Source organism: Callospermophilus lateralis, chromosome 11 (genome assembly GCF_048772815.1).
Source record: "Callospermophilus lateralis isolate mCalLat2 chromosome 11, mCalLat2.hap1, whole genome shotgun sequence".
NCBI lineage: Eukaryota > Metazoa > Chordata > Mammalia > Rodentia > Sciuridae > Callospermophilus > Callospermophilus lateralis.
The window spans coordinates 87,433,319-87,505,407 of NC_135315.1; the positions used below are offsets into that span (position 1 = coordinate 87,433,319).

Consider the following 72,089-nt stretch of genomic DNA (forward strand, 5'->3'; position numbering starts at 1 on the left):
TTCTCTGGAGGCCTTCCAAAGTGTTTTTTTTTTTTTTCCTTTGAGATAGGATCTTTCTGAGTTGCCCAGGCTGGCCTTGAACTCCTGGGCTGAAATGATCCCCCTGCATATATCCAAAGATTATAGCAACATCATCCATAGATTAACTGGGAAAGTTTATTTATATTAGTTTATTTATATTAGGACAGCCACAATCAGGGATTAGCCTTGTCCACATTGGTAAGAAAAGCACTTACTGTTGCTTTTCCAACTCTTGGGAACACTCAATATTGGTTGTGTGCGTAGGTGTGACTTGATTACTTGATTACTCTGACTCTTTGGTGGCCTGGAGTGTAAGTTTTGGCTTTTGTGTGGTATGTTACTCTGCACTTTAAATATCAGATCTTAATACTAGGACATTTTGGGATGATTCTTGAACTGTGGAGATCAGTGATGGAGATAAAATACTAAAAATACTAAAATACCCCAAAAATACTCCATCCTGTAACAGTATCTGTGTGTACCAGAAATTTCTCTTCTTTTTGTGGCAAGAGTAATTTTTGTGGTCTTTCTATGCCATCTCAAGCTTGACTGGAGGCAACTGTTTTCTTCTCTTAAGAGAACAGCCCATTAATGCCCATCACCTAATCCCTGGAATTCTTTCCACTTAGGTACTTTGGCCTGCTGTACCAGAGCCAGGCGTTACTGGTTGTTGGATCTCTCAGGAGAAGTCAGAAGTGGATATAGGCTTTTTTTCCTCTTGTGCTGAGTACATCATTACAGATGCAGAGTGTCATCTTTAGGGGATCTTAAATCTGATGCATGTCATGTTCTTTGTTTTAGATGAAGTATTAGGGAACAGTAGGGTCATTGTTTCCATAGCTCCTTTAAGCTGTCTCTGTAGCTCCTGTCTCTACAGTGTAGTATAGTATGCTGTGGTAACAATATAGAAAAGAACAAATCTAGCACTGTGTCATTGATATAGTGCATTTTGGAGAATTTAGAAGGGAAATATAGAAGAAAATACATTTTTCAGGAATTTGCTTTAAATGTAAGATGATCCAGCATTTCTCAAAAGATGTTTTATTGTTATAGCTAAAATATTATCTTTATGCTTATGTTTATCAAATCGATTTTTAGTTTTATTAGTTTTGTTTATCTTATTTTGTTTATTTTTTATGTGATGCTGGGGATCGAACCCAGAGCTCGCACATGCTAGGCGAGCGCTCTGCTGCTGAGCCACAATCCCAGCCCACACTCCTGGATTTTTTGTCTTGTTTCTTCTTCGTCCATGATGTAGCTGAGATTGTCAATACAGTGAAATGAAACAGACATGGCAGTTACAGATTGTTCTGCCATTTTTGTAGATCTTTGAGATGTACATAATATCTGGAGCTTATCACTCCAGGCTTGCTTACCTTGCCTGTGAGGTTCTCAGTGATTTTCCTAGCTCTGTGATCATCTAAGATTTAAAATTTGCCAATTTAACCATGCTTCACTGTCACAGTGAGAAACCTTTCAGTGACATTGGAGTGTGGCCCATCAAGAAGCTGGTGTCACCTCTCTTCTTAGCACTGTTGATGCTTTGAGAGTGTCAGCCAGGGTGTGTTGATAACACCTGTTGTCTAATTTGAGAATATTTTTATATCAGTTTTTTTTCTCCCTTATACTGGGAACTGAACCCAGGGATACTGTACCACTGAGCCACATCCCTAACCCTTTTTAAAAAAAAATTTGTGACAGGATCTCTATAAGTTGCCTCAGCCTCCCAAATACCTGTGATTACAGTTTGTGCCACTGCATCTTGTTAAACTATTTTTCTTCTTGATAATTTTACCAATAAAATTTTATTACTTTATTTTAAAAATAGATTTCAGTAAGTATTCTTCTGGGAAGCCTATAGTGCAGGACACTATGGTGATACTGGTGAGAGTGAGGATGTTGAGATATATCATGACTTCTGTGTATAGATTGACTGAGTGAAGTTAGCATTACTTTACAGAGCCTTCCTGTAGAACTAGAATACTTGGCCATAGTTTTTGACAAAATGTGGAATTTTTGTTCAGAATTTCAGTCATATTTTTTTGCTTTTATCTATCATTTGTTTAAACTTTAAAAACACACTGTTAAATGCACATGGAGGGGGCTGGGTTGTGGCTCAGTGGTAAAGCACGAGTCTGGCAGCTACAAGGTACAGGGTTTAATCCTCAGCACCATATAAAAATAAATAAATAAAATAAAGATACTGTGGCCATCTACAGCTTAAAAAATATGAAAAAAAATATACATGTAAACTGTGTTAGTAGTTATCCTGATTGTAGCTCAGGTATGGTGGAAAGCAGGTGCGTTGTTTTCTGTTCACCACTGTATTCTGATTGTAACATCATGGGAAGATGGTACTATCAGGTTTGGTACTAGTGTGTTTAGAAGATACTTTCTAAGTTAAATTTATATCAGTATTCACTTCATGAGAAAAGTGTTTAACACATGGCTAAGTCTTACAAAAATTGATGTTTAAATTTAGATAATTATATTAAAGAAATCTCCTCCTCCAGGCCAGTATTTTGACATTAGTTTTTTTTCCCACTTATTGGGAAAGTGTCTTGGCCTGTCTTCTCCTCCTCCCCCAATATAGGTTCTCATATCTCTTCCTGAGATAGACGGCAGACCCATTCATTCTCTTCCCAGAAGTCCTCAGAGCAGCCGACAGCTGTGGACACTGGACACTCATTTGAATTAGAAAGTCAAGGCTGAGTTTTATTCATAGTTTCTATACCTTAACGTTAGCACAGTGCCTAAGATTTTAGGCACTCAGATGTTTATATAGTGAATGAGCAGGCAGGCAGATGGATGGATTAATATGTTTAATTGGTCTTTATTTTTTTAAATATTTAATTTAAAAGGTTATGAATAACAGTTATTTTATGTTGAATCTGAAGAAAAATCATCACAAGACTTCATGCTCCGAATTCTTCGGGCAGGTGACCAGGGAATGGATTGTCGTTCTCCAGGTTGAGCTTCTGAATGCTAGGTTTATTCTGAGAAGATTGTTCCTGAAGGCAGGAGAAAGAAGCCACATACCATTTGTTTTCCATGCATTTTACTAGTACTGGAGAAATAATTCAGACTTTGGGCTCCTAAGTTGAAATTAGTGTTTTAATTTCACTATACTGAATGGTCCTGAATAGTGAGATTATTCTTCCTGTTCTGGTTTTTATCTTTCCATCAGCCTGAAGAGATGATAGGGACAGGTGGCAATACTTCACAGGTTACAGGGAGGCCGGAAGTTGCTTGCTGAGTCTTAGGGTCTTTATCTTGCTTATTAGCTAGTCTGATCCAGTCTGTCTTTTGAGGAAGACTGGGAAGGGTGTGTTCTCTTGTTCTGTCCATAGCATATTTTGGAGCTCATTACTCTAGTCCTCAAAACCCTGCTTTCATCAAGTTACCCATTAATGTTAGTTTTTATTTAGGTTTGTTGTAGAAAGCAGTTGTAATTCCATTTCTGTACTTGTGTGAGATGGTTTAGTCATTATCTCTTGTACCATTTTATGGCCCTTTTGTAGTTACTCATTGGTGAAATATCTGAGAGACGCCAGTGGCAAGATGTCTGTGTTGAGACAGCGCTAACAGTGGTGTGCACATCTCATAAAATTTTGCCAATACTGAGTGAGAAGTTCCAGCAACTGACAGGTGCAGCAGTGCACACCTGTAATCCCAGCAACTCAGGAGGCTGAGGCAGGAGGGTGGCAAGTTCAAGGCCAGCCTCCACAACTTAGCTACACCCTGTCTCAAAAAAAGGGGGGGAATGGGGGGCTGGGGATGCAGCTCAATGGGAGAGTGCCACTGGATTCAATCCCCAGAATGATAGAAAAAAAGAAATACTGGCAAATGCTTAGCACAGCTTTCAGTACACAGTATGTACTCAATAAAGTGGCTTTATTATAATGGTTGTTGGTTATAAATGCAGCTAGGAAGTATCTCAATTAAGAGCCACAAAAATAAAAAACTTATTGTGTGGTTTCTGAGGAAAAGAAGAATGGCATGTTTGGCTGGTTGAGCCATGATAAATTAGACCAACTGTCTCTATACATTGCCCTTCCCATCTCATTTTTTTTTTTTTTTGGTACATGGGGAAAAATTCAGGGGCATTCAACCACTGGGCCACATCCCCAGCCCTATTTTGTTAAGGCCTTGTTTGCTTTGAACTCGTAATCCTCCTGCCTCAGCCTCCCCAGCCACTGGGATTATAGGCCTGAGCCGTCGCGCCCGGCTCCATCTCATTTTTCTAAGCAGACTTTCTTATGACCTTCCTTTATTTGATTCCTCTCAAAAGATGAAAAGTATCTGAAGAGTTTTTATTTTGTTTTGCTTTGAGCCACATCCCAGTCCATTTTTTTATTTTGAGGAGTCTTGCTAAATTTTGAGGCCGGCCTGGAACTTGTGATCCTCCTGCCTCAGCCTCCTGAGCCACTGGGATTACAGACATGTGTCCCAGTGGCTAGCTGAAGATGATTTTTGATTTGAGGATTCTCTGCAAAGTTCTTCATGTTCTCAGGAGGAACAATGCGTTTTAAAATCTAATCACCAAATAAACAGACCAATGAACATAGGGAGTCTTCACTGAAAGCAAAAGTGCATCACTCTAAGGGCTCTTGATTTCATAGTTCAAAACGATAGAGACGCAAGGATCAATTATAAATGGTATTACTTCTTCTGTGTTTCCAGTGATTTTTAAATTATATATATATATATATGCTTGCTGTGTATTCCATTAATTTTCATTTAGGTGAGCTAAGTATTTCACTTAGAAAATGTATAAAGAGTTGCTGGCTGGAAAGTTTCATCATCAACATGATCTATCTTTCCTTCCTTCCTTCCTTCCTTCCTTCCTTCCTTTCTTTCTTTCTCTTTCTTAGACAGGGTTTTGCTCTCTTTACTGAGCTGGTCTCTGATGGAGGTTCCAGCTCAGCCTCCTGAGTAAATGGGGTGACAGGCATGCACTGGGCACACCATCACACCAGGCTCCTTAATTTTTTAATTGAACATTGGAGCAAAAGTAGAGCACTTCAATTATATTTTAATCTTGGTAAACATTGAATTAAATACCCATTGTGCCCTAGACAACTTTAGGTACTGAAAATTCAACACTGACTAAGAATCAGTTCCCACCTCTGGGTGTTCGTAGTCTAGTGGGAGAGGTGCATGCAGATTCAAGTGAGGTGATTATGTCTGGGAGAAGTCAACCCTGTCATTAGGACAGGATTTTTCTTATTTTTGTACCAGGGATTGAACCCACGGGCATTTAACCACTGAGCTACATCCCCAGTCCTTTTTATTTATTTTTTTAATTTTGATATAGGGTCTCGTTAAGTTGCTTAGGGAGTAATTTGCTGAGCCTAGCCTCAGACTTGTGGTCCTCCTGCCTCAGGCTCTCCTGGAATTACAGGTGTGTGCCCTCACTCCTGGAAGGACAGGGTATTTTTTTTTTTTTTTTTGGTACCAGGGATTGAACTCAGGGGCACTCGAGTGCCCTTTACTAAATTAAAAAGGAGCCACTGGGCTCACAAAGATGGTGGCGTTGGGAGTGCTGGAGTCAGACGCACCACGTGCCATGACACCCTTGGAACATCTCCAGGAACAGATGGTGGCTGTAACACTGAAGGCACTGACCCCAAAAGTTCCATCGGGGGGCTAGGGACGTGGCTCAAGTTTAGCGCGGTCGCTTAGCATGCGTGAGGCACTGGGTTTGCTTCTCAGAACCACATAGGAACAAAATAAAGATACATGTTCACCTAAAACTAAAAAATAAATATTAAAACAAAAAAAAAGTTCCATCGTGACCCCCTTCCTGCAGAGAAGGGTCTCAGCTTCCTGAAAGTTAAGATCAGCTGCTGCACATGTACCTAATGGATGTGAGTCACCTCACCCTGGACAAAGCCTCAGGAGGGTTTTTATAATGTTGTATCACTCATATAAGTGAAAAAGCAGGATTCCAAAAAAATTATCACATAAACTGTATCACATGTGGTTCCAATTGTGCAAATGTTAGGATTGAGGGAAGTGAAGTTTTGAGGGACAGTAGAAAACCCTGGGTGTGGCATTTGAAAAGAGGCCTGTGTGTTTTGTTGTGCTGGCTTCGGAGGAGAGATACAAAACACTAGGAGCACAACAAGTGAGGCCATCGAGATGCACTCTGCATCCTATACTCAAGCAAGAAGCTTAATGAGGGTGGGGCTGGGGCTCAGTGGTAGAGTGCTTGCCTAGCACATGCGAGACACTGGGTTTGGTTCTCAGCACCACATAAAAATGAATCAATTAAACAAAGGTATGGTGTCCATCTACAACTACAAAAGAATAAAAAAAAAAAGTTGAGCAGAGCGGCAAGAGCTGGTGGGCTGACCTGGTGACACTGCATAAATAAATCATAAGGAAACAGAGTGGGAGTGGGACTGGTGGACTATCTGAATGCTATACACTAAGTGTAACAATGTTTTATGAGTGCATGATAGTTTTACATGAATAGGGGGTCATTTTGACATAATCATACTGCATAGAAAATCATTTACTCCATTTCAGAGCCCAGTCTTCCTCTTTCCCTCCTTTTCTCCCTCCCTCACTCTCCTCCCTCTACTCTGCAGGTCTTCCTTCAATTCATTTATTGTTTTTTTAATTGGTGCATAATGGAATTCACTGTGGTATATTCATCTATGTACACTGAAGGCTCTATACCACTTTTTAAAAACTACTGTTATATGAAACCTCATAGAATCTCACTGGCATAAAATGCCATGAACAGAGCCACACTTGGCAGAATGTGTGCTGCATGTTTCATTTTATAATAAGGCAGGCTATACATATTTACAGTGATAGAGCCACAACCATGGTTATGACAGAAAGAGGAGTCCTGGAAGGACAGCACACAGCCTGCTGGGACTGCTGTGTCTTCACTGAGGTGGCAGTCACAGGGACAGGTGCATGTCAGATTTGAACGACCTGCCCTCCTTTTACTCCTGTCACGTGGGCTGTCCCTCATCCTCATGCCATTCCTACAGTGGACCCTCACCCTCTAAGAAATGAGAGGACCCTTCTCCCCTGAGTTGACTGTTGTCAGTGTCCTCTCAACAGCAAAACACACCACCTGAAGACACACAGCTTAAAACTTCAGCAATTACTGCAGTCCTGTTGGTGGGCTGCCCTGGGTGGCCTCTCTGTGCTGGGGTTGCCTGTGGCTGCCTCCTGGTCTCTTTCTGCCCAGTCTCTCAATAGAAAATCCAGACTTCCTTACCCAGAAGCAGATCTTGAAGAAGCTGGAGACACACAGTGCAATACCTGGGAGCTTTGGCACAGAAACATGTGCTGTAACTCCCAAAGCATTCTATTTGTCCACGCTAATTACAGAATCAGCACAGATTCAAGATTCTGCACCTTGATGGAAGTAGTAGACAGTCATGCTGGAAGAGGATGCCCTTTGGACAGCAGTTCAAGAGGAAATACCTAATGATATGGATACCAGCAGTTCCCCAAGGAAATGGCTTAGCAATGTTCTAATATCAGATACAACAAAGCTCCTGGTCAACATCACCACCCACCCACCCACACATAAGAAATATTCAAGCATTTCAGTGTTCTACTCTTAAAGAGGAACTTTCAGCCAAATCCCCGAACATCTGAAGAAAATTTCTAGCATGAAGATAGTGACAGAAACAAGCAGTAAAGTGTAACTTGGAGGAAATAAATTATAAAAGGAGAATGATGTATTTTAAAACTATCATTATTCATGAAGATGAGAGAGAAAAGACATTGTGTCAATTAAACAAGAACAGGATAAGAAATAGGATAAGAAGAACATTCAGTAATCAAAGCTCTTGAAAACTAAAAGCATCATAGTAGAAATAAAATCTTAATAGGAGGCTTAGGAAATAGTAAATAAAAGTTAAGCAAATAGATAAAACTAGTAGAGAAATTAGAGGATCGATTCTAGATATCCCACTTCTAGCTATAGGGGTTCCAGAGGAACTAACAGAAAGCAGAGGAAAAACATCATCAAGGGAACAACTACAGAAATGTCTCCAAACCCAGGGACTTGGATTTCTAGGGGGGAAGTGCTCCCAAAGTCCAACCCAATGGATAAGAACAGCTTCACAAATCTTGAAATGTCATCAAACTATGGACAAAAAAAGCCCCTACACTCTTCCAGAGTGAGAAAAAAAAATGGGTCTATACAAAATCGTGTCTTTGGACTTCTTAACAACAATGCTAGAATCTAAGAGACAATGAAGAGATGACTTCAGAATTTACAGGAAAGTTATTTTCAGCTGAGGATTTTAGCCAAATTATCAAGAAAGGATAAGGGTAAAAGAATGAAGTTTTCCTACCTTTGTGATCTCAATACATTTCATTCTCTTGCTCTCTTCCTCAAAAAGCTCCTAGAAGGTTGTTTGGCCAATACAATAGATGAGGGATTGAAACAGAACCAAAGGGAAGAATCCCCAGGGGGGCTGTTGAAAGACCTTTCGGATGGCATCATGCACCAGGCATGAGGGCAGCTGGTCCACAGCTTGGCAGAGGGCCAGAAAGAGCTATTTCTCCAGTGAGAAACTAATGGAAGTTCTCACAGATCCAAACACCTTAAGAGCGGAATTAGAAAATCGGTGGGGGACCTGAAGTTGAATTAAGTACACAGAAAGCCACGCAATAAAAAGAATTATTAACTTTGTGGGAAATAAAATATAAAAAGAAAAGTGATTATATTACACTCTGTGGCTCAACTTGTAAAATATTTATACAGTCATCATATGTATGGGCATGTGATATTTTATCTTACATTTCTAGTTGTTTGTAGTCAAGGGGGTAACAAAATGGATTAGTACCCCCATAACCCTGGAACCAGATTTGAATTGTCCTCTAGGGGTTGAGGGGAGTCCACCCAGAGGAGAGAGGGAAGGCTTGCTGGGGTCGGGGGAAGGGTCGAGTGTTTTGAATCTCAGAGTTGGTTAATATTCCCCCTAATGATAAGCTTCCTGTAGCTAACTATAAGATATTTGAAATAGGGCATGAGCTAGGCCCAAATTCTTTCACTACGGAAAACAAATCTGTGTGTTTCTTTTTACCATGCCTCTTTCTGCACTGTTTTTGGGTATTACAAATTCTGAGCTTCACTTTTCATCATCCTGGAATGTTTGACTACAAATGCTCATTCCGATGAATTAAGGGTAATAAACTCTAACAGTGTAGTGTGTGGTGTAGGATGATCATAAGCTACAGAAAGATTTTCAAGGCTTGACTGGATAGCTTGGCTAACCAATAAAAAGTTATTCCAAAATGTAAGGAGAGGGAGGAAATAGAAAGCAAGGTTTAAAATAAAAAGCAAGGGAGAGTGAGTGATGTCAGAGCATAGATACTGGCAACAGGAAATATAGAACTTGAGAAAATTGAGTTGAGTTCCATTATTAGACTCACCTTTGAAAATTAAATTACTGAGATGCATATTCTAAAATTTGGATACAATTATGTAGGTTGTCCCCACCCCACAACTGTGTATTTGTGAGATGTTCCCCCAATGTTTGCAAGATCAATCTTCCGTGGAAACCTGTCGTGGATTCTGGTGGAAACAAATACTATCTCAAAGAGCTACTTCTCCGCTTATTATTAGAAAAATTTGCAAGCGATCTCACCACTCTTTGGTGCGTAATCCCATGAGGACATGTTAATTTGTTTTTATTTGGAACATTAGTGTTGAGCCTGTAGAGAATGAAATTCCTTTGTCCAGACATTTTTTGATGTCTCTAGTATGTGTGGAAAGAGGCATCTTCCGTGGACACACTCCATTATCCTAAAAGAAAGACAGAAAGAAAAAGGAACATGTATTAGGACCCAGCTGTCATGGACTTAGTTTAAGATGTTTTTTGCAGCAGGTGGAGTGGAACCCTGGCAGCCAGGCGTCTGCGAGAGCTGTCCGTGGTGCTGAGCGCGGGGGCGGCTCCCGTCCGCGTTCTCCGCAAAACTGGCTCCGGCCCGCCCCCGACTGCCGCCCCCTTGCTCTGCCCTTTCCTCCCTCGTAACACCAACCAGCGAGGGCCCCACGTCGTATTTTGTCCTGGGCAGCAGATGACCTTGTCTCGGACGCCCAGCTCGCGCCCTCCCCGGGAGGCGGGCCGCGAGGCGGCGACCCCGCCCCACTCTTGCGTGCTCGCGGCCGCGCCCTGCGCGCGCCGGGCCCTCCTCCACGCCCCCTCCCCACAGCCACACACCTGCTCTCCGCGACCGGGTCCCGCCCAGCACGCCGGCGGCCGGGGTCCCGGGAGCCCGCAGCCGAGAGCGGTGAGGAAGGCGGAGCAGAGGGCTCGGCGGCGCGGGGAGGCGACTAGGGCCGGGGCGCGCGGGTGGCGGCCTGCGAAGCCCGGCGCGGGCATGGACGCCGAGTACCCTGCCTTGGAGCCTCGGCTCTGCAGCGAGCTCAAGCACCTGTGCAAGCGGCTGCAGGAGGCGTACCGCGAGCTGAAGGAGGACCTCACGCCCTTCAAAGATGACCGCTACTACCGGTAGGCGCGCCCAGGCCGCCACCCTCTGCGGGCCTGCGGCGCCCCCTGCGCCCCGCCGCCGAGCCCCGTAGGGGGCTGGGAACCCGGCGCTGGCCACCGTGGGCGCCCGCAGGGTCCCCCGCAGGTCGTGGCCGCAGGGTCAAGGGCCCTTTCCCATCCCCGTTGACCAGAGCCGATGCTCGCCTCGGGAGAAAGGGACCCTGGGCTTTGGTCCCCGCTTGGCTCCTCCCTTTGCCTCGTGGCTCTCCCTCCCCTCCCTGCACCGGCCGCTCCGGCCTCGCGGAGTCCGGCCTTGGGCGTCTGTCTCTTCTCCTGGAGCTTGGGGAGCGAGGGCGGGCCCTGGCCTCTGCCCTGGGGTGGAATCTCTGAGGCTGGGGCGCTGCCAAAGGTCGGGGATACAGTGTCACACGACTGGGTGGCACCGCCCGTGAAGATGCGGGGAGGCGTTGTATAGACGCCCCAGGAGCTGTTGACTTGGGCGTGTTTGCGTTCTTTCCTGTCGTCCTCTCCTGGGTGGCGGGAGCAGTGGGGCCTGCAGGTGCTGCCGCAGGGCACCCGCCCCTTCCCCTCTGTGCAGCGCTGTTCTGGTGGGGAAGGGTGTCCGTTGCCAGGGCCTGCTTTTACCTACTGTATCCAGGTGTCAGGAAAGGACCCTCTCAGGAGTCGTGTGGCGTGCAACCTAGATTGATTCTGTTACTTACTAGCTCTGGAGCTGAGAAAGTTACCTAATTCCGCACCTCAGGAGTCCTCACCTTTAGTGGGAAGCATGAACCGGAAGGATTCTAGTAACAGCTTACTCCCTCTGTGTTCAAGAATGGCAATTGTACTGCCAGCTGTCGTTGAATTTATGGTCGTCAGTTTTATTCTACTTACCCTGTGATAGAAGTTACACCATTCATGCTCAGAATACGTAGCATATTTAGTAAATCTTCTCAAAAGCCTACTGGTCTTCTCAAAAGCCTTCTGGCTTCCCAGGGGGCTCATTAGCAATATATCATGGTTGTGGTCATGATTGCTGAGTGAAAAATCCCATTCTTTAAAACAATACAATGCCAAGATCAAATGTTGTAGTTTAAAGATGAGTCCCTCAATCTCTAATGCAGCCTCCTGGCAGACCGGACAGGTAAAAGAGCCCACAGAGATTTATTTATTTATTAAAAAAAAACTAAGTTGTAGGTGAACACAATACATTTATTTTATTTATTATTTATTTTTATGTGGTGCTGAGGATTGAACCCAGTCCCTCACACATGTTGGGCAAGAGCTCCACCTCTGAGCTGCAACCACAGCTCCAAGGTTGGTTTTGTTTGTTTGTTTGTTTGTTTTTAATCTTTTTTTCCAGTACTGGGGATTGAACCTAGGGGAGTTCCACCTTTGAGACAGGGTCTTGCTAAGTTGTCCAGGCGGACTTTGAAGTTGCTATTCTATTGTCTCAGCCTCCCAAGTAGTCACATTATGTTTCTGAAGTAAGATTATTTCCAGTCTCCTTTCCTACTTTTTTAGTCAATTTTGCATCACTGTGACCAAAAGACTTGACAAAAACAACTTAAAGGAGGAAAAGTTTATCTGGCTCATGGTTTAAGAGGTTCAGTTCATGGTCATATGACTGCACAACTCTGGGCCCAAGGTGAGGCAGAACATCAGGGCAGAGGGCATGCTAGAGGCAAGCAGCTCAAAATATGGCCGGCAGGAAGCAGAGAGAGCTCACCAGGGACAAATGTAAACCCAAAGGCACGCCCCAGTGAGTTATTTCCTCTGGTCATATCCTGCCTATCTACATTTACCACCCAGTAATCCATCTCACCTCTGAATAATCTTGAATTATCTCATACATGAACTTTTGGGGGACACATATCTAGTTCCTAACACCCACAGTTTTCTTCCTCTCTGGTTCCTCCTCGCTTCATTTTATTTTCCTGGAAATGTTTCTTTGTCAAATGAGCTGGTAAATAGGAGGAAAGAACAAGCCACAGCACCCCTGGTTAACCTTTATTCATTTATCCATTTATTCAACTCATCAAAATTGAGCATCTCCTTCGTTCCTGCTGTTGTTGTAGGGAATGGGGGATACAGCAGTGAGCAAGATGAGCTGCTGTCATGGGGCTTACAAATATTAGCTGAGGCCGAGTTATGATGAATGCCAGCAATATAGTAAGTAAGGAGCCATGATAGAGTGACCTGTGTCACTTCAGGGCAAGTGGTCAGGAAATACTCTTTGAGAAGGTGACATGGATATGAAAACTGAAGAATGAGGAGCTCACTAGATAAGGAGGTGGAAAAGCTCCAGAGGAGGCGGGAGAAATGCAAAGTCCCTGTGGCCATAATAAAAACAAGGTCTGAGGCTTGGAATGTGGCTCTGTGGCAGAGCACTCACCTAGCATATGCAAGGGCCTGGATTCAACCCCCAGCACCACACACACACACACACACACACACACACACACACACAAAACCCATCCCCCCCCCAAAGAAAACCCATGGTCTGTTCAGGGAATCCACAGAAGACAAGCTAGTGTGGGGCATTATGGTCAGAGAGAAAGGCAGGCCAATGACTGTGTGTTTCATTAGAAATAGGACTTGATTCCACTTTAGGGTTTTAAGTCAAGGAAGTGACCTGAGCAGTTTGGCTGTGTGTCCTAAGCAGGCATGTAAGTCTTTGTTGTTCATCAGTTAAGTTGGATCCTGAAGACCAATTTGCCATGGTTGGAAAAGGGCAGAAACAAATTCTACCCACTGCCACGAGAACAAGTGGACCGCAGGGTGCTTTACAATATTTTGTGTAGACAGAGCAGTTTGGCTGGATCACAAAGGCTTCCATAGTGAGGGAGTGTTTAGGTCACTGAACTAGCCTCAGATGCTCCATTGAGCCTTTGTATCAATGGAGTGTTCCTTCACACACTAGGTGAAATGCTCTTGGGTTTCTAGGCCAGACAACTGACAGTTGCAGCGCCTGCCCCGCCTTGCTGGAAGGTGAACTTGCTACTACAGTGTTTGCTCCTGCTCTTCTCACCATCTCCACTTCTCTTTGGTCATTTTTGACTAGAAGGCACCAGCGTTTTTTTCCCTTGGAGCTGCAGGGAAGTAACCTCACGTGTTTGACAGTTTCCTTGTAACATGGTGATACAGGGAACAGCTGCTAATGACCCATTTTCAAAAGATGGCTGGCCCCTCTGGTAGCTGGCATGGCTGTGTATGGATCAGTTACGTATCTGCTGAACTGCAGCTGTGTGATCAAAGGACTCTCAGTTATTTCCACAAAATGAGATACAGCCACTGTATTCCCTGCCAGGAAAGGGAAGGTAGAAAAGGCTGGGGAACTGGAATCCTGGGTTCCAGTCTCAGCTCAGTCCTTGGCAAACTCCCTGGCCTCGGGGGATGACTGAATTCCACAGGTGATCAGTTTCCATGTGGGAAAAAAATGAAGCCTGTGATCTCAACTTCACAAGGGTGTTTTGAGAGTCAAGTGCTTTGAGAAGATTATACAGCAGATGCTTCCTGCTGGGGCTGAGTTGGTGGCTCAGTGGTAGATTGCTCGCCTACTATTGATGAGGCACTGGGTTTGATCCTCAGCACCACCCTGTGCTTGGGGAGCTCTCAGTGTTGCTCTGGGTTGGGCTGCTGTGGGGCATGGTTCTCCTGAAGGGAGCATGATGGGGGAGCTCATGAATGGCTATGCATGAGTTCTCCAAACAAGTTCATGTTCACAGGAGAGTGGCAGCTTCCTGGTGGCGACATCTCATAATCTGGCATTTATCAAAACACCAGTACAGTACTAATAACTGTTTTATTTCCCCACCATCCAGTCCATTGAGCTTGGTGTAGTTTTTTCTGTGTGAAAATGCCCTGTGCATTGCCTAGAAATCTTCCCTTCTTCACAATGTAAACAGAAATGTATTCAGCACCCCGAGTGAGGAACCTGAGGGATAGCTTCACACCTGGTAACGCAGGGACAGAGGAGATGCTTCTTCTCCTATGGGTGTCAAGTTTGAACTTGGTCACACTTTCCAGAGCCTCCCTCCAGGGGAGTGGCAGGTGCTGCCAAAGGGCAGAATTATCATCTCCAGAATATTTCCCGCTCTGTAAATCAGAGGGACTGGGCTCCGTCCTGGAGACCATTTCCAGCTGTAATGCACGAGACTCTCCGAGTAGGGACCTGGCTCCTTCACCAGCTTCCATCTGCGCCAGGCAGGTTGTGTGTGGGTCAGAGTTTGGACCTGGATTTTCACTGGGTCTGTCATTCAGTCAACCCCATGACCCTGACCTGAAAGTCCATGGGGCAGAGTACACATGCCCCAGGCAGTCAGCAGGGCCACGTCAGAGTGGCCGTGGCTCCCAGGCCTCACCTTCACCCTGAGATGCATGGCAGAGTAGCAGCCTCCTGCCTGGCAGCTGAAGTCGACGTGGGGAGGAGGCGGGTTACTCGTGGCATGCCTCTATTCACAGGAGTCCGTGACCTTTCCCTCATTCTTGGCCACACCTGTCTCAGGCGTGAGAGAGTCAAGTCCACTCTATTGCTCCTGGCTCCCAAGGCCAGGAAGCATGAGTACTGTGGACACACAAAAAAGCAAGAGCCAGCCTGGGCTCATCCCTGGTGGTGCTTCTTGAGGGTTCAGGCAGGGGCGGGCCAGCCAAGTCCACCTGCCATCTCTTTGTAAGTGAGGTTAGGTTGAATTGGAACACAGACAGCTGTGTTCATGGGACGTCTTGGCCACCATGAAGGCCGAGCCAAATGCTCTGCAGAGGCAGGGTTACCAGAAGTCCTCAGACCTTGTTGTCTATCTGAAAGGACTTTGCGGGGAGTTCCAGGGGAATATTTGTGCCCCTCTGCGTTTCCTTCGGACAGTGGGTGGGGAACTGTAGGTGTGCTTCCACATTGGTGTAAATTGTGTCAAAAGCAGACTCAGCCATGAAAGTCAGCTGCTCTTCACTAGGACGGGGCTTCAAAGGAGGGACCCTGCATTTGTGGAGGCCAGATGCAAACGAGCTGTGGTCCCTGGCGTTCTTTTGGGGAATGTCTGTGAGATACCTGGGACAGCTCGAGTTGAACATGTATGAGTGAGTGAGTCAGGCTCCTTAAGGTCACATTAGGGCTCTGCTCTGGCAGCTGGAGGTGGGATTTGTGAAGAAGGTTTGAGCCCACCACCTGGTGACATGGGACCTTGTGGGAGCAGAAGCCACAGCACGTTCTGCCACAAGGGCTGGATTTAGCCTGTCCTGTGCAGGCCAGAGTGGCAGGGGCTGACCCGGGACATGCAGGATGGTTCGATGTCTTTGGGACTGCTTTGTCAGGGAAGGTCACAGGTTTCAGAACAGGTGTCCTTGTGAGGTGAAGGCTGGGTTGGGGGAGGTGGGCGGATGAGGCCAGTGTGGCCTTTCGGGCCTGCCAGGGGCTGGCATGTGTGCTGTGCAGCCGTCCTCCTGTGGCTCTGTGGGTCACCCTGCTCTACTCTGCAGGTTGGCACCCATGCGGCTCTACACGCTCTCCAAGCACCACTTTGTGCTCGTGTTTGTCGTCGTCTTCCTCTGTTTTGGCCTGACTGTCTTCGTTGGGATCAGAGGTAAGTTCAGTGTTTAATCGTTCCATCATCTCGCCTTCACGGCCGCCTTGGCGTGTTGCCTCTCAGCCTGCCCAGCTGCACCCCTTCGTCCCACCAGGCCTAGTGTGGACGGAGCCCACAGGCCAGAAGAGGCCTCTTCCTGCACCTCTTCTCCTGGGGGAGGTGCAGTGAGCAGCTGAGTGACCCTGGCCATGCCCTTTATTACAGCCAGGCCTCCAGGTCAGCCTTTTGTCAGCACCTTTTAGTGGCCAACAGACACTTCTGGAGTCTGTTGGCACTGTGCTTGGCAGTCCAGACCTGCTGCCCCGGGGGATGGCTACCTACAAGTCCTGATGCAGTGAACGGGGGTGGGGTGTGATTGATGGCACAGAGCAGGGGCGGTGCGGGGAGCAGGGAGGGGCTCTAGTGACACCCTGAGCCCTCAGCAGGGCCCCAAGAAGGGTGCTGGCAGCCTCATGGTATTCAAGTGGGAGTGTGGGGATCTGCCTTCACCCTTGCCTTTAGTCACCCAGCTGCAAGGTGTTTGGGGGGAAAGCCACACCAGGAATTTGGCCTTGAAAGTGCTTTGGAATCTTCTAGGTAGGCCAGGCTCCTCTCCCACAGACAGAACAGAACCACAGAAGCAGACTAGTTCTCCGTGGTTCTCACAAGGTTTCCAGAAACCCTGGAGTCTTCAGTCTGCCTGAAGGATGGGCAGCAGGACCCCGATGTGATTGGAGAGTGCACCTCTTCATTTTCTTTTAAGTAAACTGTCATTGTCTTTGAGGGTGGTTTCTGGTGGCCCTTGGTTCCACCAAAGCACTAACGCTGCAGTATGACAGTGATGCTTGGCCTATCCCAGGGGCACTTGTGCCTCAAGAGCCCCTTTCCTACCTAAACTGACATTCTGTTGGTGAGAGGGCTGGGAAGGCTGTTCTGCTGCTGCTCTAATGCTCAGGTGAGAGCTGGTGGTGTTCGTTCTAGTCGGAGGGAGGGAGGGAGGGGGAGAGAGATTGATTCTCCTTAAGCCATATTGTTCTACTAGGCCTTCAGTAGATTTCATGAGGCTCACCCACAGCAGGGAAGGGGTCTGCAATCTGCTCACTTAGTCTACTGATTCAAATATTAATCTCATCCAGGAATTCCTCACAGACACAATGGAATAATGTTTAGTCAAGAATCTAGGCCCCCTGTAGCCCAGTGAAGTTGACACATAAAATTAACTATCATAAGTACTCTGTTCCTAATTACTTTATGTGTCAAGGTTATTATTTTTTTTAGAGTTAAGAGTACTTAAGGGACCATTGGGTTAGTCCCCTCATTTTGCAAATAAGGAAATTGAGACTCAGCCTAGTTAGCAAAGAGTAGAGTCCAGGTTTTTCTGATTGCCATTTCTTAATTCTTTCTTGGAAGCTAGACTGCCTGGTTAGGAGTTCACTCAGACTGTGAATCCATTTAAAAGAAGCCTGATTCTGAATACGGGCCTCCTTCCTACAGGGAGTCTTGCTTCTCAGCACATTCCAGACATATCCCTGCGCTAGTTGAGGTATACATACCAGCATTGCCTGCAATGAAGTGGAGGATTATTGGCAGCAGGCTGGGGTGGTCACAGAGGCACCCCAGGAAGCTGGCATCACATCTCAGAATGATATGTTTTAGAGCAAATCCAGTTCTAAATTACATTAAAATCAGTTTCACAGTGTCTCCTTTGACTATTTCCTTGAAGTCCAAAGTTCTGGAGGATTATGACAAGGCTAATAAAATTTTGGAGAGGATTTTGGGAAAGTGGTGGAATAGGAAGGAATCTGTTTAGATGACAACTGCAGTGGCAGAATCTCTGTACCTGTTTTGAAGCTTGAGTGCCAGTTGAAGGCTTGCAACTCACAGTGTAGGATTGGAACCATTAATTGTGGCTAATTTCAGTCAATGCAGCTCTTAGCACTGTATAGGGGCCCATTGCCCACCAAGTCCTAAAACAGTTAGCTGTGTATGTGTTCTTGGAACAACCTGTGTATAGCTTGTGGGACTCAAGATGGGCAAAACGACCCTGTTCTCCTAATATTGGGGATTGTGCTGTAATTGTTGGATTATTGCTTTTGATCACAGAGATACAATGAAATGGGCATCCATTGTTATTTCAGTCCCTTCCTTTTGGGAGCCAGATATTGAAAGCCAGGAGATTCAAAAACAACTATATATATAGGGAAATTGAGAAGTCCTCATACCTGCCCAAGGAAGGCACAGACTCAGAAAAGACCCCAGAAGACCCTAAGTTTATACTTCAGACTGATCCTTAGCACAGAGACAGTCAACAATAGCCATATCAACAAAACCAGAAAACTCTAGGAAAGGGGGAGAGTCTAATTTTCAGGGGTAACTTGTTATTTAAGTGTCCAGTTTTCAACAGAAAATCATTATGTATAAAAAAGTATTGACTCCTTGAAACAAACAAAAGAAAACACAAAAAATCCGTCACTAAGGCCATATGCTGATCTCCTAGACAAAAATCAAGACAACTTCTTAAAGATGCTGAAAGAACCAAATGAAGATGTGGAGAAATCCAGGAAACAGCATATGCATAAAATGGAAATATCAATAAAGATCTAGACAATCTAAAGAGAAGCCAAAAAGAAATTTTAGAGCTGAAAAGTACAGTAATGAATAAGTGAAAAATTTACTAGAAGAATTAAAGGGAAGATTTAAATAGGTAGAGGAAAGAACCAGCAAATTGAAGATAGGGCAATGGAAATTTTTGAGCCTGAGGAAAAGAAAGAAAAGTGATTAAAGGTCAGTGAGCACATGGGACACCATCAAGTGAACCAACGTACATGTCATGGGATCTCTGAAGGAGAAGAGGGAGAGAAAGGGGGCAGAGAGAATATTTGAAGAAACAATGTCTGAAAACTTCCAAAATGGGCTGAACTCAAAGACACCACACCAAGACACTTTGAAATCAAATCATAGGAAGTTAAAAACAGGAGGAATCTTGAAAGCAGCCCCAGAGGGACTCATCGCCTTCGAGAGATCCTTGGTAAGGTTGTTAGCAGAGACGGAACCAAAGTCTGTTTGAGGCCACAAGGCACTGAGCTGAAATGTTCAATGTGCTAAAAGAGCTATCAATGAAGAATCCTGTATCTGGCAACTGTTCTTTAAAAGTGAGGAAGAAATGAAGACTTTCTCAGATAAACAGAAGATGCGGGAGTTGTTCCACTCGAACTGCCCTGTAAGAACTGCTCCAGGGAGGATGGCAGGTTGAAATGAAAGGGCACTAGGCAGGGACTTGAAGCCGCAGGATGGCAGTAAAGGCAGTTCCAGGGGTGGTGATAAAAGCTCGTGTTACTCTGACAATATAGTATGATTACACTTTTTGTTTTCTGATGATCTAAGACAAATACAAAACCAATTATTAGCATAAAAGCTAGTATTATTAAAATTTTTATCTGTAACTGTTCTGTTTTCTACATGACTTAAGGGACTAATATATTAAAAATATTTTTGTTTTGGAAATAAATAATATATATATGAAAACAATTGTCATAGTTGAGACATCAATCATTAAAGAGGTAGGGACAGAGTTATTAAAAGGAGCAGAGTTTTTGTATATTATTAATGTCAAGCTGGTATAAATACAAATTAGAATGTTACAACTTTTGAATATTAAATATGGGACAAAAAGCTATGAGACATAGAATATGAATGCATAGAAACCCAAGGCATACAGAAAACAAAGTGACAGAAATGGATTAAACTGTCTAATCAAAAGTCAGTCTTAGGGCTGGGGTTGTGACTCAGTAGTAGAGCGCTTGCGTAGCATGCATGAGGCACCAGGTTTGATCCTTAGTACCACGTGAAAATACATAAATTAAATAAATGTATTGTGTCCCATCTGCAACGAAAAGACATATGTCTTTTTATTTTATATAGTTTATGTGTGTGTGTGTGTGTGTATATATATATATATATATATATATATATATATATATATATATATATATATAATGTATTATATATTATTTTGTGAGAGAGAGTGTGTGTGTGTGTGTGTGTGTGTGTGTGTGTGTGTGTGTGTAAAGATTAAAAAACCAAAGATTTAGGCAGAGTGGAATTTAAAAAACATGACCCAGGGCTGGGGCTGTAGCTCAGCTGCAGAGCACTAGCCTAACATGCATGAGGCACTGGGTTCAACCCTCAACACTACATAAAGATAAACAAAATAAAAGCATTCTGTCCATCTACAACAAAACAAAACAAAAACAAAAACCAACATGATCCAGATGATATTTTGTCTACAGGAGAGGCATTTTAGATCCAGAGACACAGGTTGAAGTGAAAAGGTGGAAAAGAATATTCCATACAAATAGTACCAAATGACCCATTAATTCTACTTCTGGGTATGTATTCAAAAGAACTGGCCAGGCGTGGTGGAGCCTGGCTATAATCCCAGCTACTTGAGAGATGGAGGCAGAAGGATTATAAACTTTAGGCCAGCTTGGGCAATTTAGCAAGACCCTAACTCAAAATAAAATAATAATAATTTTAAAAGGGCTAGGTTACCTGTATACTCAGAAAAATGAGATACCCCATCTGATTCAAATGTATGACATGTCAAGGTCATTGTACTGTCACTGTAACTAATTAAAACAAATAAAAATAAATTATATAAAATTTAAAAAATAAAAATAAAAAAATAAAAGGGCTAGGGATGTAACTTTGTGATAGAGCACTTGCTTAACATGTCTGAGGCTCTGGATTCAGTTCCCAGTATGGGGGGAAAAATGTGAAGGCAAGACCTTGAGATATTTGTATACTAATGGTCAATTATTTATGATACTAAAATTGTGCAATCAATTTAAGTGTTCATTGACAGATGAATAGATAAGCAAAATATGATATATACTACAATGGAATATTAATCAACCTTAAAAAAGTAAGAAAATTTAGATAATTGCAGTAACATGGGTGAATCTTCAGGACATCAAGTGAAATAAGTCAGTCAAAATGACTACTTATATGATGTGCCAAATAAGTTCTACTTACATGGATTTGGAGAAGTCAGAAAGTGGAATGGGGAGTTACTGTTTAATGGGGGACAGAATTTCAGTTTTACAAGATAGGTATGAAGATGGGGTGATGATGGGTGCTCAATACAAATGTACTTAATACTGCTGAAATACACTTAAAAATGGTTAAAATGGTAAATTTTATGTTGTGTTCTTTTATGCTTATATTAGTATATATTTGTCTTACTATATCCCCTGCTTAATATTTCTGAAAGATTGGACTAATTGGATAAACATAAAAGTGCCTTAGTCTTTTGGAAGAAATCCTTATGCTTTCCAAAATATGTAGTGATTATGTGGTAAATTTTTTTAATCTCAAGTAATATTTTTTTCTATTTTTTATTCTTTTTAGGCATACGTGACAGTAGAGTGTATGTTGACATATTATACATATTATGGAGTATCATTTCCCATTTTGGGGGTTGTACATAATGTGGTCGTGTATTCATTTATGAACATAGGAAAGCTGTGTTGGGTTCATTCTGTTGTCTTTCCTATTCCCCCTCCTTCATCCCCCTTTGTCTAATCTAGTGAACTTCTCTCCTCCCCCTATTGTGTGCTCACTGGAGCACTGGAGGGGATCCCATGGAGTCCCACATACTGAGTGTGGTCAGGCAACCTTGGGTGCTCAGCAGAGTGGCTGTTCTGTGTGTTCTTGTTTTACCCATGAATACAAAATCTCTCAAAAAAAAAAGGGCAGGGAAATAAGATGCCTCTGCATAATGTATGAGTCTTAGCATTCAGAAAAAAATAATAAATTAACAATATAGATATAACCCACTTTTCCCCTCTTTTTTGTTATGCTTCAGGACCCAAAGTAATCCAGACTTCTGCAGCGAATTTTTCACTAAATAACAGCAAAAAGGTAAGCCTGGGTTAAGAGGCAGCTGTTGGAACATTATGAATTTCTGGGGCACTGAGGAATTTGGTTCTCCTTAGAGAGTCCTGAAGACAGATACCCTTGACCTGCAGCTGCTTCTCAGGCAGCAGTGTCTCTCACTGAGCTGCCGGCTTGGGGCTCTTGTCTTTCAGAATCACCTTTTCTGCTACAGGAAACACCTCAGTGCTTAGGAAGTGTGGTGGTATTACTTGGCAGCAGCAGTTTATTTCCAAAGGGGGTTAACTCCTCCCAATTCCTTGCATCTGTAAGTCCTATTTGAATGTGTTAACAGCGACTGCTTAGGTAGCTGACCCTTTCTTCTTAGGTGTCCAGGTTGGGCTTGTTCTGCAACAGGTTTCTAGCTGGAACAGCCTCTGCATTGCTTGTTTGGTATGCTTTGCTTGAACTCGGCTTAAATGAGTCCCCCAGACCCTTAAACAAGGCTTGATTCTTCTCCATCTTTAGAGGAAAACAGAGGTTCTCTCATTTGGAGAATTTTGATTTACTTTAATAAATATCAACTTGTAAAAGCCCAGACAGCTAAAGCTTTTATTCTGCTGTCAACCCTAACCCTTATCCATGAATGGGGCCCAGTTGTCCTGTGCTTTTACGGCACCGTAACATGGACAGTTTAAATCTCATTGTTTCGTCCCAGATCCCTGCTTCCCATTCTCTCACCTCCCTGTAGCTTTACCTTTACAAGGTTTCAAAAACTACATTTCAAAAAATGCAAAAAAAAGATAAATGTCTCAAAACTTAGACCTCTTAGTTCTTTTTGTTGTGCTGTTTAGCCTATCTTTGCATTTTCTTTACTTTCCTTTATTTAACTCTGGAGCCAGTAGTTTAATGTGGAGAGGTGTTCCCAAGGAGATTACTGACAGTAGTTGGTCTTTTTTTTTTCTTTTCCTTTTTTCTGTACTAGGGATTGAACCTAGGGACACTTGACCACTGAGGCACATCCTCAGCCCTTTTTATTTATTTTATTTTTTTTAAACTTTAAGACAGGTTCTAATTAAGTTTCTTAGGGCCTTGTTAAATTGCTGAGGCTGGCTTTAAGCTTGTTATCCTCCTGCCTCAGCCTCCCGAGCTGCTGGGATTACAGGTGTGCACCACCACACCTGTCAGTAGTTGGTCTTTTTAATTGCTGTCTGTCAGGGTGTCAGTCTCTCTTTGATACAGAAAATAGCAGTCATTCTATCAGACTGACTGACTGACTTGCTTCCCAGAGACCATCCTCACTTCAGAAAGATAGGACCTTGCTGGGTACGGTGGTATACACCTGTAATCCCTGGGGAGGCTGAAGCAGAAGGAACACAAGTTCAAGGCCATTCTCAGTGACTTAGTGAGACTCTGTCCTGAAAAATAAAAAGGGCTGAGGCTATGGCTCTGTGTTAGAGTATGCCTGGGTTTAGTGCCTGGGTCAGCTTTCCACTGCTAAAAGACCTGACCAAAACAATTGTAAAGGAGGAAAAGTTTGAGGGCTTACAGTTTCAGAAGTCTCAATCCATAGACAGCAGGCTCCATTCCTTGGGGCTCAAGTTGAGGTAGAGCATCATGGCAGAAGAGTGTGGCAGAGGGAAACGGCTCACATGGTGAACAGGAAGCAGAGAAAGACTCTTTGCTCCAGCTACAAAATATATACCCATAGCCATGCTCCCAATGAACCACTGGGATTAATTCACTGGTTAGGTTCAGGCTATAACCCAATCATTTCTTCTCCAAACTCTCTTCCATTGTCTTACATGTGAGCTTTTGGGGGACACCTCACATCGAAACCATAACAGGGTGGGAGGTATAAGAAAGACAGTATCTCTTCCTCCGATAGATATAATTTCTGGTGGCTTTCAGGGACGGCTTTGGTTCCAGAGAGCTTCTCTTGGACCCTGACAGAAGCATTAAGATATGAACCACACATTGACCAGTAAGGGTGGTGCCTTCAAGTGATGCTTTTCTTTTAATTTGTTTGTTTATTTATATTTTTTGTGGTGCTGAGGATTGAACCCAGTGCCTCACACATGCAAGGCAAACACTCTACCACTGAGCCACAACCTCAGCCCCAAATGATGCTTTTCTTTGGGATCATAGGTGGCACCTGGCTGTTAGATACCAGCATTATGTTCTTCAAAAGACATTGTGGAAAAATCGCTGGCAGCATAGTGTTCTCTGGTTTTCCTCTCCAGGGACAGTTAGACTTCAGTAAAGCTGAAAACAGTTGATATCAACAGTGCTATATTTGGCCTGCTGACTCCAAAGAGATAACCACCAAGATACATATCTTGTCAGTGTAGAATAGTTCTCTGGTGTCCTTTCTTACTCTCTGTCTCCTCATCCTGAAGTGGAACTTCTTCTCCACACTGGTGCCTCCTTGGTATTCAGCAGGTGCACCCGCCAAGGCTCAAGGTGGTGGAAACTGCCTCCTAAGAGATTTTGAAGAGACGAAGGTGGGTTGCAGCTGGAAAGTGTCCTTTCTTGTTCTGGAAGGCATCTTTTCACCAGGTTGTCTAAAGGAGAAAAACTCTGTATTTCTGTTTCAGAACTACTGCTCAAGCCTTTTAGGGCAAATGTGAACGGTGTATTAAGAGAGTTGATAGACTCAATGAGGAGGTCACATGGATTACTTAATTTCTTTCATTTTTTTGCTTTAGCTAAAGCCAATTCAAATACGTTCGAATCCACTATCTACATATAATCAGCAACTGTGGCTGACATGTGTTGTTGAGTTGGATCATTCAGAAGGTATGCAACCTGCCATTTCAGGTACCAAATCTCATATTTAAGAGATTGTGGGATTTTTAAAAACTTGGATGTGTGCTAAAAGATAGGTATATAAGGGTAATAGGTTTACAGGGATATTCATTATTATTCACAATAGGAACAAGTTGGAAGCCCCTTAAATATTAAATGGAGTGGTTGATGATCTGGTGTAGGTTTTGACACAGGCCGCTTGGTCTTGGGCGAGTAGATTCCAGTGGACAGGCTGTCCTCTGCCTGGCAATACGAGGTTTCAAGGCGGCAGAGGGTAGCGTGGCCTCAGTGCTCTCTGGGGCTCTCATGTGTGCTTGGCTCAAGGCCACAGCAGAGCCCTGAAGGCACCTTTGTCAGTGGGTGGTACTGCCCAAGGTGGTCTGTGACACTGAACTTCTTTCTTTTGTAGAAACTTCTATTCAGACGAGCTTTTCCATGACTGTCAAAGTCAACGCTGTGGCCCAGGATGGAACCACCATGTACATTCACAACAAGGTTCACAATCGGACAAGGACCCTCACGTGTGCAGGGGTGAGTGTGTGGATGGCTCCATAACCCCCAGTTATCACAGACTTGCTTCTCCAGGGTAGAAGGCAGAGAGTCCAGAGACTTTGAAAAATTACTCTTAAGTAATAAATAAAAGAAAAAAGAAAAAAAAGAAAGAAAATTGAAACGAAGGTCATGAAAGACTTGCCTAACCTCATGTGCTGTGCTCCTAGAAACTCATACCTGTGCGCACCCAGGTGCACACACACATGCAGACCAGTTTTACTCATCTTCCTGCCTTTTTTTTGAGCTTTTGTGGTTCTCTGCATGTCACCCCAGTGTTTCTTAGCACCCTGGGTCCTCACGGGCAGCTAGGCATTGTTTCCTCTAATTAAGCACCTTGCAGTGACACTCTGTAGTCAGCACTTCACATTTCCTCCTTTTCCTTCCTAAGCAATCACCTTTGACCAGGGGATGAGATGAAAACAGCAGCCCCAGTTCTTGGCCCTTCAGTCCTTTCCCTGGTGGTCACTGCCGGCTCCCATATCTGCTGAGAGGCCTGGCAGCAGGCAGTGCCTAGTTACGGACTGCCAGCTTCTTGGTCTGCACTTGGTATGTTCTCATCTTAGCCTGACCTCTTCCGAGGGATCTATCCTATTGCTTCAAAAGCCCTGGAAGCCAGCACTGGAAGCCTCAGGACCGGGTCCCCATTCTGGGAATTTTGCTTGGTGCTTCTCAGGTTGCTGGACCTGACCGAGGCTCCCTGACACTCACCCTGTGGGTTCCCATGGCTTTCCCATTCCAAGGACTCTGCTGGATGGGCAGGCCAGCTCCTAGGGACAGTCTGGCTGATTGTTTTTCTCAAAGTTCGCTCATCCCCATCTGCACAGGGCCTGACTTTGTTTGCTGCACACAGTATGAGGAGTGATGCCTGGGGGGCTGGTGACCAAGGCCACCGCCCCAAGACTGTAACTGAAGGAGTGACCTAGGCAAGACGTGGGCGCTTGTTCCCAGTGTACCTTCACGTGCCACAGGCAAGCCCAGTCTCTAGAGCACAAAGACGGCTTTGTGACGACCGAGCTAATCATGTTCCTATTGGAATTTTTGAAAGGCTGATTAGGTTACTTATTGCTAGAAGTGGATATATTATTGCTAGAAGTAGATAACTCATTGATGTTGCAGGCTGTACTATGTATTACTCTTCAGCCTTGTTTCTTAAAAATGTAGATGCTTTAGTGTCTTTCATGATGATAAACATAATCTGTGTAAATCAGCATGAATCTTGATACACAAAAATTCTAATTTAATTTTGCCTAAAATTATAAATAACTTTAAGTAGCAATTAAAGCAAAATGAGAGTCAAAACAATTTTGGAAAGTAGCTTAGCATTATGTTACCAGGATTGTCATTACAAGTGAGGATACATTTTCAACATTATTTTTATTAGAGTTTATAGTTTGACATAGTAGTTTAGTTTATCCCAACAAAATCATACATGCATGGAATTCCACTTGAGTTCATGATTCTCTCTTTTCTCTCTTGGCCTACTCTTCTTTCTCCATTCTCCTCATTCTATACTCCTGGACTTCCTTTCACTTGTCTATTTATTTATATTTGATTGTTTCTTTTTACTTATACATAAAGGTGCAGTCTCCCGTGGTATACTTATATATGCAAATAACATGAATTTTAAAGAATTCCTTCTTGGGCTGGGGATGTGGCTCAAGTGGTGGTGCGCTCGCCTGGCATGCGTGCGGCCTGGGTTCGATTCTCAGCACCACATACAAACAAAGATGTTGTGTCCGCCGATAACTAAAAAATAAATATTAAAATTCTCCCTCTCTCTCTCTCCTCTCTCGCTCTCTCTTTCCTTCTTCATTGCCTTACCATTCCCATTTCTACTCTGCCTCTGAATCTCCTTTTTCTGCACCAATGATCTTTCCTACATCTTTTGATATTTTGTTCTTCCCTTCTATTTTTTTACTTAACTCCAGATTACACATATGAAATATTTGACCTTTGAATTTCTTTGTTTGACTTATTTAACTTAGCATGATATTCTTTGATTCCACCCATTTACCAGAAAATGACATAATTTGTTTTTTATGGCTGAGTAATACTCCGTATGTACGTGCAGCACAATTTCTTAATTCTTTCATCTATTCAGAGGCACCTGGGTTAATTTCATAATTTACTTATTGTGAATTGTGCTATTGTAAACACACATGTGACTGTATTACTATAGTAGGAAAATTTTATTTTACTAATTTTGGGGAAATACCAAGGCATGGGATAGCTGGTTCATGTTGCGGTTCACTTCTTAGAGTTGTGGCACTGGCAATAGGACAGTAGTCTGGATTCATTTTCTATAACAACTAGACATTCAGAAGCTTAAAACAACTACCACTGAAACCATCTCACGGTGCTGTGAGTCACAAGCCCAGGGGCAGTAGAGCTCAACTGGGTCCCTGAGTTGTTAGCCAGGTTACACTCTTTCCTCTAGACTCTTGGGACAAACACGTCCACAGGTTAGTGGCCACATTCAGTTCCACATGTTGTAGGCCTGAGGTTCCCCATACTCCTGCCCAGTCTTCTCGGGCTTTCTACCAGCAATGGGGAGTTAAGGCCTATTCCTGCTTTGATCCAGGTTTTTTCTTCTATCCTACCTCTCGGACTTCAGCTGGAGAGAGTTCTCTGCTTTTCAAGGCTCATTAGATAGGACCTAGCTGAATAATCCAGGGTCATCTCCCTGTTTTAAAATCTGTGATCCAAATTACATGTGCAAAATTTCTTTTACCATGTGACATAGTGTACACACAAGTGGGTCTTACTGCAGTCTGGTGTGTCCTGAACAGTAAGGCTTGGAAATATGTGCAGCCCACATAAAGAACTTGCTGGAAGTCTAACACACTGTTTGATCACCGTATGTGCCTAAGTTTGAGGCCTAAGGAGAAACTAAAATGGGCAGGGTGAAACAGGCACAGGACAGCAGAGTGCTGTGGTCCTTCTAGTCTTTCTTATTTATTAAAAAAATACTAATTTGATTTGCAGAAATAAGGAAACATATAGGAACAAAATCTTTAATATAGGAAACTCAAGAAGACAAGTGTGATATTATGATTATCTATTTGGGGGGGGGGTTGTCCCTGGTTCCTGGCTCATAACACCTATAGCCTTTTGTTATTTCTTTAGTGACTAGAATAACATTGGGGTGCTTTAGGCATCACAAAGCAAAATCTCTGTATCTGACCTTCTCCTTCCTTCCTATGACCTGCTCTCTTTTCTCCTCAAGGCAGACCATAGAAATTAGACTTTCTCTTCTTTAAGCTGGGTCACAGGAACTAAAAATAATCTCTAATCTTTGTCCACCTTTCTGTCTTGGAGCTGGCCATCAAGAAAGTCTCTGACCTTCCTTGTCTGATGGTGGACCATAAGACCCCATTACAGAAGGGGTCCTGCCCTTACCCCAGGGGAAGGTATGCTACAGAGAGAGATCATGAAGAGCATGAACAGATGGGTCGTGATGATGTTGCTAGATCTATTATTGTTAGATCAGACCTTTTGTCCAGTCACATTTCTGCATGGTTGTCCAGCTATCACCACGCATATGCAATAAGGCTTCTGCAAAAATACTAGAGGCCAGGGTTCAGAGAGCATCCAGACAGCTGAAGTAGAGGCTTGCGGGAAGGTGAGCACTAACTCATCTGCATGCTGGGAGTGGGACACCTCATCTCCACGGGGAGAGAAAGTCCGGTGCTCAGATGCTTCCAGGCCTCCCTTCTATGTATTTCTTCCTTTGGTTGCTTATTTGCATCTTTTTAAATATCCTTTTTAACAATCCAGTAAATATTAGAATCTCCTTGAATTCTGTGAGCCACTCTAGCAGGTTACTGGAACTCACAGAGCAGGTGGGCGCGCCCTATTTTATAACTAGTTGGTGAGAAGTTACAGAGGCTTCGGCTTGCGTCGGGTGTCCCAAGTGGGGCAGTCTTGTGGGACTGAATCTTTAACCTGTGGGATCGGAAGGTTTCTTAGTAGCTAACATCAGAATTGAAATGAATTCGAGGATATCCAGCTGGTACCTGCTACAGAACTGATTGCTCACTGATGGGAAAAAATTCCCCACACATCTTGGGATGGCACAAGTGATCTGTGTTATTTGCATATAGGTGCATATAGCAGGAGAAACTGACTTTAAGCGTTTTTTTTCCTTGTATATTCTCAAAACAACAGGGTCTTGAATTCATATGGATGTATATTTTATTCATGGTCTGTAAACAGGAAACAGCCATCTAAATGTCAAAACTTAGATGGAAGAGGAGAGAATTGATTCCAAGATGATTTCATAATGGAACCTGGGATATGATCTATTAAGAACCACCTCCATGAGTTCTTTCTGACAGATATTTCTAGAACAGGTTCATATCCAATATTCTCTGAAGCAGAAAATAACAACTGACCCATTCCAATTTATGCTACTTAATGAACATTTGTCCTCTGTTGGTGATCACTTGAAGACATCTTATCAAAGCCATCGGAAACTAGGACAAGGGGCAACTGTGGAAGAGAGCAGAGTAGAAATTTAATTCTGTTTGATTTCTAAACATTTTTTTGTATTCCAACCTCAAAGGTAAAGGATGAGTTAAAGTTTCCTTTTTTCCCCCCAATTATAACAATACTATACTCAGAACACCACTGAGACTTCATTAGAAAAAAGTACCAGGAACTTCAGAGTTCCAGCTAACAGAGACACGGTATAATAAATAGCACATCAATATAGATCTATTTCCCAAAATAAGCAAGGGACAAGAACATTCTGAAGAGTTAGAGAACAGCACACCCTGCTATGTTCCCTGATGCTGAAAGTTTTCTTTGTTCCCCGTTTCATACGACTGCAACAAAACATAACCCCTGCGAAGCTTTTATAATGCTTTCAAAATCAGATATTCTGCCCAAAGATGGTAGTTAACATGCTTCAAGTCATAGGTAAACTGCTAGAAAGAAAGACAGAAACTGTACGCTTCATCATGTGTCTCAAGATTTTGCACACATCCATTCCGTGGGTCTGATATTTGCTTCCAGGAACGTCGGAGGGAAGACGCCAATGGTTTTTATCTGAGGCCTCCTATGGTCTCACACTTGGCTGGAAACTTTCTCTGATAATAAGAGAGTTTGCTCTGGTTTGCTCACTTATGTTTCCTTAAGTCTTTAATGGATACTTATTTACCAGCTTGTTTGGTTTGCTTCTTTCTTATTGCACCTCTTGGGAAAGATCCAGAATGGAACTACCACCATGGTTGCAAGTACAAAGAATAAAGTAAGGATAAAACTTCAAGCCTTAAAAACACTTCCACATTCCCAGCTAATTTTATCCCAGGAGGAAAAACAAAAGCTAGCCTTAAAGTAAAAATTAAATATAATGTTAGAATACCAAACTAGAGTTGGCTCATCGTCCACAGCTTTGCTATCGCGGTTGTGGAAGGATGTTATTAAAAAAGATACTGCTACTGAAAACACGCTCTCTCTAGTAGGAAGGGTCTCAGGTTTCTTTGTGTCCATCAGCTTTATTTTCAAACACTGCAATCTCGGATTCTAGATGCCTATTAAACAATCCTAAAGTAGACTTTTCCCCCCTTTTGTTTTTATTTTTTTGCCATATTAAAATTGGATATGCCTGAGAGATGGGAGGCATGCTGTTTATGATCTTATTTTGTTCATAAATAAACTTTTGAAAAGTTAGATATGCATGGTAAAAGAAGACTAAATTTGCTTTAGAAATTGGGCTTGATCAAAAGCATGTGCTTTTGACACATGTGACAATACCACCTGAATGTGACAATACCACCTTCATGTGACAATACCACCTGAATCAAGACGAACACATCCTTGAGTCCTCTTAGCATGCGCTTTCCTTTCCATGAGACAGTTTTCTTGTGCAGGCTTATTTCATTTCTTTGAAGGTAACAGGAAGCCAAAAGAATGCATACTGTTGTGACACACATGCAACTTACATGCTGTAACAATTCATGGTCCCTTCAGAAAACACCCCTGCATGTCAGGCTAATGAGAGTGAAATGAAGAACTTGCATTTTATGTCGCTGATGGCCATGCAATGATTAGCCAACCTTTCTCCCTTCTGTGTTTTATAATTGATTTTTTTTGGTGTAACTGCATTTTTAATCATTTACAATCCCTTAAGGGGAAATACAGGACATTCTGCCTGGATTCCTTGCTGAGAAGTAGAAGCTCAACCACAAACCCCTCTGGCTACACTTGTTCTTCTTAACTTTTTTCAGTTACTCACAATTAAACTTCCTGTGTTCATCTCTGCACATCTGTGGGAGAGAGAGAGGGAATGGTGAAGGAGCATTATTCTATTATGTGCAGACCTCATGACCACAAGTTTAAGGACTGAGGTCTCTCTCCCTCCCAAGCTCCCTCTTCCCCTGTCCTTTTTCAACCTCTTCTAATGACGTGTTCAATAATGTGGTCATTGTAAGACTTTCACATGATGTCCTGAAATTTAGCACCAGAAAATAATCTCTTTTGAAGAACAGTCATGCTTCGTTAATCAGAGAGTAGGTATTAGACTCCACCCCAAAACAATGATGAATCAGAATTATTATATTAGACTAAGGTTTTCTTTATTTACTCCCATCAAAACCTATAGTACTGTGATCTACTTCTATTTTACGCCATTACTGTGTGAATAGGAATGTGTTTTGTGTATATGTCCTCATAGAAAAAAATCTCTCTAGAGGTCTCTTGTTGTAAACCACCTTCAGATAAACCCGAGGTTCTGTGAGATATATGATATCAATTATGATGTTTCACAATTCAAGGTTTCCTGAGCAAATAATTGAAAGTCAAACACAAGAACCTCATGAGGGAATCCACTTTGAAGTAATAACAATCTTGGCCAGCAATCTGCTCCTTCAGAAATTAAATTTTCAAGAAGGACAACTGTTTTATTTGACTTGGGTTTAAACTTGAGCCAAGTTAGCACTAATTCAGCTTTCCACTTTCTCATTGGGAGTAGGTTGATAGGAAAGCGTAAGATGGATGTTACCAGTCCTTTGAAGCAGGTAAGTAGTCAAACAAAGGATGGAGGTAACGCTTAACCCGTGTGTCACACAAGGTAATCTTTGGTGAGGATCAGAAGTCAGAGACTGAATATCAGGAGTTTTTCTGTTTTACTTGCCTCTGTCCTTGACTACCCAGTAGATTTGATCTGCATAGAGAGTAATTCATGACATAGGTGGGCTGTGTTGGCGATAAGCTCATGTCTCTGAAGGTTGCTGGGGCCATGGGGTCAAGGAGCCACTGTAAGTGCATCTATACTGTAGAAAGAACAATTAACTTGCATGTCACCTGTGAGCATTGCTTAGGTCACACTGGGAATGAAAACATCAGGATCATCACATCAGCGTGGGCCCTTCTCTGTGAGTTCTGGACCCATGCTCCCCACGTGGTGTTATACAATTAAGTTCTCCAAGCCAGCCATCGTCTGGTCTTCTCCAGGTTTTATTTCCACTTTCAACTTGTTGCCCAGAGCTGTGATACCCACCTAGGGCCCTTTGCATGGATCTGGGAAGTTTCCCTAAGCCAAGCCTCACTGAAATTCTGAACCAGATGACAAAATCCAAAGAATAATTGTATGCATCGGGGCAGTACCTTCCTAGTGAACCAATGTGAAATTTATGTCCTGACTATATAATGTGGGTTTTGTGTAGATTATCAGGTTTAATTCCATATTCATACTCTTACTTTTATTCCTTCCGTAGTCAAAGCTCAGTGACACCATCTCAACTTGTAACCTCCCCATGCACCAAGTCATAAAATTATAACCAAAGCTAAATCTTACACCTTTTATTCTATTCCACTTCTCACCAGGCTGGCTCAGGGCATCATCATTGGATGGTTGGAGAAATGTGTTGGTCTCCAATTGATACAGAATCTTCAGAGGTTTTCATTAACTTGGGAATATTGGATAATTCATTCATTCATTTATTCATTGTCGCACTTATTGAGTAGCAATCATCTAATATTATAGTACACGCTAGAGATCAAATGAATATATAAGAACTCCCCACCAGGAATATTAGCAAGTAAATAGCTTAGAATATACTTTAGGGGAGAATTATGAATTTTTAAGATATTTTAACATAGGATTTTTTTGATGTGGAATTTGCACATAATTTGGGGAAGTTAGGCTCCGAGTGCTGGCAAGGAAGACTGGGGCAGAATGTGGGTTTGGCTATGTGGGTGGACAGGGGCCTGGGGTGCCAGAACACTGGAGAGGTAACTCACGTCACTAGGTGCCCAAGAAGGATTCTATAACATCAATATGAGGTTATCATGGGGGAGAAAAATGATAAATGAACATGAGTTTAAATTGTTGTTTGTTAAAAAATAAATAAATAAATAAATAAATAAATAAATAAATAAATAAATACATTGTTGTTTGTTCCTCTGTCTATGCCTCCATTCCTGCCTGAATCCCCACTCTTTTGCCCCAAAGACCCAAGAGGAGGCTGGATTTGTGGCTTCAACTTCTCCTTCCTGAGCCCCCCCTTAATGGTGGTTCTCAGGTCATCCCTGCAACTTCTGCAGTGATGTCAACTGTGACATCCATAATTGCTGCTGCCAAGGATTCTGGAACAGTCCTCAAGGTAATGAAGCACTCAGAAGTCATTAGAGAGATGTACCCTTATGTTCTCTCCACTATGGGAGTGTATTTAAAATAGGTTAAGCATCAGCTTTCACGTAGGCAAAGTGGTTCGTCCAAGGCCATCCTATAAGAATTATAGGGAGCTGTCAGAATCTGGTAGCTCCATTTTATTTCATGGTTTCCTCAAATGGTCTTAAAAATAAAATCAGAGTCAGACCAGATCACAGCTTTACCAGGGAAAATTCTACCTCCAGTGCTTTTCAAGACTCTGAGAAGTCTGCTGGTGCTAAGGAGAGTATGTGTGTGCATATGGCTTCTCTTTATTACTCCCAGCACTGCCACTTGGATTTCCATTTTAAAGTATCTGGGGTGCACAGATCCCGTTATTTCTGCACTATCACTTCTTAGAGATGTGAAATAGCTCTCATCACAGCTGCAAAAATAGAACACCAAAAACAGAAGTAATGAAACCACCGGCATCTTGAAATTAGGGGGAATAGGATGAAATGGCTTGTTTTGTTCTTAAAATAAGAAGAGCATTTGTAACCTTTCCAAGGACATTGGGGTCTATTAATACCTTGGCTTATTTTTTTTCTGATTCTGCATAGTTTGTAAGTGAAATACAAAGTTTTTGCTCTTATTTTCCTCTTTTTTAATATTCATTATTTTGCATTTATTCATGTCTCAGTTGATGAAATCGGATTATTTTCAACAATAAATACTTTTCATGTGCTTCTTATCAAAGCAATCACTTTGATTTTAGTATTTTTTAATTTTAAATTTATTTATTTATTCTAATTTGTTACACATGACAGCAGAATGCATTTCAATTCATTGTACATATGGAGCACAATTTTTCATGTTTCTGGTTGCACACAAAGTAGAGTCACACCACTAATGTCTTCATACATTTCCTTAGGGTAATGGTGTCCATCTAATGTGGTATGTGAAAAAGATGATAACCATATCAGATTTTTAAATACATTTCTATGTCTTCAATCTATATTCTAATCATAAGGAATCGTTAAAATGTATGAACATGTGTGTTTACGCATTTTGAGAAGAAAGACTGGAGCCAGCCTCCAGGTCTGGTATTGGGAATTACTGAATAGCTCTTTCATTTTATTTAGAGTCAGGGTCTCAATATGTTGTCCAGGCTGTCTTGAATTCAAGGACTCCAACTAACTCTAACTCATCCTTGCAAGAGCCAGGATTATAGGCATGTGCCGTAGATGCCCACCTCTCATCCCCCTTCCCACTGGGTCAATAGCTCCTGCAGACCCAGTGGAAAGTGGAGACACAGAATGATAATAAAGAGAAAGAAGAGAGACACAGGAAACCAAGGAAGCATGTTTGCTGTGAGTCTTGATGTGTGGGTAGTGGGGATTAAATAAACAAAAGCCTTTGAGTAAAATAAAAGGAATGCTTTCATTTGTCCTATCTCACTTCATATCCTGAACAACAACAACAAAAAGTGCATTGTATGTCAAGGGCTATTTTATTTGCCCTGTGAAACTCGACAGACCAGGAATTATTTGGGAACAGTCTAATGTTGAAATAATTGAATAAATATGTCCAGCCCTTGCAGAAGCCTGATATCTGGTTTTCAAACAAATACCCACAAGTCTGGATTTATATAAGACATTCAGTTTGTAGCAGCAGGGAAAGGTTTGGACCTTAATGTAAAAATTCTTTTTTTTTAAGTTGTATAATGGAAAAAAGGATTAGCCAAAGGATTTGCATCGTAATAGAACAGAGTCCACAAAGTCAAGAGAAAGAATCTGGTCCTTCCTTTTTTAATGGACCTCCTCACCTCCCTCTAACTTCAATTGGATGTCTGACCTAAGACAAAGTCAAGAGAGTGATTGAGGGACATTGCAGAAAGTCTTCTTCTAAGATTTGTACTTCCTGACATCCAGATGAGTAGCTCCAACACTTATCTTACTGATTTAAAACACAGTGTGACTTCTTAGTCTCCCTTCTATCTCTTTTTCCATTGTTAAATGTGCAAATATGTGCACAACAGCACCTGCATGTTTGAGAAAGAATGCTTTTTCTAAGAGGAAGAGTATTAGCTGCCTAAAGACAAAGTAAAGGCCAAGAGATGCTTAAGGGACCAGGCCCATCTCTCAGAGGAGATCAATGGGATGGATGCACTCTTGAAACTTTCATCTGATATTATTTTCATAAGTGATAATATATTGTTAATACTGTCACCGAAGTCATTGCCTGCTTAGTTATGAGAATAAAGCAGTCCCAATTCTTTTCAAACAGGGAAACTTGTGTATCAAGGAAGGAAATTCACAAGTCACATATTGGAAGTAAAATTTCCATTTCTAACATCTTCAATAAAATTTAGGAAGCTGGGTGCAGTGGTGCACTCCTGTAATCCCAGCAGCTCGGGAGGCTGAGGCAGAAAGATCAGGAGTTCAAAGCCAACCTCAGCAACTTGGCAAGTTTCTTAGCAACTCAGTGAGACCATGTCTCTAGAAAACATATAAAAAGTCTGTCCTATCTCACATCACCCATCACTGTCTTCTGATATAAATGCCAAAACATTGGAATTTGAGACAACCAGGATTTGGTTTGGGGTAATACCATAGCAGTAGTCTAGGGATATGGCTCAGTGGTTAAGTGCCCCTGGGTTCAATCCCTGGTACCAAAAAACTTAGGAGAATCATTTAAAAGCTTCTCTTCAACCACTATCCATCAAGTATGCTATTCTAAGAAGGCATGGAGGAATTTATATCAATATTGCTTTGTGAAGAGTTTGCTTTAAATGTACGTCCTTTCCCCCTAAATAAATACCCATTTTATGTAACATATTGAACCTAAAATAAAAAATTATGATTTATAGTCTTGATTGTGTCTTACTAATGGGTATTATATCTATATACTTATATGTCTACATTTGAATATTGAGATACCTATCTATCATCCATCCATCTATTCATTCCTTTATATACCCATCCATTCATCCATCCATCCTCCCTTCAAAGGATATGTTCTTGAAAACACTAGAATTCTCTGAAAAATATTCAGATAAAAATTAGGGACTTTAATTGTGTCATGCTCTGAAAGGGGCTCAAATATTTTTTGACCTAATTGCTTGTGTGCATATGATAACAATAACTAGAGAAATTTGAAGAACTGTTTCCAGTGCTCAGTTTCATTGCTTTCCCTCAAAAGCTACACATTTTTATATTTTTTTGGCATTTAACAAATTGTCTTTATTAGAAAAGTTTTGCCAAGATAACAATTTCCTGCAGCTAATGATGTAACATAATTTCCCTAATCATTTTTAAACTGTGTCTATGATCCTACACACAAGAATTTTTTAGAAATGAAATCTCAGACATATTTTGAGGTCCCCTCCCTCAACCAGGGTCTTATGGATTTTCCAGGGGCTTTCTTGAGAGAAAACATGTGAGGGACCTGTCCTGAGTTCATGCTGGTGCTGCCACATTTGATTTTGTTAGTAAGGTCGGAGTCTGCTCTCCAGTTTCTATCTGGCAAAGAAATCAAACAAATGAACCCCAAATGCTAATGCCACACAGAATCATCCCAGCGAATACTTAAATAAAGTCTATATTTTAATGAAGAAGTCTTGGTGTTTATAGACTTTTGTTTTACCTCTATTGAATGTGTTCATCACAACCCTCGGAAAGGTGCATGGAGAGCGGAACCCCTCCATGAGCCCCCTTTTCCACTACACTGAAAATTTGTTTCCACAGTTGAAGGTCGAGCCATCACCCTCAGTCCACATACCTCTGGCATGATTTCAAGAGAAGTGAGCAGGCGAGAGAGCCACTTCAGCCATGACATCTGTGTCTTACTCTAGGCCCAGTTTGCACCCGCAGTGCCACTTGGAGTATTGATGAACCGCTCTCTGCTTGTCTATCATATACACAGTAGACAAGGGTCAGTGTTCACACGTAACTCTTCAGACAACGTGTGGACTCAGGGAAAGCAGGTTGCAGGAAATGTGTAGAAATGGATTCCAGCCCCTGAACGCTGAAGGTTCAATCAGAGGACTGGAGTGGAGGAAGCCCTTATTTTCTCCACGTGTGAATTCCTGGAGGGTAGTCATCTGTCCTATCTCACATTGCCCACCACTGTTTTCTGATACAAATGCCAAAACATTAGAATTTGAGACAGCCAGGATCTGGTATGGGGTAATACCACAGCAGTAGCTCCCTCTTATCTGTCTCTCTGATATGCACAGGGGCCCCTAGAGGAGAAAAGAGAAACTTGCTGCCAGATGTGCTCAATATAATAGAGTCCTTTTAGGATACACTGTCCAAATCACCAGCAGTACTAGCTGTTAGCTAACTGGGTACCTTCTTTTCCTCCTTGAATCATCTCCTTCCATTTTGGGGTGCTCTCCCAAGTATGTTTCCCAACTTATACTCTAGGGGAGCCTAAATCCATGAGAACATGGCTTGCTGGGGGACACAGAACCTGAAGTGACTCCAAGGTCTACATGTGCAATGTCTTCCAACAGCAAGTCAGGTATTGGGTAGAGCTGCATAATAGTTCATAATATATAAAGCCAAGATTCAAATGCAAAGATTCAAGACCCTGTCCTTTAAGACCAAGTGAGCTTAGACAAATGATTAAACTTATTGTCTTCTTGCTGCACCCATTAAAATATTTATTCATAAGATAGTAGAAAAGATCAAATGAGACAAGATAAACTACTTAGCAGAGAACCCAGGAACACCGTAAGTGTTCATTAAAGACATTTACTTATTAGTTATTTAAGAGACCATTTGGTCTGCTGAAAATATCACATTGATGGTCTGTTGAATTAGGAACTATCTAAATATTGTAATAGTTCATTAATAATTACAATTACAGTCATCTTCAGTTGACTTTGGAGACTCATGATAAATGAGTTTTTGTCAATTAGTTTTAGCAACAGAAATCTATGAATACATTATCAATATAAATATTTGCTTTTTAGAAGTGGTAAGCCTTTAAAAAGTGTTACATCTATATCCTAAAATATATATTTATTGTGTATAAGAAAGGCAATCAAGCATAACAAGCAGAAAAATACACAGGAAACATGATACCAAGAAGATGTATGTGGACCTCATTTTGAATTCTTTTCAGCATCAAGGTGAAAGGGGATATTATTAATCTCTTTAATTACCCTCTGCCAAAAATGATTTGTTACCCTGTATCCACATATTCTACTTCTGAACTATGTGCAAGTGTAATGTTTTGAAAGCAATGTACTGAGCAAGAGAATAAAAAGGTACACACTTCCTGCTTCTAGTTACTCAACAAAGTTAATCTGTGATGGGAGAAAACAGGTCTATGGTTGTCTGGGGCTGAGACAACCCCAGGGTTGTCTGAGAGCTGAAAATTTCCTAAAAGGAACACAAGGAAGTTTCTCACCTCACTTTCTATACCTTCATTATGGTGGTTATTATACAGCAGTATGCATTAGTCAAAATGCTACAACTGGTACTCTTAAAATGGGTGAATTTTATTGTATATAAATTACACATAAGTCAAGTTGATTTTAAAATTTCAAAAAGTAAATGGCCTTTCAATTTCTCTTTAATCATCCACCTGCAGTAGGAAACTTAACATCTTCCTGTTGATATGTATTTTGGGGTTATGGCTATTGGCCAAACTCTGAAAACTTTCTTGGCTTTTCATTGTCATTCTAAGGAAACAATGACTCCCAAATCCACTGGCAGAGTTTAGCACCCAGTGGATTCATTTTTTAGTCAGACATTTTAGATTCTAGATGTTTTAGATTTAAACATGATAGCAGAAATTAATTAGGACCCTATTAATTCTTATGAGATGCAAACTGAGATCAATTCAAATCCAAGCTAATGATTAACTTAAAATATAACACGCATCAATTAGTTCATTAGCTGGTAACCAGTTACTGTCTGCTTAGACAATTTCTTAAGGTAAAAGTATCACTTAGAATAAGGTCAGGTCTGCTGATGCTACATGCAGAAGACCTACACTTAATTTCCTATGATGAGATCTTTTAAGTTTCAAAGAACATTTTTGAAATCTTACCTGATAACAGATACTCATTTCATTCCAGTATGTTTTCTGCTCTGAACAAGTGCTCTACAGTTTCTCTACTCCCCAGAATTTAATGAAGTCTCTCCAAGAACTGTATTTTTTCCATGGCCATTGTTAATTTTTGGTATTACATTGTATTACTGGCTTACACATTCTCCATTCAGGGGCCATCCCATGCCTACTTATGATGTGTGTACAATGGGGAGCATTTGATTATTGGAGAATCCACCTGACTTTATATAGTTGCAACAGTGAAATTGGTTAATTTTCTCTCAATTTCATCAGGAAATCTGACTGAATGGAAAAGATTTAGTTGACCTGCTAGACTGGGAAATAGCTGTCTTTGCTCATAATGTAGCCATTTATAATTTCCTTTTATCTTTTCGTTATTGTGTTTGTTTACTTTAACTCAGAAGAAATACAATGTCACAGGACTTGATTGGAATTGATGGTTTCCTTTAGAATTCACTAAATTAAAATTTATAATGAAAAAACCATTGGAATTAGAAATAACAAGGATTGGCAAGGAAGTAGGGAAATAGGAAGTCTTCCACATTGCTCATGGGGATGTAAAACAGCATAATCACCTTATAGAACAGGTAGCCAGTTTCGTATAAAGTATTTATTCTATACCTCAGAAATACTGGGTAGCATTTAGAATCCACCCTAGTGAAAGGAAATAGTGTGTCTACAGAACAACTTGTATGCAAATGTTTGTCACAGTATAACTGTTAATACCTAAAAAGTATAAACAGTCTAAATGCCTCTTAACCGAAGGGACAAACAAATGTGGTCTATATATACAAAAGAATTATATTCAGCAATGAAATGGAACCAACTAATGATGTCATAAGATGAATGAAAGTCAAAGACACTGAGCTATGTTAAAAGAGTAAGGTGCAAAAGACCATATATCTAGACAAATGGATACTTTGGAGCTAGATCAAGAGATCGGATGTAGGGAATGACCGAAAGCATGGATAGCTTCTAAAATTTGGTCAAAGGAAGCAGGCAATGCTGAGCCTATAAAGGACATGAAGAGGAATGAGATCGATAGTAGAGGTACACACGGGGTCAGGGGTTGAGATGCTCTAAAATGACCTTGGATCTAGCTGAGAAGTTATGTGTGCAGTTGGAATAAGGGTGACCTGCTATGAAAGATGGTTAGGACTGGAAACACAGATGACATTTAAAACTATGACTTGATGAATTTTTCTTGGGAATGTACAGATGGAGAGGAAGACTGAGCCTGGAACTTTAGGACAAGCCAGCACATGGAGGTCATGAGAAGAACCCAACCAATGAGACGGAGAGCAAGTGGACAGGAAGGCAAAACCAGGGTCTTGTGGTAAGTAAAACAAAGAGAAGACATTTTAATGAAATTGAAGGAATGAATAAAACTATCAAAAGAGCAGAATACTGCTACATTTATTTTAATTGATTAATGTGTATTTAATTATTTCTTACTGGTAAATATATTCTGCTAATTAAGGTTTGCATTTTTACTTCTTTTAATTTAACAGGAGCATTTTCTCGGCATCCATAATGGTAATGCCATAAAGTTTCATCTTCAGGAAATTAATTAAATAGTGAGACATGCTGAAGAAGAGTCCATTTCCAGATAAATAGCCCCCATTTCTGAAATAAATCATCATATGCAATGATTATTACTGCTTGTATTTGAAAATTCCAAGTGGCTATATTAAAAAATGCTCACCCATCTAAAGCCTCTCACAAATTGTCAGTTCTCTTATTTACATAATATACTCTGGAAAAATGTGTCACTGTGACAATGAAGTAATTCCTGTAGAGAGGGCAGAGAACAGGTGAAACTCTTAAATGAATTATGAAGTTTTTTATTGAAAAACTTTTTATCTTGACTGGTCAGTAACAATTTTTGTATTAAACTTTGCATAAAAATGAAAACCACCAGAATGATCATCTTTTCATGTATGGTTTTTCAATTAACTGCTGTCTAAACATATAATCAAATTGTTATTATGGGTCAAAGAGCTAATAAGGAAACACACTCAAGGGGATGGGGCATGATCTTTCCCTTTTATGCCAGTATTTTTCTCGGTGCCTGGCACAGAATGCTTGGGCCCCTGATGAGCACCCCTGGAATTAAGGGTTACCACAGATCAGAGAGGAGCCCCTGACACCCAGTGTATTCCATACCCCACTGTTCAGTTCTTTGAGTGGATTTTCACTGAATGATCCCTAGGTACATATTTTTGCATCCTTCTCAATTTTAACCATTTAAGCTGTTGGCAATAACTGAATAAGAAATAGCCACTAATACGTTTGATAAAATGAGATTGATTGCAATTCAACTTCACAAGCTCTACTTACTTAATGTTGAGCATCTGTGATAATAAACTTTAAGCAGCCAGAAAGTAGTCACCACTGAAAATAAACAAAAGTGATCTGATGAAGTAAATTATATGCTACAATGAGATTTTTTCAGGGCCATAAATAGTTTCCCAGAAACTCACTCCAAAATGAACTTATTCTGTGAAATAGAAACTTTTATTTGGCTCATTACATTTTCTTGAACACATTTAAAAACCAGCCCTATGGCTCCTTGGAGAAACATGTGATTCTAGAGCTGGGGTTGGAAATAGGAGATAAGCCTGGAGCATCTTGTCATGTCAGAAAGTCAAGAATTACAAAGAAAACAAAGTGAGGCATGTCAAAGGGATGTGGAATTCAACCTGAAGGACTTGACCAAAGCTAGAAAATTCTTCAGAGAAAAATGCTTCATGACAGTATTTTATTATAAATCCAAGGATAAAATATCTGAATCAATAGTGAGATTAATTAATTTGGAAGGAGAGACACATCTTCCTTAGAAGAAATCCCAATAATATATATGTGTACATACATCCCTCCCAAGAGGTGTAAGTTAATTCTCCTACCACAAGGTGTGGGCTGGATATTACTGAGTAACTTCCAAAGAATAGAATAAGAAAAGTGGAAAACAAAAATATTATTGTGAAGAAAACTGGCAGTGATCAAGATTAACATCATCATGGAAGAGTCATGTTGACGTCGCGTGCCCCTTGAGATGGCGCAATAAGAAAACCACTTTCCTTCTGCAGTGTTCTCCTCCAAAACCCATAACCCCAGTCTAATCATGGGAGAATAGCAAAGTACAACTGAGGGCCATTCGATGAAATGTCTGACCAACACTCTTCAAAACTATCTAGGTCACGAAAAACAAGAAGCTGAGAATCAAGAGGAGCCCAGAGAGACATTATGACCAAATGTGAGGTGTCCTGGGAGGAATCATGGGATATTCACTTAAGAATAACTGGTAAAATCCAAATAATGCATGTAATTTGACTAATAGATTGTATCAAAATTCATTTCTTAGATTTAACAAATGTACTTCAATTACATAATATGCTAATATTCAAGAAAGTTGGGTAAAGGGTATTTGGAAACTTTCTATGCTTATGACTTTTGTGTAAATCTAAAAGGGTATTTAGAAACTTTCTATATTTATGACTTTTGTGTAAATCTAAAATTATTTCAAAATAAAAAGATCTTATAGCTTGTATGTACTATAAAATGTAGATGTTTGACAAGAAAAATTACAACTGTATCTTATTATTGGGTTCCCTAGAGATAAAGCCTGGTAGGGAATGAGCTGAGAAGCCAAGAGTCAACCAAAAAGGCACACTCAGGGGAGATTTACTGTGGCCTAATCACAGAGAAAGGCTTTGGAGTGAGAATCAGCTTCATATGGCTATCCCCACTGGAGGCAAAGGGACTAGCCTTTCATATACTCATATCAGGCAGGTGGTCATTGGCTGTTGGCCCACCCAGGAGGTCACAACATTTCTGGCAAGATGGTGACCACCTCTAGGGACAACTCTCTAGAGAAGGGGAACTGCTATAAGCTATTAGAAGCCAACGCTTCCAATAGTGTGTAAAAGATTCCCCAAGGTCATGAGGGGGTCTGGCTAGAGCATGTCTCAACCCACTAAAATCGTCTCTTTCATCTGACTTTACCTCTATCCAGAAACAACTTTTTCAAAATGCTGGGTGGCCACCATGTTGATGGTATTGAAACTTCTAGAAGGAGAGTAGGATGAACAACCGCTCCCATATCTGCAGTTGGTTTTGAAGCTATCACTGAGTCTCATCCTCTTCTTCATCCACTGCACATTTTAAAGCTCCCTCTCATTCAATGAGTGCTTCTACAGATCTCAGTAACTTGGGTGGTCAAGTGACTAACTTAATCCTTGGTTACCAAACTTTATCATCATTGGTTGCAGCAACTGCTATTTAGAGTTAAAACCAGGCATAGAAAATGCATTGAGAGTATTTCTTCTTTTGCTCAACAGATGCCATGTCATAAATATAATAGATCAAAGCAATGTTGTGCAGAGTGTCCTCATGTCAAGACACCTTAACACCATATTGTGATCGACAGCAGGATAATTAGCATCATCAAAGAGGCAGGTTCTCATGGACTGAGGCAATTCCAAGAGAAAGGGTGGTCACAGATGAGCCACAAACAACAAAATCAGAGTAGATGGGGATGGGTACACTGGGGACAGGGAAGAGCACCCATTATATCTACAGCAAATAGGAACAAAGAGATGCTAAAAATAAAGATGAAACAAGAGGGAAAAATCGCCCATGAATTAAAATAGAGCCCAAATTTTAGGAAAATGACTGACGATTAATTTGTTATAATATCAAAAAGAGAAAAGCCATTTGCTTGTGGTTCAATGAGCCATGAAAAATTTCACAAAGTTTCATTTATTTACACTTGTAGAACGCGAATTGCATATGACATCATTTTAATGCCAATAACTGGAATGAAATATCAGAGACAGGAACAGAAATTGAATCTTTAAAAATAGTTCCATTTTCTGACTGCAAATATGTTGTATTTTGGAAATCCTTCTGCAAAGATAAACTCATATTGTCAAACCACATTTTAAAGGGCCTAATACTCTGATCAAAAATCTTTTTTCTTAAATTTTATACCAATTACAGCCCTGAGAATACTCTTTATGATTTGTGTTGCTGTTTTGATGAGTACCTCTCTGGGAAGAGCACTCAGTGGGTTGAAAGTCTCAGCTCTCTGGATGTTGGAAGCAATCATAATATTGAAGAAGAGAATAAAAAAATGAACTTGAAGTTGAGATGTGCATGGCTTGGCCATAGGATTTGGGCTCTAAGTAATTTTAGGACAAAAACCAGTTTTCTACAGTGATTTCCAGTGATTAAATAGTTCACAGGAGGTGCATTGGAGCAGCTGGGATTTTGTGAGTGAGTGGAATAGACACGCAAATCCTCAGGTAGCAGATGGGCCAAAGCAAGAGCTGTGGTCTGTGATATGTCAGTGGGAAAAAAAGACTGCAGATTCAAGCCTATGCCTTAAGAGTCCTGGTGCATTTCCACCTGTCTTCTTCTGCATCTGCCTTTGCCATGAGAGGAACATGCCATGGTTATCATCATCTAAGAAGAATGGAAGACACTTGAAGCAGAGCTACCCCATCTGCTGCAGCTTGAAGCACAGCTGCTCTGCCAAGCCCAGTAGAGATCAGCCAAACCCCAGTTGACTTGCAGGACCTGTGAAAATAAATGACTCCTATGTTTTGCTGAATTCCACCAAACTCTGCACTGGGTATTAAACCCAGGGCCCCAGCCCTTTATATTTTTTATTTAAGATTGGTTCTTACTAAGTTCTCCTAGGTTGGCCTTAAGCTTGTGATCTTCCTGCCTCAACCTTCTGAGTAGCTGGGATTATAGGCATGTGCCACCACATCAGGCTTCGTGGTCATATTTTATGTAGCAAACACTAACCATGTCAGCTAATTTTGTCCAAGCCCATTCTCCACTTTGACCTCCTGCAAGGTATCTGGATTTCCTTTGTCCTTTTCTGTCAACCCCTCCAATGCTTAGATTCCAATAGCACCACTAGACATAGAGTCATCTCAGGCCGTCTGAAGTCCACAATGTTTTCTAACCAGAGACTTGAACCTGAACCTGTATAAATTACATCTGTGAGCCTCCATGGGTCCGCTGCAGATTGAGAAATTGAATTATCCAACCTATAGCATGATAATAGACAGATCCCTTTTCTGTCTAAGGACTAGGAATGAATAATGTTTAAGGTGCCAACTATGCATTTGTAGGATGTTATGCTATTGGTTCTAATGCCCCAGATGTCATTTAATCTCTATAATAATTGTTCACCTGAGTAATATTGCCCATAGAAGAGATTCAAAACTCAAAAGAGGCTGTTTCTTAAGTTTGCCTATCAGAGACCTAATGGTCTCAGTTCAAACTCAGAACAATGTGGTACTAAAACTCATTGTTTTTTTCAATACCCCTATATGTAAGTCTATAATGATGTTATGATGATTCCAATATATACCAATGTCTCTAATGCACTCACAAAAATAAGACAGTATATGAAATCATGTGAAGAATTTAGCTCTATTTTCTCTAAATCTATAAATACTGTCAGATGCTGCATGATGACATTTAGTTTAAGATTGGTCAGCATGTGTGACAGTGGTCCCATAAGATTACATCACCTACTGACATCATATTTTGTGTAAATACGCTCTGATGTTTGCACTGTGACTAGCCTAAGGGTGCATTTCTCAGAACACATCTCTATCATTAAGCAACATGCAACTACAGTTTTTTTCCCAATACTTTGGTTCTAATTGCTAGCTGCCACTAAGGGTCAGTCCCCCTCTCCACTGCCACAGATATTGCTAACAAAATATTGCAATAAACTATGTGATAAGCAAATAGCTTTGCCAATCCAAATAAATTTCCCAAGTCATTTATTTTTGGCTAGAATTGTGGAGGACAAGGATCTTTAATAGCATGTTAAATATATTCTCTTGAAAGCTAACACCAGAATTAACTACTTTTTGTCTATAAGAAATTTAATATGTTCTCTCAGATGGGAGAAGAGGACCGAGCGGACTGGATGCAAAAGAGCTCTAAACAACCAAAGAGGAAGGATTGAAGCACTTGGAAACATGAAGCAAACTCATTTATGACACCAGTGTGGCACCAACCACGTGCCAGGAAATGAACCTGTGCTTTGTGTAACAGTCACTCATTTAATCCTCAAATATCCAACATGAGAGGTGTACTCTCACTAACCAACCTTTCCAAATTCAAAAACTAGTCAGAGAGGTTAAGAGATTCCCCCTAAGGAACACAATGAGAAGTGATAGAATGAAGAATATGGTCCCCTTCCCCCTCCTGAATGAGATATTTTGTGAATAAATAAAAAGAAAGAATAGAAAAGGGCAGGAATGGAAATGGAAATTGAAAGACTATAGAGGAAAAAAATATTGTAGGGAACAGTCATTAAGAAAGTCCTGATGGTCGAATGGATTCAAGTATGAAAAGTGAAATAGAAATCAATGGATAATACAAAATTGGGTATTTTTTTTCTCTTTGGTACATAACATAGACCCCCAAACCCTTAGTAATTTCTACTGTATGCACAGTTGCTTCTTTTAAAAAGTAGTAAGTTTTTTCTGTGTATGTGTGAAGAAGCAATTGAAAAAGTTACTAAATTTTCCCACAGCTTCCATAACAAATGTAAATAGTTATTCCCTCAATGTCATAAAATACCTATAAAATAATATGAAACTAATAAAGTATATGACAATATTTAAAAATGAGCTGGAGGCATTGAATGAAAAGTATATGAAACAAATGGAAACAGTTTTCAGTATCGTCTTTCATCTCCCTGGTAATAGATCATTAGTTGAAATAAATTTCTCATAGGAAACACAAGCATGTTTTTAGAAAATGGTTATCATCTATTAGGAGACAGAAGAGGAGATTACTTAAAGGGAACAGGAAAGACCTGGAAGGGAAAAGTAGGAGAAAATAAAAAGAGATAATGATGGAGAACTCCTAAGAGACCACATAGGAGCATCCTTGGCAGCAGTGTGAAATGAGACCCGGCAGAATCTCATTCCTCCAGAATCGGTTTGATATTCTCCACCACACATTTTTCCCACTTCTCAGTGAAGAAAATTCTGTTAACCAGGAATTTCAAAACAGCTCCTGCTTTCCCAAGGAGCTGCAGGGGCAAGGGCCATCAATTGTTCTTTCCCCAGAAACAAGGAAAGGCAGAAGTTATCTACATTGTGGGGGAAAAGGGCTTTCCCCAGGGCACACTTGTGACCAGAGAGGGGAGGAAGTTGATGTTCCCAGTCGTGGCAATTCTCTTGGCATTAGACGAGAGGTCTTGCCACAAATGGTTATGGATGGAAAAGTGGAAAATGAGCCTTCACACGACCAGTCTCTGCCAAGTGCAGGATCGACAGAGCAAGAAGGATCTGCTTCCAGCTGCGTTCTTGGTCTTCATTCAAAGGACAACCTAGGTAAACTATGCCCAAAGTAAAATTCCTCATTTCTGAATTCTCAAAGCTTCTGGTCCCCAAATTCTGCTGATATTGGTGTTCACCTCATAAGTTTTATTCTGCTGTTAAGGCAACAGATTAAATGAAATAAGCATGAAGAGTCCACATTGTGAATTTTTAAATCCCACCTTCTCTATTTTGGTAATGGAGGAATGAACTAGAATCCACTATCATGAAAATCCATATAGAAAATAGACTGTACATGCAAAAACCTTTATCTAATTCTATAAATACAGAAATCACTTAAAATTTATTATCCCACTTATTCCATCCAGAGTCAACAGGCTTATGTCCCAGTTCACAGTTTCTCTTTCACCAGCTGAGTTATAATAATCCACTTAAAAAATACTGGTGAGGCCCAAGCTGCCAAGACACAGAGCAGAGCAAACTCTCCTACATGGTTGGCTGGAAAGATGCAAAAGGATATAAGTCAACTTATCTAAAACAAAAAGTTTGGCATATGCTAAATGTAGGATCTAGCAAGCCACACTTATGAACCCTACACACATAAAACAGAGGCATATATTCACACAAGGGTCTTATGTGGATGTTCGTTGTATCTTCATTTCATAATTTTCAACCTGAAATTTATTCGACGGGGGAATGAACGGGTTACAGCACACCTGTGCACTAGGACCCTTCTCAGCAACATCTGGGAGTGAATTCTTGATATACACACATAGATACATCTCAAACACACAATGCCAAGTTTAAAGCCATTCTTGGGCTGCATGTTGTGTGTTTCAACTTATAGGACATTCAGGAAAAAGGACAATTATAAGGAAATAGATGAGATTGGCCTTATAATCTTTCTCCTCACTCCCAGCCCCCTGTCACTCAGGGGGAGTGAGGAGAAAGAACTGACCATGCAGAAACTTTAAGACATGGTGTTCTATGTTCTGTTTCTTGATTATGGTGGTATCACATGACTATCCACATTTGTCCAAATTCATAGAAAATCAATATATAAACCATGTGAATTTTATTCTGATACCACATACTACCATAAACAAAAAACGGAATGCCTTTGTACTTAGTACCCTAAATAATTTTTTCCACATAGTGAAGACATGCTAGAGGGCTTTTCTTTTGCAGGTCCTTCAATGGTAGCCTCACAGAGTTGTCAGGAAGACCAAGCAATATGAAGTCAAAGTGTTTCTTAAACAATGAAGTATATGCAAATCAAAACCACCAGATATCACCTCACACCTGGCAGGATGGCCATCCTCAAAAATGCAGTAGATAACAAGCATCCTCATGGATGTGATGAAATTTTTACTTTTCTACACCCTGCCCCTTTAAGAATGTGCTTTTCCTAGTACAGGCCAGAAGAGGATGCCGGTGATGCAGCCCCAGGGGTTTCTAATGAGCAGTGGACAATGTCTCCCAGAAGCTGCCAAGATGGAGGCCCTCATGTTGTTGAAAAGCCAGAAAACAGAAGGAAGCCAGCTTGCAGAGCACGGAGAGGGGAGTCCCTGAGCCCCAAGAACCCTGCGCTGCCTTTGCTCCCCTGCACTTGACACAGACGAAGCACCCCATGAGTGTCCGTCTCTGACCATGTCTTTGCACAGTCAGGATTTGTCAAAGTACCTTAGTTCCCAAAGGAGTTGTTTTGTCCTTGGGATTTGTTGCTGCTTGGATTTTGTTGTTGTTTTAGCAGCAAAATGGGCCTTGACCAACAGCCTATAGATCCCTCCTCTATGAACCCTGATAAGAGTCAGCCATGACCTCCTGTTCTGAAAGCTAAACTGTTTCATACCATCTGTATCCTCAATTTGAATGAAGAAACTGAGGCCTGTGGAGTGATGTAGTTATCCCAGGATCACATGATGTAAAGAGCATGACTTGGATCTGCACTGGTAGTTTTTGAATTTTCCTATGCCTTCTCTAATGCATATGAGGGAGGCTACAGCAGGTAATCATACCCATCTATGCAGAATCCCTTGTCCTTTGTTTTACAAAGGACAGTTTACAATCCTGAATAGACCCGTGTCCACCCAAAGTCCTTTTCACCTGGTGTTTCTTCTTGAGTTCTCTTCCATCAACTGCCCTCTGGACTCACTCCTTAACTTCTTCAGTGTCATTTTGTCAAAGAAAGAAAGACTCCTCTGGGCATGTTATTAGATGTTGCAAATTCCCCTCTAGTTTTTCCTGCCCTCTCCCTTCTGTTAATTTTTCTTCCTAGAAGATATTGCTAACCTCCTTCAGTTTTTATTCTTTGTATTTACCTCCTGTCTCCCCTATTTGGAATGCAAACTTCATGAGCATAAAGATAATTTGTCCATTTTATTTGTCACTCTATCCAGACTCCCAGGAGATGCCTAAAACATATGAACTATTCATCAAAATGTGCTGAATGAATCTGAGGTTTTATACACTTTACAACTGATTTTGATTTACTGAATACAGAACTTGCCGATGAAAATATCTTGGAGGTTGTCATTTTAGTCCTGGAAAAATGAGGATCTCAGATAATACCCAGTGAAGAAAGTCTTTATGGTATGAAACACCTGTGGACAGATCTCAGGACAGAATGCAAAATATTTCCTGGCCTTGAGTGGTCTGTCACTAGACACAAGGATGACCTCAGGACCTGCTCAGTTCACCAGGAGTTCTGTGGCCTCTGACCTCCACTTGTGTCCTTGCTCCACTCTGCTTCTCTGTAGGCGAGTTTGCTACACCTACCACCCCAGCAGGTGCATGGAGGAATCGTGGACCACACTGACAAGGTGTCCATCTGGGTTTGATCATCTGTGACCAGGATGGGGAAGGAGGTACAGTCACAGGAGAAGTAGGGTTGCCTCCTCTAAGGACTGTGGGCAGGTCTGACAAGGAAAATATCCAAAATTATATTGTGACTTAGAAAATCAGTGACACAGTACAAAAATGTAAGTCAGTGATTTTCAGCTATTTGTTGGAGTTGGAAAAGACCTCAACAGATAACTTACATTTTGCCTTCTTCATTTTATAGGAGAAGAAGCTCAAGCCCAGAGAGGTTGTGAATATCAGTTTTTCCCCCCACATTTTTGAGTGACTATTTTTGACCACTGCCCATTATTGAACTGAAGTTATAAACAAACATTTTAGTCTTCAAGTGTATGCAACTTAACAAATAAATAGCTACTGACACCTTAAACACACAGATTAATATTTTTAAGAAAAAAATACTGCTTATTAATTTAACATACTTATCAATTATATCAGAGGTTACATATGAAAATTGGGTTTCTCAAAGTGACCTTGGATATGTTACTTAAACTTGAACCTCAGTTTAGTGTGTATAATAGAGCCTAATTCAAAGAGTTGTTGAAACAAAGCCATACATTTCTGTCTTTAGAAAACTTGGTTCTTAGTGGTCATTAATATTTGATGTTGTTATAATGATGACAGCATCAGGATATCACCATGGGATCAAACGCTTTCTAGTAACCAGTACCTTGAAGAAATATGGTTTCAGAATATTATATTTGGAAAGCAAAACCAATTTCTTGTTTACACTTGGCAATGATTAGTTTTAAATGATCATATACCAAGAGGCTTGAGATTACAAAAAGAACGTCACCTCTGGTGACTCAGGAACACACACCCCATGATCAGGCCTGCACTGAGGCATGGTTGTCTCTACAGAGTTAGTAATGCAGTCCTGGCAGATGACCTGTCCACTTTGATCATTGCTATAAGGAATGTGCTTTTATGAAGTGGTTCATATCACTTAAAAAATTTAACCATGCCAGATAATCTCCCTGCCTTTCATTTCACTCTCATAATAGCCAAGGCGGTCTGACTGCGTGCATCTAACATCTGACCTTCCCCTCCTTTGCATTCTTCTGTAATCTGTACAGAATACACACGAGCACCCTGACATGACAAATATTGTCAAAACAAGTTTCTATGTAATCTTGTCCTTCCTTTTTATTTTCTCAAGGCCATCTTAGACTTGGGTAACAACTCACTTCAAACACTCATTCACAGAACGGCCAATCAAAGGCCAGTGGGGGGCCTGTGTTCATAAGACAAGTCATCAAAGTCTCCATTCCCTTGAAACAGGATCGGGCTCATTTCTTGCTCTTTCATTCCGGTGTTCTCCTGCTGAATCAACATTTTTAGACAAAATGCATACAATGTGTCTTTATTGAAGTTCCGGGGCTAAATAAGGGTGACTCTTATGTAGCATATTTCTAGACTATGAGCTATCATCTTTGTGAAAAAAAAAACACTCAAAACAAACAAAGAAACCCAAAGCAGAGCCAACTGAAAATCTACCTTGCTGATTTCTGAAAATGTCCTCATCAACCTTCACTGATAAAATCAAACAGAGCAGCCTGGATGTGTTTATTTAAAAGATATATAAACAAATAAGCATTTGCACTTATAGAGTAGGTTACTTTTTGGCAAAGTGCACTATTTCCGATACTCGTTCTACTTTCATGATGGGTGAGGAATATTTTCTACAAGCAAAAGCGAAGATACAGCATATCATTTAAGCAGCTGAGACTTGATGTCAGTATCTCTAGGCACAACATGCAGACTTTGGGGGTGTTAAAAAGAAAACCTCTTAGACCAATTGCCATTAGTAAAGTTTATCAGAGCAAAGTAATACAAAAAAGATTTCAGAATCACCCAGCTCCCCAAACCAGAAGAGGTCCAGAGAACCCAACCACCAACACGATCAGTCATAGCAAACATGTAAGATGGAGAAAGCAGCTCAATAGGCCACAACCTAGTCCATTGACCAGTCAGCTGGTTGCAGTTCAACTAGTTGTTTTTTTTACAGGCCTCTGACCTCCACTTGTGTGACCTGTAAAAAAAACTAGTTTTTTTTACAGGTCAGTTATTAATTGGCCACTTGGCCTTCTGCAACCACCCAAAGTTCAGTCATTCTGATGAAACTCTGTATCGGATTGGCTGTTGGGACCAATGTAGTTTCCCAGCCTAAATCTACAGCCTCCCCACCAAATATTATGTACCAGGGACAACAAAATTGATGTGACATGTAAGATATTAGCTAGAGTTTATACCCTAATTTATCTGTGGCAACTAAAAAAGCAAGGAAGTCTTGCAGAGCATAAGCTGAAGTGTCTAAAATCTATGGATACATTTTAAATATATTTAATTAGCATGTTTATATTTGCATAAGCCTATTTTAAATATAGGGTCAGCTAGTCAAAACCTGAAAGAAAAATATGTTGGCTTACTGAGAAACACTTTTTTGGGGGTGGGTGGGGGGTGCACTGCTTAGGAGAGAAACGAGGTCGCAGGCATCCAAGGCAAGTGCTCTGTCACCAGACTACATCTGTAGCCCCAGGCATCATCTTTTATGAACAGCCACATATAGACCCAGAGGGAAAAAAAAAAGATGTTTCTAAATATGGGAATTCATCCTCGGATTTCTCTGCCTCTCTATTTTCTGGCACATTTTTTACCAGGCCACAGAAATATTTAAAGAGCTGGCACTTACTGTAAACTCCTTCCACAAGCCAAACTGCTGGGAGCCATCAGCCAAGTAGGTATGACAAATTCCTTGCCAGCTTACTCCCATGCTGTCTAGTGGAAGGACTGCTGAAAGGTGACCTTGCTCAAGGACCAGGGCAGGATCTGTGTTTAGGGTGTTCCCCCTTTAGAATAGGGCGGTTTAGCATAATAGGAGATTAGGGTGTTCCCCCTTTAGAATAGGGCAATTTAGCATAATAGGAGATTAGGGTGTTCCCCCTTTAGAATAGGGCGTATCCTGCTGCTGAGTTCCTCTTGAGTGCTTAGTGTCAGACAGTATATTTTGGGAGACAGAAGCCCATGTGGGTGGATTTGGGAGAAGTGGATTTGGGCAGAGAATGTGGATTCCCCCAGAACGTGTTTGTAGACGGCCGGTGTGAGTTCGGGAATAAAGAATTGCTGTTTGAATCTACAAGCTGTGTGGAGACTCGTGATTTGTGCCCAGCCGAGAGACTGTGGCACCAAACAAATGTGCACAGGGAACTAGATGGCATTTTGTGCCGATCATAATCTCCAAGTCCATTAGTCTTGGCCCAGATCCTTCTGCCAAGTTTTCCCAAACATCAAATCCAATGGGTGTTGGTGGTCCATATTTTAAAGAAATGTCCAAATACAATTAGCCTCTTTCTACAAAATGGTTCTCTCAAGCATTACACAATATCAACAAACAGGGGGAAACCTTGCTCCTTCAGTACAGGGCTGACCCGTTAGCCTAGGAGTTAAAAACATCCACCATTTTGAAACTCACTCTGAAATTACCTGATGCAAAAGAATCATCAGTGGGTCTTATGACCATTCAAATCACCCAAGGATGGTCAAAGTTTGCCTCAGAACAGGACATTGATGCAGTTTTGAAATTTCTCACGACAGAGCACATGACAAAAAGAACAAATTACATTTTTAGCGGAGAACTTTTGTGGATAGCAACCTAGCCAAGTGAACAAAATTAGCACTGCCATTAACAGGATAAAGTGACAGCAGGTGTCTGCTGATACAAGCCTCTAAAAAGTACCAAATATCACTTATGTGGTATCCTGCCAAAAGCGCATAATTTGAGTTGAAACATGAGGAAAGATTCAGCCAAACTAGACAGAGTAAAACCCAGCCAGGCTGCACTCTTCAAAGCTGCAAATGTCATGAAAAGCAAATCCTGAAGAATTGCTCCAAATTAAAGCATATGAGGAAGACAGAGTGACTCCATGTAATGTGCAACTTGGATTTAGACCCTGGGTTGGAGAGGGGGAAAAAAATAGCTGAGACACAGTACAATAAACATTTATATAAAAAAGTAAACGCCACATAAGTGAACTGTGGTATTTCCCTTGGTTTGACAACAAATGTTTTATACATTAAATTCATGGTAGTGTTTGCATTTAAATGCTGTGTCATTTATAAAATTAAAAGTGCCATCTTAAATCCACAGAATTCATTCCCAGAATGGTGATGTGACATGACAATGTGCATGAATCTGCCCTAAATGGGGAGACACCTAAAACACTCACTTCCGTAAGAAAAAAAAAAAGTGCTACATTTTATGAAAAACACAAAAGAAATTATACCATTTTTGTTTTCACTATAAAACATTCACACTTATTTGTCCATCTGATAGCAATGATCAGACCAGGGAGCTAGGACAAGACCTTTTGCATTAGTGGAACTCCATGAAAGTTTCCACAGACTGTAAGGCAGGGATTGGTGCAAGCCAATTAACCAGAGTACAATTACATTAAAAACCTCCCCCAAACTTTCTGTAGCACATTGCATTATGGTAGAATGAGAGGTTGATTACCCATTTTCTACTAGTAGGCCAGCCTGTGGTAGTTAAAAAAAATAAAATAAAATAAACAATAACAAAGCAGGAGCTATTTAGAAAACACAACTCAAAGTAAACTAATTTTGCTGACTTTGATCACAGCCCACAGTGACTGCCTGCCCCACCATGCACATTCATGGAGCCCAACATCTCCCCAAGGACAAGGATTTAGCCAGGCATGTGGGTCCTGGGCAACCGACATCTTCCCAATCCTGTGTCAGTTCCTCCTGACTCAGGCCCCCCACACTTAATGTATCCTCCATAAGCTAAATGCATTCAGAACGAGTCTAAATCCCATTTTTCTTAGTGTTTAGTTTGTAAATGCTTCTAATTTTAATTCTTAAACAATGATTATTTGACTTCTACTGAACACACAGTATTTACTAACATTGCTCATCTCTCTTTCTTCTTCCACCTCCCTCAAAGTCCGGCTTCCCCTTCATCACGTCTCTCGTTTCTCATTTCTCCTTTCAATCTTTCTCTTTTCTGGACTTTCTGCTACTTAATCTGCTTCCCAAGAACAAGTGAATTTGCTAACACGCAACTGGTCAGACTAACCGCCATCTGATAATGATTTCCTGGTCTCATTTGCTCCACCCCAACAGAAAAGTGGGCCCCCTGTCTTCGCACTACAAGAAGCCCAGTTACGCTCGCTTTCCACGAGAGCCACATGCCCGAGAGTCCAAGGGTTATCCTTAACAAGGGGTCTGCCACATAATCTTCCTAAATATGCATTTCACACTCGGACAATCCAATAAAGTTTTTTTTTGTTGTTGTTGTTGTTTTTTAAAGAGTTCATCTCCCCTTCCCCAAAAAACTGATAGCATGTGCCATATCAGAAAAATCCTGGTCTTAGCAGATCAATATACATAGTTATTTCGTCATTTGACATGTGCACTTTTTCAGGAGGATCAGGCTTCATTTTCTGTTGAAGAGTTTGTTACCATGGAGTCTGGTTTTCGAGTCGTTCTATCCAGTTCTTCCTGAACATTTGACAACACAGTCTTTTGTCCTGACTTCTTGGTTGTGCTCTGCACTCCACCAGCACCAGGATTTCCAGGAGAGCCTGTTTTTTTACTCAGAAGACTATTGAAGAAGCTGGCCAACACCCCTTCACTGGCTGCATTATTTTCGATGTTTGGGTCCGGCTTCTTTACTGACGTTCCTGGGCAGGCACTTGGTACACTGGCTGGCCCTCCCCGACCCTGGGTCCTTGGAGAGCCAGAAGGTTCTCTCGCAGGGGATTCGGAGGCTCTCGTGGGCGTGGCCGGCTGCTTGGCAAGGAGTGACTGTTGCTTCATTAGGAACACCTGCTCATCCTCTGCTGCCAACTCTTTGTCATGGACCAGCTTTCTCACAGGAGGTTTCACAATGAAGTCCTCATATGCGTCTTCTGGCTTCATGGTTGTAAAATTTTCATGTAAAATAGCTATTTTCTTTTCATTGTCCCAACCTGCAGGTATAAATACTGCATCCTTTTCCACTACTAAGGCAGGCGTGGTAAAGTGGAAACCATATGTTTTATGAACAATGTACTTATATAACAAATCAAGATTTTTCTCCTCCTTCACTGATGTGTAAATCAAGGCAGCTCCATACTGGAGTCAGAACCTCCGCAGGTGCGACTGGATGAAGTCCAAGTGCTCGTCCCTGTAATCATGTTCCTTCTCTAGGATGCTCACTGCATCACACTTTGTGCACACCACCAACACTGGGATCCCCAGGTTATGAGTCAGCACGTTGTCTCCTAGAGGCAGGGCAACATTTTCTTCATCTGAGCCTGAGATCAGAGGCCCTCTTCTCTGTGGGGAACCCTGACAACCTTCTTCAGGCTCAATATAGTCTTGAAAATCTTTCACAAACTTCCACTCCAGCTCCCTCATTTCTTCTGGTGGAATTTTCATTTTATCAATGTGTTCACGCAAAACACTAGCCCACTTCTGTAAAGATTCCATCACAGTCCAAGGTCTAGACATGTCTGCAACAAAAATGACCAGGGTCTCTGGCAAAGATTCAGCAGAAACTGCAAACTTCAACAGGCCTTTGTGGTACAGATCTCCATTCAGAATCCATACATTGCAACGCATGTGCTCATCTCGGTCCTCATCATGGACACTGAGGTAGAGATACTCTAGGCCTCTTCCTTTTTTGCAATGCTCTGCTCCTTGTAGTTTAGTCATAAGAGTTGTTTTACCAGAACCATCTTCACCAAAAACCAGGATGTTCTTGCCGGACGGTAGCTTGGACCTGGCGCGGGTGGACACTTCACTCAGGATCAAAGACCACAGGCTCTGGCCCTCCTCCTCCTCACTGGTGAGGTCGCCGGCAGCAGCCACCGCGGGCCGTTGGGGCACAGCAGCAGCTTTTTCTCCACCCCCACCGGCGCCATCTTGCCAACTCGGTTGGTTATGTTTTTGAGGTTATCGTGAATGGGATGATTTTCTTGATTTCTCTCTCATTATTTTTGGAGTACAGGAAAATTATTTATTTATATATGTTTATCTTGTATCTGTAGCTTTGCTGAATTCATTTATCAGCTCTAGAAGTCTTCTGGTGGAGTTGTTTGTTTTATTTTTGGGGGGGTTTGTGTGTGTGTATGTTTTGTTTTGATCTTTTCTTCTAAATATAGAATCACGTCATTAGCAAAGTTTTGAGAATCATATTGAATACAAGTGGTGAAAGGGGACATCCTTCTCTGGTTCATGATTTTAGAGAAAAATGTTTTCAGTTTTTCTTTGTTCGTATAATGTGAGCTTTGGATTTATCATATAGAGACTTTATTATGTTGAGCTAAGTTCCTTTTATCCCTAGCTTCTCCAGCATTTTTTACATGATTGGGTGCTACCTTTTATCAAAGGTCTTTTCTGCATCTAATGACATGATCATATGATTATTGTTCTTAATTCTACTTAAGAAGTGAAACATATTTATTAGTTTGTGTATATTGGATCAATCTTGCCTCCCTGGGATGAAACCCACTTAATAATGGTGTAGTATATTCTTCATGTATTTTTGAATGAAGTTTGATCATATTTTATTAAGGATTTTTGCATCTATGTTCATTCGGGATATTAGTCTGTAGTTTTCTTTTCTTGATGTGTCTTTGTCTGGTTTTGGTATCAGGGTTTTACTGACTTCATAGAATGTATTTAGTTGTGTTCCCTCTAGAATAATTTGAGAAAAACTGGTGTTCTTTTTTAAAGAAAGACCAATAGAACTCAGATGAGAATCTATCTGGTCTTGGGCTTTTCTTTGTTAGAAGACTTTTAATTGCTGTCTCAATTTCATTACTTGATTTTGGTCTGTTTAGGTTTTCTGTCTCTTCCCGTTTCAATTTGAGCAGGTATATGTGTGTAAAAATAATCTATGATTTAAATAAAAATAAATTAAGTTCATGAGATAACCAAGATTCTTAAAGAATGTTATATTGTAAAAAAAAAAATAAGGATTTAACCCTGTTACTTAACAAATATATGCTACTATTTACAAATTAAAATTGAAAAAAATTTAAAAGCAAGATACCAAGTTTCCCTCCACTCAAAGACACTATATATTTAAAAATTATTTCAAAATAATTTGAAGTTCAAATTACTTGCTAAATTCCATTGCTTCTTTTCTTCTTATACCCACTCCTACTTATCTGAATTTATAAATGTATGCTATAATTTTATTTTCCATGGTACGTTTTAAAGTTGTTGGCATGTAGTGATATGTCATTCCATAAGTATACATAAACTGAAGTGTATCGAGAAATTCTTCACTGTTTTCAACTACTCAATGAATTTTAAAATTGAAAGATATTTTATTGATATCTGTGTTCAATGACCATTAACTCAGAATAGCTAAAAGCATATAAAAAAACTATAGTAACTACAAATAATGTGAGTGTAAAGGCTTCATTCTGATTATTCAATCATAGTAAAACTAACACTTGCCACCTAGTTTCTATATTTTAGCAACAACCTGAATTCTCTTTTCATAATTAATAAATACCCTTAAGAAATCTTACCAAGCCAAGAATTAATGTTATTGCCTAATTTGAGATTTAAAAAAAAATATCTGTGTACATAGCTTCAGAACAAGATAACACCTGTGATAGTTAAATTTAGGTGTCAGCTTGACTGGTTAGAAGGATAACAAGCATTTTTTCTGAATATGTCTGTGTCTTAGTCCATTTCCTGATTCTATAATATAATGCTATTGACAGGGTTAGTGATAAACAATAGATGTTTATTTGGCTTATGGTTCTGGAGGCTAGGAAGTCCAAGAGCATGACACCAGCATCTGGCAAAGGGCTTCTGTGCTACATTATAACAATGCAGAAAGGTAAGTGAGTATGTGTAAGACAGAGAGAGGAAATCAAGGCAAGCCCATTTTTTTATGAGAAACCATCTCTCATGGTAACTAACTCACTGCCATGCCAACAGCATTAATCCTCTTATGAGGCCAGAGCCCTCATGACCTAATTACCTCCTAAGGATCCAACCTCTCAATACTGTTAAAATGGTAATTAAATTACACTATGAGTTTGGGAGGAACATTCAAACCACAGCAGTCTGGGAGGATGTTTTCAGGGCAGATAGATATATGAATTGGTAGACTAAAGCTGGTGGGGAAGATCACCCTCAATGTGAATGGACATCATCAATGGTGGACTGCAGCCCATGTGGAACAAAAAGATGGAAGAAGGCTGGATTTCTTCCCCCACCCCAAGCAGCTTTTTCCTCTTACCCTTGGTCAACATGGGTAAGAGGAAAACATGGTCCTCTTACCCTTGGTGTCCAGGAACTTACCCCACCAGTCCCTCACATTCTCAGACCTTTGGCCTCACACTGAGAGTTACACCATTGGCCTCCCTCCTTCAGATGCCTTCAGATTTGGACTGAGCCATGCTGCTGGTCTCTGATTCTCCATGTTGTGGACTTAGAACTTCTCAGCCTCTATAATCACATGAGCCAGTTCCTCTAATAAATCCCCTCTCAGATATCTCCATCTAATCTATATATCTCACATTGATTCTGTCTCTGTTGAGAACCCTGACTAAAACAATACCAAAACACAGTTTCACATGAATTTTTTTAAAGGTGACATTGTTCTGGTAGTCATGAAACTTGTCAATTTTTCACCACCACAAACACAACCATCATTGAAATTATATTCTGCCTTTTCAGATTTCTTTTTAAAATTTATTCAGATATTGATAAAAATTCATAACCAACTTCATTTCTTTATTGCTTCTGCTAAGGAAATAGGCTACTGAAGACCACAGTCAACAGAGCTCTCCGTATTTGTGGAGATAATGTTGGAGAAAGAATTTTTGCTGTGGGCAGCATGAGCAACTAAAGATAAGCAGACACTCTTCTGCTTACCACAAAGTAGTAGATTCTGGGAAGAACTTAGAATCATATTAGGACCCTAGAGAGGAAGTCGAACTGTAGTTTCCTATAAATGTATGGTTCTTCATTTATTTAAGAGACCCAAGGGAGCTGAATAGATAAGCTGTGTCTTTTCTTTTCTGAATTTTTATTTGTTTATATTTTTAATTAACACATAAACCCACACATATTTATGGGATACCATGTGATGTTTCAATACATGTGTACATTGTGTAATGCTAAGATCAAAGTAAACATGTATCACTTCAATTTTTAAGCATTTTTATGGCAAAAAAATAGTCAAAATATTTTCTTCTGGAATTGTTTTTTTTAGAAGTTGAACTTTATTTATATATTTTTCATACATGGAATAAATGGTTTGGTTCTTTATCATTTTTATTTCTTCCATTAATAAGTCATGTTCTTTTTGGTAATGAGAAATTTACATATGCTCAGGTTTACTTATTTCATTTCTCACTCCCCAAACCCCGCCCCCATTCAAAACTCATTTCACAAACATGAAAAAGGCAACAAAAACAGCAGCAGCTTGAGAATATCTAGTAGAAAAGTATCTGAAGTCTTGATGTAGGTTTTAGAATGGCTTCTCTGGCAAATTGGGCTTTTCAGGTTTTTTGGGCTCTGCTTTGCCTTCAGTAACACTCAGGGGTATTGCAAGTTCCTTTGTGAAGGGGAGAAAACATCAAATGTTCAGTATTTGGATTTATGAATGAAGTAAAATATGCAGATGTACGTTTCTTACTTATTTCAAAATGTCTTTCCTTCCATGGGCCCTAGCCGATGTTCCCATCGTCCCAGTTCCAGGGTTGCTTTAGGGATGGAATTTTCTTTGTAGAATTTGAGGGGGCGCTAAAAATTTCAAGATTTAATAGTAATTATTTTAATTCAGCATTTAAACATCAAAACTAATGAAATGTTTCTACAATGATCACATTATCTTCACTCTCCTTGCCCTAACATCTAAAACATTATTTTAAAAAAAGTTCTGCTAAAGTTTCCCTAGTTGATTGAATTTATATACGGCATGAAAATATGAACCGTGATTCCCAGTAAGTATCGCCCCAACCTGGCGGGCAGACTCTGGCTTTGAGTCCCCTAGAGAGCTTTCGGCTCCGGCTCCGGAGGGAAGGGAAGGAGACTGGGAGAAAGCCAAAGGCGCCCTGTGATGTTCTCCTATTGCCCTGGAGAACTACGCACCTCCAGAGCAAGCCGCTTACCGTGCGAACACGTCGGGGTATTGAGTGCGTTGGAAAAGGCGATCCAGTTCCTGCAGTTGCAATTGGCTCAACTTGTTGCAGAAGTCGCTCTGGTCGGTGTCTCCAGACTGCGAACCCTCAGTGGCCTCGTGGCCTGGCTCCTTCAACTGCTGCAGCCTGGGCTTCTCGTCACCGCCGCCCTTCTGATTCACGGGGCCGAGAGCTCCCGCACCAGTATAGCAGACTTCTGCTGTTGCTCCCGGCTCAGATTCGGACCTTATCTTCTGCCCATGGTCGTGTCCACCCTTTACAATCACCGAGATCTTGGCCGTCTTCTTATCTGGAAAAGAGGGAAGTGGGCGGGGGGACCGGGAGAAATCACGGTGTTCAAGCCACGGGCCACCACCAGTGAAGCGGAGGTGGTGGCAGCACAACAGCGTCCCATCACTCGCCTCTCCCAGACGGATTTTCCCTTTTTAAGAGTTTTCGCCAAAGCGTATGTCCCGGCCCAGACACTGACCCTGAACTTTCTCCATGAGCTCGCCTATTCCCAGGCTTTGGTAGCTGGCGTCCTCGAGGCTACACTCCTGCGGAGGGTCCATGATGTCAGTGCCGTCGATTAAGCTGTGTACCACTGCTAAGTCTCTGGTGCCTACTCTGGGTGATCGTTTTCTGGAATTGTTTTGAAATCCACATAACATCATCATTATCTATAATTAATCTACTATGCAATGGAATCAAATTTATTCCTCTCATCTAACTATAACTAAGTACCCACTGATCAATCTTGCACTGTTCCTTTCTCCTCCTGACTCTTCCTAGCCTCTGGTAACCACCATTCTACTCTCAACGTCTATGAGAGTAACGTTTTGAGAGTCAACATGTGAGTGAGATCACACAGAACTTGTCTTAATTTACTTAACATATGACCTCTAGCTCCATTCATGTTGCTGCAAGTGACTGGATTTCATCCTCTTTTGGTGAGTAGTATTCCATTGTGTCTATGTACCACATTTTCTTTATCCATCCATCAGTTGTTGAACACTTGGGTTGTTTCCATTTCCTGGCTATTGTGAAGAGTGCCACAATAAACATGGAAGTGCAGAAATCTCTTCCAGGTCATTGCTCTTCTAAGCCTGAGCTAAGAGTGTAAAAAGAGAGCTTGGACCTTACTCCAGGTAGATCATTAGGGGATGTTCAGCCTGCTTTTTTCTTCACTACTCTGTCAATTAGAGAAGCAATGCCATCTTCCCCTGCTTAAGGAATTCCTTTACTTAAGGCAATGGGAACTGAGTCCAAAATAACCAACAAATAAAAAGAGAGAGACTTACATAAGAGAAAGATCTGTAGAGACCAAAAGAACAGGTGTGCAGGAAAATAGGATTAATGGATGACTAACTACAACTGAGGATGACTAACAACAACAAAGAGGAAGAGAAAGGAGAGGAAAAAAAGAGAGAAGGGCAGATAAAGGAGGAAGCTTTTCAACAAAGATGATGAGACAATTCAATGATGGGAAGAACAGTCTTTTCAAAAAATTATTCTAGAACAACTGGACAGCCACATGCAAAAGAGTGGATTTGGGTCCCTACCACACACATAAACAAAAACTAATTCAAAGTAGATTATAGACAGACATGGATGTAAGAGCTAAAACTTAAAAAAAAAAAAACACTTCTTAGAAGAAAATATAGGAATAAATCTTCATAGCTTTGGGTTTTGTAATCTTTATAATATCTGTTTCTTATATACAACACATTGGATAAATTGGAAACAAACCAGAGAAAAACAGGATAAATTGGAAATCATCAAAATTTAAACATTTTTTGCTTTAAAGAACACCAACAAGAAAGTGAAAGACAACATACAGAATGGGGAAAAATATCCACAAATCATATATCTGATAAGAGACATATCTAGAATATATAGAACTCCTACAACCCAACAACAACAGAAACAAAAAAGGTGAAAAGTCAATGAAAGAGTGGAAAAAGTATTTGCATGGACATATCACCAAAAAGATATGCAGATGATCAATAATGACATGAAATGATGTTAATGTCCTTACTCAGAGAAATTCAAATCAAAACTATGAGATATATCTACACACCAAGATGGTTATAATAACAGACAATAATATCTGTAAATCACACAAAATTTGAAACAACAACAACAAAGCAAAACCTCTGAACAAATTGAGATGTCTCAGTTTCCAATTAGAAGAGGCCCAATAAATCCTTTCAATTAGACAAAAACATTCAAGGGAAGGAGATTAAGAGTGTGACTCTCCCTTTGATGCTTGATAAATCCAAGGAACGCACAATCAAGTAGAGAGGAAGGAGGGAACATGAAGGATAGAAAGCAAAGAATTGCAGTACATCTAGGAACCATGTCAGGAAAAAGATGGTGAGTGAGCTCTTGGCATATGAGGCTGCTTAGAATCAAATACAAAAGAAGTTAACCAAGTTTAGGAGAAGGTTGTGCTGTCAATAGACCCACCAGCCTGATTTAAACAGATTGTGATTGTGGCTTAAAATTACCCTTGGGCTACCTCCACCAGCTGAGTAAACAAGCCGCAGTGCCCATGGAGGGCACAATCGCCAATGCTCTCTCCCCACATGACCAGTGACATGATAGGGAAAGGAAAGCCTCTCAGAGGAAAGAAGAGCAGAATTGGGTAAATTGAGGAATATTTCAATCCTTTCCCACTCCTGCCTGGAGAGATGGCAAAATTCCTATGTATATTTCATTCTTCTCTTTTTTTAAATGTTAATATTAATTGAGGTTTCTAAGTTTGCATTCCACCCTTACATATTAGGCATATAGAGGGAATATATCACATCTTTAATTCACAAATCTCTGGCTTAAGAAGAGCTATATCTACATCTGAATTAAAGACAATTAAACATCCCTCAGAAATCCTGACTTCTGAGCTTGATGCTATCAGTGGGTAGAATCCTGGTGTTATTTCTCTTGGGCACAGGTAGTGAACAAAATACAGTCTTCCATTGGCATTCCTGGGAGATTGGCTCCAGGATCTACCATGACACACATGTCATGGACACACAGGTCCCATATATAAAATGGTCTAGTATTTTCATATTGCCTATTGAGATCCTCCCATGTACTTTAAATCATCTTTAGATTAAAATACTTTATATAATGTAGCTAGTTATTATGCTTTATTGTTTAGGGAATAGTGAATAAAAAAATGAAAGTCTGCTTTTATTTACATGTTCACTTATTTACATTTTATTACAAGTTTACATTTTATTACATGTTTTTACATTCTATTACATGTTCATTTTATTTACATGTTTATTTACATGTTCAATACAGACACAATTTTTTTCAAATATTTTCAGTGTATGGTTGGTTGAACTTTTGGATGTGCAACCTGTAGTCCTAGAGGGCCAAATGTATATGATAACCAGAGGGTGCAGAGGCATAAGTAATTTCACAGATATTCCCAGCTCTCTTCCTCCCAGGCACATAGTCAACTTGTACTTCTGCACCCTTCAAAAAATGTGAGAAGAAAGAATGTGTGGAACTACGAGACAGTTTGTGATTTCCATATTCCCTTCCATCTGTATAAAGTTGATGCAAGCATGTGTCAAGATAGTGTATCCCTCAGCCTTGGTCCCCAGGTGACTATAATCAATAGCAGTCCCTATGTTGGACAACAAGAAAACATGTATGAGATAAACTTTTCTTGGAATAAATATATTTAGGGGTTGTTTGTTTCCAAGACAAAACCTATTCAATACTCACTGATACACATGTCAAACTTATTTGAGAAAACTTTGCCCTTGCTAGTACAGATATTTTTAAAATACCCCAAAAAAGTGGACTTCACATTAAAAATAACTGTACCTAACAATGTTTGAAAAATTTTAAAGTTATAGTCATGTTTCTAAATTCTTAATGATACCTCAGAAGAATAAAAAAAAAAGTTTGTATGAGGATCACAATTTGTCCTGGGGTCATAGTGAAAAGTAAATTCTTAAACATCTCTTTGAAACCCTTATTGAAATGCATTCACTCACACAGCCTCATCTTTGAGTTTGAGGAGCATCATGGACGGTTTTCTGAGGTGCACAAATACAATTCTGGTGAGCTATAGAGCGACAGTCAACCAAGAGTTCTTGTTTCTCTTTTGGACCTTTCCTCATAGACCATGTCTTTTCTGATTAAAAATGAGAGAAAAAAATGAAATCTGCAATTCCTGCCCCCTTTACATGTTTCTAAACTAACAGTGACTGAGTGAATCTCTTTCCACATAAAGTTCAATACACATTACAAAGAAAAAAACAAATTATCATAAAGGATAATGTCATGTCAGATAGGTTAAATGCATCACATCACGGTCACTGGAATTTATTTATATTTTATTATTTTCTGGAAAAGAGAAAACTCATAATAAACTGATTATTTTTTCCATTTTTTATTAGAGAATTATGGTTATACATAGTATTTAAATTCATTTTGACAAAATCTTACATGCATAGAATTTGATTTACTCCATTTCAGTTCCCATTCATGTTCCTCCATTTGCTCCTCTCCTCCCTCTCTCTAGTCTCCTTCTTCTACTCTACCAATTTTCCTTTCACTCAGATAAACTGAAAAAGGAAGATATGAAACTTAAGCATGTTGTGAAAGAGAATTGTCTGATGTCCAACTTCTTCACATATGTTAAGGTTTTGATCCACCTGAGCTAGACAGTTTATCCTGGTACACAACATCTGTTCTATAATTTTTTGTTCCTCACCCATCCAATCACAGAACTAGAACAGTAACTACATATGTGTGGAGTCACCAGGTCAGATTCTTTTTCCTTAGCAATACTTAAGAAGCTCTTTAGCTCCATTTTCTATAAAGACAACACATTTTATTTAAAAAAGAACTAAACAACCTCTATAGATGATCTACATACAACTTCCTAATGGTTATTATATATATACATATACATATATATATATATATATATATATATATATAATGTTCATTATATATACCCTCATCATTACTTTAAAATCATGTTAATTATTAGATTCATCACTAGATCTCATTTTCTACATTTAAAAAGAAGCACATATGAGACTATATCACAAATTTTAAAATATTTTGATAACTGCATTCTGACATAATTCATTTTAATTGAAAAATTAATAAAAAATATTTTGATGCATTTTTAAAATATTTTTAGAAGGGGTCTATAATCATTTCCAAACTTTCAAGACGATCTATCACACAAAAACATTTGAAACACCTGCCAGATATGTGGTGATGATTCTTAATTGTTCTTATTTGGCAAAGTTGTCTATTTTATTTCCAACACACTTTGTTCTTTCTGTGTCCCATTTATCTAACAAGCATTTGCTGATCCTCTGTGTGTGCCAGGCAATGTCCTAGATGCCAGAGATTAAGAAGTAAGTGATATATGAGCATAAGTCTAGTGGGGAGATACAAGCAATAAAAATAAATAATCAGAGTAATTTCAAGTTACAAGAAGTACTGTAAGAGAAACAAACCCAACGTTAAGAAAAAGGAACTAAGAGAGGGAATGTGAAATCTTTTTCTGAGGATGAACGTATGCCATGGGTATGGAAAGCTGGGGATGTATTTTCCAGGCAGAGGAAAAGCAAATGTACCAAGACTGCAGAAATCCGCTGTTGGTCCATGTTAGCTACTTTCTGATCACCATAAAACTAATCCAGAAATATGGCAATATAATCCTGACTGTCATTTTTCCCCTGGTTTGAAAATGCTCAACTCTGCCTCAGTGTTCAAAGTTCAGATGTGTTTGTGCTGTTCTTCCTACTTTTCCCTTGTTCTTACTTGCATAATTCCCCTAATTGCCTTTGAAAGCTGAGGAGGGTGATCATCTCCCAGCCTATGCACTACTGAAAAACTCTCCTAATTTAGCTCCTGGGATTTTTTTTTCACTACAATTATCCCAGTGCAACACAGGAAAGGTAAGAACCCAAGCAGAAGCATGTGTAATGGTCTCTATACCAGCTGGTAACAACTTCTGGAAACATGGTAGGTCTTTCATCACAGCTTAATGTCATGGTGGTCTTTAACTAATATACGTTCTCCCAAATATGTACATGATACAGAAATATGCATGAATATCTCTAACACAGAAGACTAATCGTCATTCATTGGAATACTGTTGCATTTTTAATTCTACCTTAAATTTTTTTGAGGGGCTGAGGAATGTAGCTCAGTGGTACAGCACTTGCCTAGCATGCCCTTGCCTCTAGGTTTAATTAACAGCATCACAAAAAATAAAATTAGAAAAAAATTGTTTTGTATTAATGTATTATTTTTATTTATTGCTACCATTAATGACTTTGCTAGGTACAGTAAATACTGGGGTTTTGGCTATCTAGAATCCATTCACCTTACCTCCTTTATCATTTCCCAATTCTGCTTTGAGTGTCCACTTAGCTACACTCTCCATCCATAGTAATAATGGCAGAACTGACCCCAACCTTAACTCCATTCATGATCTATGACTTAAAGCCAGCCAATTAGAACTTAAGGATCTGCTGGCCACTGCAATTGGTTCAGGGAAAGGGATCAGAATATGTGATGTCATGAAACTCTTAATGAAACTTTTGGACCTTACTTTGAACATAACAAAAGTAAATAGCAGCTTTAACCACCTATAAACCCAGTGTGGAGCCTAAGGATTAATCCAACACATAACAGACAGCAGAGCCATGGCAACAAGTACCTAGGCTGGTCCTGATATCCCTACTAAGTAAAGCTTTGCCTGAAACCAGATATGCCAGGAATGTTTAGTTACATCATCAAATAAGTTTCCTCTTGAATCAATTTGGGTTGGGTTTTCCATACAATAGAAACAGTCTCTATGCCTGATAATCACTGAAGACAAATTCATTCACTAACTTGTTCAGAGATATGCAATACTACATTAGCCACAGCTCAGCATTTAGCCATAACATATTCATCCTTGAATAGATTTATCATTGCAGTACATTAGATTAGAATTATTTTCTCTCCCCATACTAACCTCTTATTCTATTTTCTTGCAGCGTTCTTCTGGATTTAAAGATCAGATAGTCAAGCTTATCCCACACTAACTTACTCTTTTGCATATTTGAAGATAATTTCCTGAACACAATCTCTACAATCTCTCACTATGATTCAGAGCATTGTATTAAAAGACCAATAGAGCCTTCATGAATGCCAGACAGGAAATAACTCATAGCTGACTTCAGGAGTCCAGTACAGAAAAACAAGTTTCAAATAATACCTTATATTTAAACTGTGTAATTTTTATATTCCAAAATGCAATGAGCAAAAGTCTGATATTATAACGCCACCCCCCCCCAGGACTGTGATCACAATTATACATGAAACAAAGTTTCTTTGACAGTTTAATGAATGGAATTTGCTCCATTCCAAAGTCTTGCAGCTCCACAATCTACTTTGGGCTACAAAACTTATCCAACTAGCTGATACTTTCTCTTGACTGGAAATGTGCTTCTCCCTTTTGTTAAAAATATTTGGGTAGCTCCTATGCAAAGTAAATTTGTCACTCCCCACTTAATTTCTTTCTGGGGAGGGATGCTGGGGATTGCCATTCCCCACTTTATCAGTTTAGACCAAGTTCAGACAACAAGAAAAACTTGGAAGCTTCAACACGAGGCCCAGCATCTGAGACCACTTTCAAAACCTGTCTCTATTTGCTTGAGATTTGATTCTCTCCTCTCTAAGACTTGACTGCTCTATTGGGTGATCAGAGATGATGAGACCAAAGCTACCAGCCTCCCAGGATCAATGGAAGAAGATGATGTTGGTCAATTAATGAAGCAATTTAAAATAATTATGGAAAGGGGGGAAGGTGTACCACTTAACTTTAATCCATTTTCATAGATTTTTTTTTAAAACCTCCAAATCGTTTCAAATTAGTAGTTTGGCTTAAGAAGTAGAGTTTTCACATCAGTGAAACAAGACAGGAATGTGATTGTCTTTTCTTCCTCTCAGCTCCTGGCAGAGGGTTTGGAGCCCCCAGGGCTGCAGTGTCTGGTAGAAGAGACTTTCCAAGCCTTCTGAGGACACAGTATGTGTACCCCCAACATGTGCAGTGAGAGTTCATTACTGAAAGGTGTATGCTGTGGGTGGGAAATAAAAGCAATAGGCCCCAGATAGCCTCGGGTCAAATTCATTACCTGTGAATTCAGTGCTAATGATTCTAGGAGTGCACTGGTGCTTAATATTTTATCTGCTTAGCCCCAGCATAAGTTCTAGGCTCTAAAGCAAGCCCCACACTGAGAAGCTAGTGCCTGAAATTTCTGTGCTGGAGGAAGACACTGAACCGGGCAGGGACAAGGCACATTGGAACAGAACCATTTTTCTCTTTGGCTTCTGCTGCTTCTGAAGCAAAGCCCAGCCCTCTGGGAGCCAGGATTCTCTGTCAGGGCACAGCCACCTGGCTGGGGTACAGGAGAAGGGCCTCCCAGGCTGCTGCTCAAAGCCGGGATCCTGGTACATTGCCAATGGTCCTTTATTCACGGGCTACCAGGAGAGTGGCAGAACAGCAAGAACTGGAGTTTGAATCAGAATATGGTTTTGTTGTGGATCTCACTGACATTTTGAAGATGCCAAAAGCACTTGTGTTACATACATTTAAAGTAAAATGGAAAGGAAAATGCTCCAGGAGTGGCAACCGAGGATTTAATTATTCTTAAAATCAGTCCTAACATTCACTTAAGCCATACTTGGCTTCAGTTGCTTTACCTCTGAGCTCAGTGTTTAAGAGAGAAATACAAGAGGTAGAGAGATGGCCATAGTCATCCAGAACAATCCAGGTAAAGAAGCAGTTTTACCCAAACATTCAGATAATTAAAGTAGAAATTAGCATATTATTTGAGTTTAATTGAAGTCCCTTTGATCCTACATTTTAATTTTCACATTCTAGAATTATTTTTTCCTTTCCTTTCCCAAAATAATTTGAGGTGGCTGATTCCAATCCATGTAATAAAAGATTTTTTTTGAAGAAACCAATCTGCTAATAAGAATAATAACTAACATTTATATAGAATTTATTCTGTACCAAGAATTTTCCTAAGCACTTTACATTTTTAAACTCCTCATCCTGATTCTAGGACACAGATATTAATATTATCTCTATTTGAGAGATTATAAAATTGAAGCATAGAGAGCTTAAGAAACTTGCCCCAAACAATACAGCCTCAAGAGGTGGCCCATCCTTAAAAAATTCATTCACTTACTTGATCAATGGTTTGCTATACTAACATTAGACCCAAGCTGTCTGGCTCCAGAGTCTGTGTTGTTAACAACCATGCTATTACTGTGTGGCCAACAAGATGAAAAGAGAGAGAGTAAGCACTAGTCACCACACAGGCTCAAGGGGCCACCAGAGGGGCTATGGGTCTTTGTGGATGAAACCAAAGGTAAGCAGGGAACCACCACCACCCTGCACACACACACACACACACACACACACACACACACACACATGCACACACACACATGCACACACACATACACACACACCACACACACTTTACCCAGCTGGGAAGAACTGAGTTCATCTCCTTCTAAAACAGAGGTTTCTTGGAACAGAGGGGAGAGGCAAGAGATGACACCTTCCACCGCCAGTCTGACAGCAGCAAATTACATAGAGCTATTTATTAAGGAAGTCTTCACAGCCGACCGAAAGCCGAACATTGCAAGGACCAGACGTGAATTGAAAAACTCAGTAAAAACGATTTTTCTTCGAGAGTAACAAAAGCCAGTAAGATGCAAATAAC

General features: G+C 40.6%; 1 long non-coding RNA gene and 1 pseudogene across 1 annotated transcript; one reads left to right on the plus strand and one right to left on the minus strand.

Annotated features, from left to right (window-relative positions):
• Positions 1-16,054: 16,054 nt before the first annotated feature.
• On the plus strand, positions 16,055-25,182 carry LOC143409472 (uncharacterized). The gene is made up of 4 exons (XR_013092662.1): positions 16,055-16,078; positions 21,927-21,982; positions 24,643-24,733; positions 25,152-25,182. It is a non-coding gene; the product is annotated as an uncharacterized LOC143409472 (long non-coding RNA).
• A 31,327-nt stretch (positions 25,183-56,509) lies between these two features.
• LOC143409899 (cytoplasmic dynein 1 light intermediate chain 2 pseudogene) lies at positions 56,510-58,080 on the minus strand (annotated as a pseudogene).
• Between the last annotated feature and the right edge of the window lie 14,009 nt (positions 58,081-72,089).